This window comes from Pleurodeles waltl, chromosome 7, assembly GCF_031143425.1.
Source record: "Pleurodeles waltl isolate 20211129_DDA chromosome 7, aPleWal1.hap1.20221129, whole genome shotgun sequence".
NCBI classification, from domain to species: domain Eukaryota; kingdom Metazoa; phylum Chordata; class Amphibia; order Caudata; family Salamandridae; genus Pleurodeles; species Pleurodeles waltl.
The window spans coordinates 680,282,401-680,354,489 of NC_090446.1; positions in this window are offsets into that span (position 1 = coordinate 680,282,401).

A 72,089-nucleotide genomic window follows, 5' to 3' on the forward strand; every position below is an offset into this window, starting at 1 on the left:
GGATATCCGCCACTGCGGCGGTAAGTTGGCGGCCGCCAGTGTGGTGGTAAGCAGCATTTATTGCCAGTGTCATAATGAGGGGCTAGGACTCTTTTTCTCTTTAAATTTATAACTTGACTTGTGTATCTCGGATTTTTGTAATTTTGGTCTTCTTTTGTTTAGATAAATATTACATATTTGTCTAAACCTGTGTTGTGTCATCTTGTAGTGTTTTCACTGAGTTACTGTGTGTGATGGTACAAATACTTTACACATTGCTTCTGAAGTTAAGCCTGCCTACTCGTGCCAAGCTTTTATAGGGGGTGAGCGGGGGTTAGCTGAGGGTGATTCTCCTTTACTCTGAGTAGAGTGAGAGTCCTTGCTTGGACAGGGGGTAACTTGACCGCCAACCAAAAGACCCCATTTCTAATTGATCCCTGTGTGGTTCCCGAAGATGCAGAAAACGTCCTGTAGCTTGTTCAGTGCTGGAGGCCTCATTTGTCAAGCATAATAAGATATCGTCAGCATACAATGAGATACACTCACCTCTTCCATTACCTCCCGGCAAGCCCTACACCTGCATATCCACCTGCACCCACTCAGCCAGAGCCAATGTAGCCAGGGTGAATAACATCAGCAAAAGTGGGCACCTTTGATGTGTACCCCTCTACATTCCGAATTCCTGAGAGGTGTGCCCATTAATTTGCACTCTGGGCCTAGCTCCATCATATAGTAGTTTGACCCAACTAATGTACCTGGGGCCAAACCTCATCTTAGCCAATACCTCAAAGAGGTATTTCAATTCCACCAAATCAAAGTCTTTATTTGCATTTAAGGAAGCGATTACCTTGCTGGTCAGTGATGACGCCATTGCGCCAAGTTGTTACGCAGTCATCTCAGATTCAGCCTGGTCATGAGACCAAGCATAAAATCATTTTGGTCCGGGTGCACCAACTCTGTCACTACTGCCCTTAGTCTGGTCATCATGGGTTTGTCCAGGACCTTGATGACTGCATTCAACAGTGATATCGGATGGTATGAATCCCTTTCATCTGGGTGCTTTCCTGCCTTTGGGATAAGTATCACCAAGCGCATGTTGTCCGGTAGCTCTACACCTTCTAACGCTTTCACAAAGGCAGCATGAAGAAGGTCTGCGTCCACCAACACAATTTGCCAAACATTTCAATTGGGAACACATTCAGGACTGGGGCCTTCCGGGATCTCATTTGACCCATGGCTAGGCTACTTCCTCCACTGTTATGTCTGCCTCTAAGTCTCATGCGTGTTCCCCACCCACTTGTCTTATTGTGCTTTTACTAATAAAGACTAGCACTGCCTATTCAGGGCCTTGCAGATGAGAATTATAAAAGGTTTTGAAATGTCTGGCAGATTACTCTGCTATCTCACTGCTCCCTCTCACAGTGAGGGCAAAGTCCACCCATAAGTGCCTAACGGACATAGTATCCGTTTCCTTACTGTTGATCTATGCATGCAGTTTACCTGTCTTTCTCACCCCTTTGTATATTCTTTTCTGCTTCGCCAGATAAGATGTTTTTGCCTTGTGGTTAGCTACTGTGTGATACTCAGCTCTCTTTAACTCTGTGGCTGTCTTGCCAGAGGGAGTTTGTGTTTCCGCATAATTACTCTCCAGCTGGGTCAGTTCCCCTTTCAAGGTAGCCAATCTTGCATGTCTCTCCTGTCTGTCCCCTATCTCCCCTGAAATAATGACTCCCCTTATTGTGACCTTATATGCCTCCCACAATGTTACTAGGGTCTGCACTGAGTCCTTATTTTCCTTAAAATAATGTTTGGATGCTTTACCTACGCATTTAACCTCCTGTTCATTTGTAAAACACCATGTTTCCATTTTCCACATCCCTATTGGCTTTGGTACTTTGCTGTTCAGTGTCACTCACAAAGTCAACTGATCGCTGATACCCTTGACTAGATATCCTGCTTCACAGAACCTGAGGAGGAAGAGTCACCTGCAGTAAAGAAGTAGTTGAGTCTTGAATGGATATTGTGTACCCCAGAGTAAATGGAATACCCTTTCTCTGCAGTGGGGAGAGTCCTCCAGAAGTCACACAACTCCGGTGCCCGCGTGAAGCCCCTAGTTTCCCTTTTGTTGCCTCTCCTTCTACCCTAGTGCTCATTCTATCTACATTTGTATCTAGCACCAGATTAAATTCGCCACCCACTACCACCAGCACCGGGGTGGGTCTCCAACAGAATGTTTCTGACTTTCTATGACATGTCGGAATGAAGTCCGGGGACATGAGTGCCACAGCCAAGATGTCCCCCAACCCATAGTGTGTTCTGCTGTCGTGATAATCCTCTAAACTTTCCCCCCACCATATCTTACCATGCAGTGATTGTATAACTAACCACATGTATTTGAGTCCCAAACTTAAAAACAAAAGCATGCTACCTTTGCTGTGCACAGCTACCAGTCTCTCATGTAAGGCTTAGACAGTCTCTAGTCAGTAATTACAGTTGTGGTGCCTCCCATGGCCCCTTTTCGCTCAGGAGCCAGTTCTACTCTTACTGGGCTTCACTGTCAACCAGGACTTCTGCTACCCAAGGTGTTCTGATATCATGGGTGTCACCAGGGGCAGTTGGCCATTTTTTGTCTCATGTTCTGTTTCTGCTCGTTCATGCCATTGCCCCTACTCCTCTGAGACCAGGACTCTCCACCTATTATTACTGAAGACATCTATGCATTTCTGGAACTCCTTGACAGTTTTGTCATGTGCTGCCTTCTTCTGTTCCTTGGTATGGGAGGCCATAGTGTTCTTTTTGTTGCTTCATCATCTGAACGGCACCGGGTTCCACCCTCCTTCATTCCTGGTCCGCTGTGGCGGGCCTGACCAGAGACACCAACACTCAAGCCATGACAAGTCCTCCTGTGCCGATGTCAGGAAGTGGGTCTTCCACCCATGCTTCACTCCCAACTTTGCCGGATAGAGGAGTGAGTATTTAAAAATGCCCCACGTTGCTGTTGGACTTAGTTTGTGTAGTCTAGGTACAAGTGTACCTCATTTGCATCTATATCCTCCCTGTCCCATGTTTCCTTACTAGCTTGAGGATAACATCCCTGAAGTTCATCAGTCTTGCGATTATCTGGCACGGCTATGCCCCAGGCTGTGGTGGAGAAAAGGGGAGTCTGTGCCCATTCCACCAAGAAGAAGTGGGAGGGCTTACCTTGCAGAACTGTTTTGTCCAACCCTTCCTCCACAAAGAGTTCAATATTTGGGCCCTCCGAAAACTCCAGCACTCCCATTATTGTGAGAATATGGAGGTGGGGTATGCCCTCCATCGCTTTCACTCTACTCAGCAGTAGCTTTACCTCCCTCTCCATGACAGAGTATTTTTAGTAAGGTCTTTTACCTGCTGCAGTGCATCACTCAAATGATCTTTGAACTTCTTTACCTGGTTGGTTCATTTCTTGCAGTCATGTCTCAGCTGTCCCACTTGGTCTACCACCACAGCTATTTGAGTTCCAAAGGATGTCTTAGTATCTTTAGTGGGTTATAGAATGGTTTCCTTATGCACAGCCAAGGAGTTAGTGTCTTTGCTCTTCTCTAACATTTCTGTCTCGGTGTTGCCTGCTTCTATGCCCAGGGAGGTCCTTTTCACATTGCGTAGGTGAACCATTGTCCAGTTTGTCTTTGGTTCTAAGCCCCTGTGTTTCCTGCATGAACTTGCTGTTAGTGGGGTGTGATGTGAGTCTTCACCTAGCTCACATTCTGCTAATGGCACCTCAACGTTCATTTTTCCCCCAGTCCCAGGTGAGCTGACCAGTCCTTTGTTATGTGGAGGTCCTAGTTGCAGCATTCACTGTGTCAGCACAACAGCATCAATCACTCTCTCACTGCCCCTGCACCTTCATCCATCCCTAATCTCGCACCATATCATGCATCTGTACCTGTATGTGGCAGTCCCTGGAGGGGGGTTGTGTATGTCCACACTCTTTGGTAAATCATGCAGTTCTCTTACTCGCTGGCCCCCACTGTTGCAATCTGCCAGGGAAAGAGGAGGTCAGCCAGAGTCAATCCCGTGCAGTCCCTCCACTGCCGCCCTGTTTACCACTTTGTTGTAGGTAAAAGAAGCACACCACCCAGGTCTCTTTTGCTTCTGAGAGGTTTCACCCTGCGTAGTTCCTGCTCCTCAGGATGCGAGCTGAAAGAACTCATCCTGGTGGCTCCAATGTTTTGTTGTTTTGCTGGGGGTTGAGGAAGGGTTCTTTTCTGTGAGCCTCAGCCTCATCTTCCCTCTGGCTCACCCTGGCGTTGATCTCCCATCGGAGATGTTCCAGCTCCTCTGTCCCTCAACTGGAGTGACTCCAGAGTTGCCAGTGCTAGCACAGGTGTTTTAATAAAGATTATTAATGAGTGTTCATGTATTCTGAATAATGGATTTGTGTAGAAAATATAATAATGTAGAAAAATAATGCACTCCTTTGAAAATGTGATTACAATGAGTGCCCACCAATGTTCACAAAGTGTACTTATTAAAATTCTAATACTGTGAAACGTTGAATATATGTTTTGACTAATGTAGTAATATGTCATATTAAAGGTTATGCATTATGTATTAGCTTTATTAATTGTAGGCCTTAATTTAGCGAAGGTCTTGGCCTACTTGCCAGGCCTCGTGTCAAAGCTGTTTTTCTCAACGTTTAATAAAAGGCTGTCCTAGAGAGTTAAACTGTGATTTTACACTGTATTGCTTAAATGTGCTCATTGCTGAAACGTTTTCTCATGGGAACTGACTGCTAGAAGATGCTGTTCTTGTTAATGTAACATTTTGTGTGTAATTTGTGTGAGACTGACTTTCCCAAGAGGAGAACAATGAAGACACTGACTGGAGTAGAAGCTGCAACAATATTGTTACCTGACAAGCCGGATGATGAGGACATTGGAGGACAACCAATCAATGATATGTGAACGGAGTAATAGTAGAATTTATAGATTTTGAGTTTTAGCTTTATTGGACAAAGTGTGAAAACGCAATTTATTGACCAACAGGGATTTGATACATAGGCGGTCATTATGAGCATGACAGGAAAGACTGCCAACCGCCGTGGCGGCGGTGAACAGAATCCCGGCGGCGGCGACGAATGGAAACCCGCCATAAAATGATTGAAAAACCCAACACCGCCAAAAATTCCCAGACCACCACTCCCCGCCAGGCCCCTGTCAGCGGGAATCCCGCCCCCCCCCCACCCTGCCACCACTAAGCACACCCACATCTCACCCTCCAAATAATGGTGCACAACTCTACTCTGCAGACAGTGGAGGTCAGACGACCATTAGTGGCTGCGACTGCCACAGGCGGCAAGTGGGGCCAACAGCAACCAGTACACACATTGGTTAGGCCTAGCACCCACACACCTGACACACATTCAGAACACCATAAAACACCCCCAGACACACCCCACAATCCCTTGCAACAAAACCAGGACGAGAGGACGTAGAGCACCAGAGCTGACAGAGAACGCCAGCAGACAGGACACGCATATCGACCCACACAGGAGCATGCAAACCCCGTCCCCAGTCCTGACGCCATCCACCACCCTCACCATGTCCCCCCAAAAAAATCCTCACTTCACTGAAAGGGAGCTAAAGACTATGGTGGACGATATCCTAAAAGTAGAGCCTCAAATATTCGAGTCTGAGGTGCAGCACACACCGATCGCACGGAAAATGGAACTGTGGCAGACCATTGTGAACAGGGTGAATGCAGTGGGACATCATCCATGCACCAGGGATGACATCCGGAAGAGATGGAATGACCTGTGGGGGAAGGTCCGGGCCATGGCATCCAGGCACCAAATCGCAGTGCAGACTGGGGGAGGACCGCCACCAACACCACCCGACTGCACAGACTGGGAGGAGAAGGTACTTGCCATCTTGCACCCAGAGAGACTCACTGGACTCACTGGAGGAATGGACTCAGGTAAGTCATCTACAATTACCCCATATACACCATAACTGTAATGCATGCACTACCCCACCCCACCCACACCCACCTAGACCCACACCCAAACACAGCCTTTACCTACCACATCCACCACCCTGCATCATCCACAACTCACTACCAGGCCCACATCACTCCCGCTGTGCACAGCCACCCACCCCTGCACATACCCACAATGGAATAATAACCTCCACCACAATGCAACCCCACCACTGCCACTAAATGCAATGACCACCTCACAAAGGCACCCTGGAAGGCCACTGAAAGGCACACCAGCACAAAATTGCACAGTTCAGTAAACCTCAAACCCTCATGCATATGTAACATACATTTCTATGTCCACCAATAGGCACCACCACCCATGCAACCCTAATGGAGGGTATAAGGAGTACCACAGCACTCCAGGGAGACAGAGACACATCACAGGACACTGGTAAAGGATCCCTGGACACTGATGAGCAGGCAGGCCCCTCACACAGCCCTGGATGCTCACCATGCAGCAGCCCCACCCAGGAAAACACTGTCACCCCTAACACCAAGTCAAGACCAGCAGGACAGGGGAGGCGTACCCACACCAGTGGACCCAGGGCACAAACAGTTGGAACACAGCCACAGAGGCCACAGTCTCCCACCCCCAACATGCAGGAAGACGAGGGCCCCAGTACAAGTGGCACATCAAGACCTACGCAGGGGACACAGGCACAGGGGGCCAGAGCAAGGTCAAGTGCCCCAGTGGGTCAGGGGACAGGGCACCGGATAGATGCAGCAGCCCAGGACGTCATTGCAGAGGTATTGGGGGCCTACCAACATACCCAAGACAGGTTGGCACAGATTGTATCACCCTGGAGCAAAGTCAGAGGATGCAGCTGGAACAACACCAACAGGCCATGGGCCAGTGGAAAGAACACAATGCCACAATGGCCACCATTGCTGGAGCACTGCTGCAGTTGGTCAACAAACAATCAGACACCCACACCGGACAAGAGGCCCCCACAACAGCCCTGAACAACCAGCAACAAATGACCCAAGCAGCTGAAAACAGCAAAGGAAATACTCTCCCAGGAATCACAAGGCCCAACCATGCCACCCCAAGAAGCTCCACAGCAGGCCAAACGTAGTCTCAGGCCAAGATATGGCACTGGAAACCCAGCCAAGCACAAACCCCACTCCAACAATTGACACTGCTACTACTGCCAAGCAACCATCCCACCCATTCACCAACTACACTTAGCTGAGGGCTAAATAAAGTACTAAACTACAAATAGGACCCACCTATAACATCAAACAGGCCTGCCACCAAGTTGGTTTTGAGGACACCCAGTCATTACGACTTCCATCACTGTACATAGCACATTTCACTGTATTCTCCAATAAACCACATATCTCACCTGTAACACTGTCCCCTGTCTTCAATGTTGAACAAAGTGCAGTGTGGATGCAACTGGCAGGGAACAACTTTATTGTCAATTTTTGCATGGTGGTGGTAATGTGTGCTTCAAATTAGGCAAGGAGGGAATGTATATATTGTCTGTCAGTACCATGCTGAAGAGGTCCATGTCTCGCCTATCATGACCAATTCCCCCTAGATGAAATGGCACACTTGCAGTATCAGTCACTAATCACATTTACAGGCTTATGTCCCCCACAGTTATTGGAAGTAGAGTTGTATCAGTTGGTTCCTGGAATTGACATCTTCACCTTCCTCATCCTCACCATCACTCTCCTCACCTCTCTTAGATAACTGATCAGGACTTATAGCACCCTCCACCTCCAAAAGCGGGATTGAATGTCTCACTGCCACGTTGTGCAACATGCAGCAGGCCACCACTATTCTACACACCTAAACAGGCCCATAGGCCAGGGAACCCCCAGAGATATGTAGGCACCGGAATCTAGCCTTCAGGCGACCTATAGTACGCTCTATCACCCTCCTAGTACGTCCATGGGTCTCATTGTATTTCCTCTCTGCATCCGTCCTGGGATTCCTCACTGGTGTCAGGAGTGAACTCAAGTTTGGATAGCCAGAATCACCTAGAGAAATGGTGCAATAGAGAGTCGTCATTGTTATGCCCCTTAGTCAGACAGGCTGGTTCTCAGCAATGTGTCAGTTAGTGGCAGGCAAACTTACCCATGATCCAACCTCTGTTCTCTTGTAGTTGTTCCATCTTCTGTGGCACACTACTGTTCCTCAAAACAAATGAATCATGGACAGAGCCCGGAAACATGGCATTCACATGGGATATGTACTGGTCTGCAGTACATACCAATTGGATGTTCATGGAGTGAAAGTTCTTCCTGTTTCTGTACACCTGTTCACTCACTCTTGGAGGGATGATAGCTATGTGGGTGCCATCGATGGCACCTATGACATGGGTAATGTTTGCAAAGGCATAGAAGTCAGACTTGAAGGCAGGGAGGTCAGCACTTTGGGGGAATTGCACATAGGATTGCAGATGTTGTACAAATGCATTCCGAAATTTTGTCAGTACCTGGCTGAACATTGGCTGTGAGAAACCAGCACCCAAGCCCACTGTCACTTGAAAAAAGCATGTGGCCAGGAAATGGAGTGCAGAGAGCACCTGCGCCACAAGGGTCGGTACCTATGAGGGGTAAGAAAAAGGAGTGATGTGCACACATTCACAGGCATATTTGCTACATATATGCACTGCATTCTTCATAGTAGTGTCTGTACAATAACTGCAACCTGACAGAGGTACATGTACATCACTAGGAGGGAACGGAGTAAATTATGTGTGTTTATATACTCAATGGATAGAGGCCTAGGTGCTTCTTATGGCTAGTAGGCCCAGCATTGTGAATAATATGAATTTCAAGATGTGCAGAAGATGGCAAAATGTCTGCCCACTGTAGTTCTGCCCCTTCATTGTGGAAGTGACCTAATACCGCTAGCGGTTGACATCACAGCGTACAGCGGTGTTGACCGCTGTTCGCACCCTCATTGGCTAACATGGATGCCAATGGGAAATCGTGGCGTATCATGATCGCCGTCGGTGGTGATGGTGCATACTGCTGTGGAACGTACGCGCGTTCGGCATTGTTTGATCACTTGATTCCCTGATCCTGTGTGGACAAGTACTCCACACTGTGTACTGCTGTGGCCTGCCTCTGGCTATGGATGTTCCATGTGGTGCAGGGGAAAGGGCCCAGGCCTTCACCCAGGAAGAACTGGAGAAACTGGTGGAAGGGGTCCTGCCCCTGTACGGAAGACTCTACGGACGGCCAGAGGTACAGGTGAGTCTGGGTTTTGGGGGCACTGTGTGAGTGATGGATGGAGTGGATTGCACAGATGTGTGCTCCTCTGAGCCAGGATGGGGCTTGATGCATGGAATGCTGCGTGCCACTGTCCTGCATGTCTGGGAGTGCTGTCTGTCCTATGTCTGACAATCTGCCAGCTGTTGCCAGTGTGCAGATGCCTGGCCTCTGTGTTCCATTTCTGTGTCACTCTACTAGGTCAGCGCCCACCAGAAGTGGGCACATTGGCATGCCATCGCCAAGGAGGCATGGACCCTGGAGGTCTACAAACGGCGGAGCACCCACTGTCAAAAGAGGTGGGAGGACCTGCGGCGCTGGGCGCGGAAGATCACTGAGGCCCAGATGGGGAAGTCCTCCCAATGTGGAAGGGGTGCCCGTTGGGCACTGACCCCCCTCATGCGAAAGATCCTGGCGGTGGCGTACCCAGAACTGGATGGGTGCTTGAAGGCTGCACAGCAGTCACAAGGGGGTGAGTAATCACAGCCGATACTTCAGCCTGGAAGGATGAGTGTGTGTGCGAGAGGGCTCATGGTGCTTAGATCAGGGATTTTATGTGGTGTTCAGCTACTGTCTGCTCCCCAAAGGGTGTAGGGGTGTCCCTGTCAGGTTTCACCTACCTCAGCTCCAAAACAATTTCAGGATATGGGTGTAGGTGAGTATACTGCTCAGTAGTCAGGGCCACGGCCATGGGCCGAATGCACGGTGCTGCCTGTTGGGTGTGTCTGCTGAATAGGTGTATGTCTGGCCATTGTGTATCAGCATTCAGCTACTTACAAGTGTCTCTCCTGTTTTGTCTCCCCATCCCTGTTCTCTTATGTTTGTCTGGTACAGCATCAACATCAGGTGAGGGAGCTGAGGCACCGGCAAGTGGGGAGGCAGCGGCCCACGGATCCTTTGAGGCAGAGACAACGGACGCCCAGGGGACCAGTGGGTGGGAGGGTGAGGGGACTTCCACAGGGGAGGCTACTACCACAGGAGGTAGTGACTCTGAGACCTCCTCCGATGGGGGTCCTCCGGCCATGGCGGACACTAGTGGACAAACCACAACCGTGAGATCTTCTGCCACCCCCCCATACCATCAGCGTCCTCCCTTCTGCTCCCCACCGAGTTGCCCGTTCCTGCCCACCCCAGAAGGTAGGCCTCTCCTTCGCCCCAGACACCTCCTCCCCTGCCCCAGTCAGCCCTGCTGCCCTCACAGAGGAGGCTATTGACCTCCTGAGAACCATCTCTGTAGGGCAGACAACCCTTGTCAATGCCATCCAGGGTCTGGCTTCTGAGGTGCAGCAGACCAATGCCTATCTGGATGGCATTCACGGCGCCGTGTCTGCCCTACAGAGATCTTTTCAGGCGCTGGCCTCATCTTGGACGGCAGCCAGTTTCCTTGGCCATTCTGTCCCCCTTCCAACCTCCTCCACACCTTCCAGCACCCCACTCCCTTCACCCGTCCAAAGCACACAATCAGACCCTCTTACAGGCACATCAACACACAAGAAGCACACTTCCAAACACAAGCACCACACCTCCCACCACAAGCATTCACACTGCCAACAGACACCTGCACACACAACAACGTCCACTTCTCCCAGTGTGCCCACCTCTTACGCCTCCCTGTCTGTCCCCTCTTCATCCACACCCTCATGCACTGCACCTTCACTCACTGTTAATGCTCCTCTTCCTGCACTCCTCACAATAGCAGACAGCCATACATGCACCCCATGCACCTCCACTCTAATTGACACATGCAGCACACTCAACCGTCTTGCAGATACCCACCCAACATACATCCACACTAGCTGTCTGTCTTCTCCCACTGTGTCCACCCCCCCACCTTTCAAAACACTCAAACGCACCAAGACACCCACCCATCAACCATCCACCACTCCACAGCATACTGAGCAGTCACCTGCACCCAGTACACGCACATCTACACCCCATACATCAACTCCCTCTACCTCCACTCCCACACCCTCATCCGCGCCCACCCCAATTGCTCCCAAAAAAGTTTCCTCTCCCGTGCAGACCTGTTTGAACCCACTGGCCCACCCCGTCTTGTCCCGAAACGTGCCCACCTCCTTGGCCTTTCCGCTCCTTCCACATCGCAGCCCATCCCGGTCCAGCCTTCCTATTCCTGTGCCCCTTCTCCAGTGAAGAAGAAGGCCCGTTCGTAGCCTAAGCCATCCAGCTCCACCCGAGCCAAACAGTCCCCACCCCCTTCAAAGGAGAAGCCCACCCCCCTCTAACCTCCTCACGCAAGTCAAAGTCCCACACCCGTCATAGATCCCCCCTACCCCATACCCCCTTCCGTGAGGTGCCTGGATCCCCATATGGTGCCCCGTTCAGTGGAGTACCCAGCACTTGTGGGAGTCAGGTGTGGCCAGTTGTGGCCAAGGACAAATGACTTTTGAAGGACTGGCCATTGGCCCTGCTGGCACCATTTCGCTCACTGAGCTACATAATAAAGTTTCTGTGTGGCCTGCGTTTGGGCTGCACGCAGTTCCACCCTGGTGTTTGTTTACATTATTTATGGGTATGGGGCTATTGTATGTACTATGGCCAAGTTGCAGTGGCCTTTGATCAGGTATGTCCCTCTTGGTGTGGAGTGTCTGACGTGTGCTGCTGGGAAGGGTTGGGGGCGTGTTGCAGGGTGGGTGGGTATGTAACTTTGCCCTTTCCTCCCTTGTGTCGTAGGTTGCGGTACTTACCGTCGTCGTCTTTGTCAGCGGTCTCAGTCGTGTAGATATATGGCAAGGAGCAAGGCTGGCATGATCTGCAGCTCTCTGTCCATGGCTGCCCCTGCACATTTTGATGACCACCGGTGAGTGTTTCCTTCTTTTTGTTTCTTTTCCACCTGGCTTTGTGTGGCGGTGGTTCCCGCGCTGGAACTGGTGGCGGAATGGTGGTTCATAATTTGGTAAGCGGGTTGGGCCTTTCCGACGACCTGTGGGCGGACTCTGCCGTCGTCGGCGGGACTCCTTTCCTGGCGGTGGGTGATGCGCAGAATGCGTGTGTTTCGTTTGGTTAATTATTTGGCAGTTCGGGCCGCTCCTCTGTTGGCGGTTTCTACTGCCACCGCCGGCGGTGCGGAACAGACCGACATGTTCATAATGAGGGCCATAGTTTTAGTGGTTTTGATTTAACGAGACTGCACTGAGAGAAGACACCGTCATTGCCCATTTTCTTGCTGGGCAAAAGGTCAATATTTTCTTATGCATCTCAACAAGAGACGTGCTTAACTTTAATGCTTAAAGACTTTGCATTTTCTGAACTTTGATGCTGAATCCTGATGCCTTGCTGATCGACTGATGTCCTGAGGATGAAGACTGACTCTGCTTGCTGATCCACACTGAGGCTAGGTATTATGAATTAGACTGTTGATTATTATGTCTATTTGCTTTTTCTTTCTAGGTACCAACCGCACTGTTTTGGTAGAGCTATAGTCAGATGTTTTTCCAAATTTGTGTTCCTAAATTGTTTGCATGAAGCTCAACATGCTGATGCTAATCTGATGTTAGTTAAGGATCCTCATTAATGAACTTCTGTTAATAGGGATAATGCTTGATGAATTTCTCTGCTGAACTCGAATGTATGTAATCACTCTGACGCTGATGACTTTGTTATTAATTTGCACCATAACCTTAGAATGTGTTGCAGTTCAAGCTTTGATTAGATTACGTTTCTTCTGCTGCTTTGGACAGCCAGCATTGTTTCTGTATGTGTTTCATTTGATTTTGAAATTAATCTACATGACTTTAGCATTGTTAATATAGGGAAACAAATACTCTAACTTTTATTAAAAGGTGTGTTATTCATGGCTGAAAGGTCATGGTGCGGGACAATTACTAACTCTATTAATTATTAATGTTATTGATTATTGTTGCTTATTGATACTATGTACTGGTTAGTGATCATTGATTTGCATGTACCAGAGTTATGATAAGAACATCTTAATTGCAGTCAAAAGGTTCATCGACCTATTTGTGTCTTTTTGTAAGTTTACTTATTAAGGCCAGAGGCGCTAATACCAGCGCATTCCCCCAGGGCCTAGCTCTTTCCTTCCCATAGGCTGCACCTCAAAGGCGCAGTCAATTTGTCTGCTGCTCTGGGGTGCCTAATCCTTCACCACTCGCACCGCACATCCCACTGCCAATGGGCTTCACAGTTCGATGTCTAGCAGGGCCTGACTCAGCCCTCGTTCCCCTTCCACAATCATTTGGTTCCTGCCAACTCCGCAGCCATCAAGGCTCCATCTCAGACGCGACCAGGTACTGGTTTCAGTCTCACGTGTTTTTCACTGCTGGGTATGCGGGTCGGTTGCCGCAGCACAGTGGCTCCTGGTCCTCACACCACTACCACCGCATTCTCTATTGGCTGGCAGGCCCTGTAGCGCAGCGTTTGCCAGGCCATGATTGAGCTCAGGAAACATGTCCTACTGCATTGACGATTAGGCCGTGCCGCACAAAAGAACAATAAAATGTGTTAATGGTCTTTTGTAATAAGTGCTGATTAGTATGTGCTCACCCTAAAGTAAATGTTGACACAATGTGGCAAAACGAAGAACATATTATCAGTACAAATATTTAGTGAAAGATAAGTACATCACATGTACAGGGGTTTTTACTGCTAAGAAAAAATGTTAACTTAGACATGGTTCAGTTAGCCTGACTAGGCTTCAGTTGCCTTGCATTGATAGTTATTTCTATTTGCAAAATAAAAGTCCGTGTTTATTTTATTGAACAAAGCCTTCCTCTGTGTGTGGGTGCTTGTGTGTTTTTCCATTTCAGTGAAATCGTTGAAAAAGAAGTTGCAGAAATGTTGTCTATAATATAATATTTGTGCTCTGTTTATAGTCCAGGATATTCCTTAATTCTGTACCGCTTCAAGGTTTCCTGTTGATGTTTTGTGTATGACATTCAGAGGCTGAACAGTCTGTTGTACTGCTGAGTTATATAAAAGGATTTTATGTTAATCCTCTCGCAGAATATGACTGACTGTTTTGGTTGGGTTTAATTGATTAACTAACTAATTACTCTTTTGCTTTTTGTATTGATCTTAATTTTGAATAAGATTTATGATATATAATGTCTAATCCCGCTCAGTAACTTAATTACGTACACATTTATTAACAAACTAACAACAACATACATGGTTTAGATTCCCTGGGCTTTGTTACATTTCAGCTCTTTTTTTTAAGAAACAAAATGTATTTTTATTAGTCGTTGGAAATCCCTGAGATTTTCTCACATAAATATGGCTTTCAAAAGGAGAGCAATGATTTCATCAATTACTGGCGATGCATTTTTCTGTGGCGAAGAGAGCTGTTTTTTGGGATTTTAGATCTGCTGACAAGTAAGAACACCACCACCTTCTTCAATAGGGAGAGCATTAGGTGACATTGGAACACGTGAAGGAAGACGATGATGTCACAATTACAAATAAGCATTTGCAATGCAGTGGGTCTCGCCTTTGCTCGAGTTAGAGCTATTAGTTATTAGGGTTGTAAATTCCTAACTAGACTTTTCTTGCCACATAAATTGAAAATCAAAAGTAAAAAAGTTGACATAAGCAAACCGATTCAAAGTGCCATGTCCGCCATGAGCACGAAGGAAAGAAACAAAAGGAAAAAGAAGTTCGCTCGAAGTCAAACGTATCGGCAAACGTGCAATTATACATGGGTAACAGGGTCAATGGCCAAGGTGGTCACAAAACTACCCCAAGAAGGGACAAGCGTAAAGCATTTATCAATGATAACAAAGGCTTTTTGAAACGCAAGCCCAGGAAGAAGTGAGTGATGTGCGTGCTGTGGGCGTGGTTTAAAGCCCACCAATAGATTACAACAGGCCAGAGAACTTGTGCGCTCGACCTATAAAGGAGTATTATCCAACTCCAAAGAATATACTTGCAGCTTCCATTGCATTGAAGTATATTTCATTGTACCTCAGGAATTAAAAATAAATTGAGAGACAGGTCATAATCTGTTTGCACAATGAAAATGTAAGCCTGGAAAAACCTGACATATTTTTTACTTCGACCATACATATGAATTTGAGAGCCCATGACACATGTATATATCATCAAGAACTATGGAAGGCCTATCCAGTAAAAGAGTCATCACTCCTACAGGCTCTTTCCAAAAATTAAAATGATAATTATTTTAAGGATTTTCCCATAGTACAAAGAACAAACACCGTGTTTGGTGTCAAGGGACCACAATATGAACAAGCTAAAGTCTGAGATGTTTCCCTTAAAACTTGTCAGAACTGATTTTCCCAATTACTTGAGTTTCATTTTCCATTTCCCTTGTTTTCCATTTACTTTTTTTGCTCGTGGACGTTTTTCTACGAACGTTAGTTTTTCAAATATAAACCCTTAAAAATTGACAAAAAAAGAGCTGAGTGGCCTGATGTTCATGGCTCAGCACACTAGGCAACACCTCGTGCACGAACTTCCTTTACATGGCCAAAGGGAATGCACAATAGGTTCTGGAGCACTGAGCTGGGTACAAGCCTGAAGTCCACAGCCGGTACCCGAGTGAAATATATTTAAAACATTATTCATTCAATTATGCTTCAAGGGAGATCGATATTGCCTCAGAACTTTAAGTAACAGCACAATCATTTTGTAACAACTTCCATAATCATAGCAACATAGAACTCCATTAAAAGTTCACTCCATCTAAGCTGCCTCTCAAAAAATGTCAGCATTTACAGTCCTGGCTCGGTTTACTAACTCTGAAAAATTGTACAGCCACAGTCCAACCATTGTGGATGAGTCACCATGCTGTTCTCTTTGCCATACAGTCATTTCTCCACCCACTATGGCAAAACAATTTGAAAAATTGTATTCTTCCAACCTACTCCACGCTTACTCCTCGCTTCCCCCATTTTGTACTCCTACTCGATCGCACCCACTTGTACTGTTCACCAAAAATGCCTCACTGTTTGAACCTGAAGAGATCCTTGCTAGAGAGTGGGACTTCCTAATCCAATGAGTCAAACGACCTCAAAATGGATCTAACCTCTCCTATGAACAACCAGTCCCATTCCCACAGTGTAATTCACTCCTTCTTTATTTTAACTCAATTGACAAGCCATCATATTCGCATTCTTCTCTGTAAAGAAGAATTCCAGATACATTGTACAACAAGATCCAAGGAAGCAAGAAAATCAAGCTCAACATTCACAAGAGGTTCGACCTTTATTGCGGACTTGGAAATTAACATGATTCCACCTCTTTCCTTTCCTTCATTCAAAATTCTCACACTCTAGGAGGCAACTAAGTGGACGCAGCAAGCAACACCAGTTTACACACAAACTCACAAATTACACGTTTTCCCTTAGTACACTAATCATTCAAGCGATTGTCAGAAACTTGGAACCTACACAAATGACATCTGACCATTCAATAATGTTGCATCCCTTCACTGACAGATCAGCATGTTTAGATCCCAGTTTCCATGACCTCGCAACCCAAATGAACAACGTTGAACCCGTCGATATGTTACTGTTCTTCGAATCTAAAAACTCAAAAATCTGCAAACCCATTATGGGTATGTCAAAAGCCACCTATTAACTCCTCCCTTCTCACAGCATGCCAATCTTGACTGAACTAAGTATCTTAAACCCAAGTAGCAAACTTGCTGTCTTTGTTTGTATGACTGTACTTGCACAGCATCAATGAACTGAAATGAAAAGGCACATTGGTCTATTTTTTTTAACCTTGAAGGTAGAGGAGACAGTACTCATCTTATCTGGGGAGTTGAATGCACGTTTGTTGTCTAATTAAGGGCTTTAGACTTTAGCCCCATTGTATGTTTAATTAAGTTTATCCCATGCCCTATATATGAACTAATATAATTTCTTTGCTGGCTAACTTGTCCCCTGCAACACCAACCAACTAGGTTACTGACGGTGGGACACGTTTATTTCTCAAGTTGTAGCCAAAACATCAGATTAAAAAACACCCAATAATGAGGTTTTACTTTTAAAATGTGATTCCCAGGCTACTGGCCTTTCTGTCCTTGTTTCCATGGCAATTTGAAAAAAGACAACACAATTGAAAAGTAAACAAAAGAGCGAGGAAAGCAATGAATTACCCCTGGACTGCTGAAAGACAATTAAAAAAGTAATAACCTCATATCAGCTGTGTAAGGATAAAAGTCATCCAATCAAAAATGATGAAAAGAAGAAATGCTCCAAGGTCGTGACAAACACAAGAAGATGGGGAAAAACCATTATATAAGTGTTAGACCTGACAGCCTTAGGATGGTCACCCCCAACTTTTTGCCTTCCTCCCTCCACTTTTCTGACACTGTTTTTGCTGGTATTAGGACTCTGTTCGCTTTACCACTGCTAACCAGAGCTAAAGTGCATATGTTGTCTCACTTAAACATGGTTACATTGGTCTATTTCCAATTGGCATATTTGATTTACTTGTAATTCCCTAGTAAAGTGCATTACATGTTCCCAGGGCCTGTAAATTGAATGCTACTAATGGGCCTGCAGCACTGGTTGTGTCCCCCACATACGTAGCCCCTTAACCATGTCTCAGGCCTTCCATTGCAAGGCCTGTGTGTGCAGTTTCCCTGCCACTTTGACTTGGCATTTAAAAGTACTTGACAAGCCTTAAACTCCCCTTTATCTGCATAGGGCAGGGTGCTATGTAGGTAAAAACCAGGACATATACAGGTGTGTTTTATATGTCCTGGTAGTGGACAAATCCTACATTTGTTTTCCACTACTGTGAGGCCTGCTCCTTTCATAGGCTAGCATTTGGTCTGCCCTCACATAACTGTCTGAGTGGTAGATTCTGATCGGAAAGGAGTAGATAGGTCATGTTTAGTATGGCCAGAATGCTAATAGAAAATCCTGCTTATTGGTGAGGTTGGATTTTATATTACTATTTTAGAAATGCCACATTTAGAAAGTGAGCACTTCTCTGCACTTAAAATCCATCTGTGCCTTACAGCCTGTCTCCAATCCAGCTCCCTTGTGCATTCCACCCAGACAACCACAAACACAGGAGACTCAGACACATCTTCATTCATCTGTTTAGTGAATGGATCTTCCTGGGCTGGAAGGGCGGAGGCACCGGGCTAGTGGCCTGCCCTCACACAATGGACTGCCAAACCCCCTACTGGGACCCTGGCAGACAGACATGTACTGAAAGGGGACCTTGTACACTTCAAAACCCCCCCTTTGAAATCTCCCCACTTCAAATGCATTTTTGGGTACATACACAGGGTCCCTGACCCCACCAAATCAGACTCTTCGGGACCTGAACCTCCAACCTGTCAAGAGGGACTACCTGGCTGCCCAAAGGACTCACCAGGACTGGTTTGCTGAGAAGGACTGCTGTCCTGCTGTTACCCTGCTGCCTTGCTGCCCTCTGACTTTGCTGAGAAGGGCTCTCCAAGGGCTTAGATTGAGCTGGCCTCCTGTTTTCTGAAGTCTCAGGGCCAAAAATACTTCATCTCTTCAAGGAAACTCCTTGTGTGCCAAAAACCGACACAGCCTGCCAGAAACAGCCTGCCAGTTGCAGCCTGCCTTGCAACAAGAAAATCGCCGCACAGCTGAACTGCAATGACATAGCCCGACTTCCCGAGGGAAGATGCAACACAGTGCCTGCGTTGCAACTGGAAATTTGATGCACAGACCTACCGGATCAACGCACAGCTGAGCCCGATGACGGAACCCGACTTCCTGAGTGAAGAATCGACACAGTGCCTGCCGTGTGACTGAAAATCCGACGCTTCGCCTACCGGATGGATGCAACGCCAGTGACTTCTTCCCGCACGCGTAGGATTTTCCCCTCATCGTCCCTGGGCAGCAAAAAGATCCCCGCATCGCAGTGAGAAACCAAGACTGAACGCTGGAAATTGACACAAAGCCCCTTGTAGCGTAGAAAGAAATTACGCATCATCTGTGCTGCGTCAGAACATCCGACGCACACCCTATTTTTCCATGCATCTCCTCCTTTGCGGTCTCCGTGCGTGTAATTTTTTATTCAAACCAGGAACAATGTGTAATCAAGAGACAACTGTTGATTTCTAAGATTTGAGACTCTTTTTAATCTTGCAAAAATGATATCTCAATTTGTGCTTATTGAATCTTTATCATTTTTACCTTAATTTAACCAGATAAATAAATGTCCTATATTTTTCTTAACCTGTGTGGTGTAATTTTGTGGTGTTTCCACTGTGTTACTGTATGATTTATTACACAAATACTTTACACATTGCCTTCTAAGTTAAGCCTGAGTGCTCAGAGCCAAGCTACCAGAGGATGGGCACAGGAAAATTTGGATTGTGTGTGACTTACCCTGAATAGGATTGTGGTCCATATTTTGACAAAGATGTATATCTCTGCCAACTAGAGACCCCATTTCTAACAATAAGGAACAGGGAACTGAGATAGACACAATTGTGAGCAAGGACTTACTGAGGTCCACTATGTGTATATTGTTTTGTAGACAATAACTCTGACAAAAGACAGGTAAAGCTACGTAGGCAAGACTGAGCAAGACTCCAATAGTGTACCAATTATTCAATAATACTATTGTACCTGGCCGAAGCAATAGGATTGTGGTGAGTGCATGCAACAAGAATGTTAAGAGATTAAAAGTGTCTAAAACTGTACTTGGGAATTCCGTGCAATTTAATAGTTCATAACTATTTTGCATGGAGGGTGGAGGAAGATAGCAGGAGTTTTTGTTTGGGTGTTATTTGTATTAATAATATTGAGTGTATCCCGGTGTGGTCATACTTAGGCTCTCATTCGAAAATGAGGTGATTTCCCAATTCGTTCAGTAACAGGAGCTACTAGTTGAATTGGGAATTCTGGGCCTGATTTAGAATTCGGGGGTCCATCATCGCAATGGTGAGGGATATCCCCTTTGGCGAAATCTAAATACCATAGTTTCTTATGGTATTTAGATTTTGGCGGAATGGATATCAGTCACCGTTGCAACGGGTAACCCGTCCGTCAAGATCTAAATAAGGCCCTCTGTGCGATGCTGTATTATCACATGTGATAAGATCTCAGGGATTTGCTGAGACAAATTGTCTAGGACAAACGTGACAGCATTCAGCCCGGAACAGTTACCCAGAACAGCCACAATATTACCCATGGATATCAGTGCAGTAACAAAGGCCCTCATTATGACTTTGGAGGTCTTTTCAGAAGACCGCCGAAACCACGGGCCCCAGAAGATCTCCAGGGCTGGCAGTCTTCCGACCACCATATTACGAATACTGAAGGATTTCCGCACAAAAAAAAGTCGTGCTGGCGGTCGGAGGCACAGGGACGATTCTACCATTGGACTTGCCCCTCCAAAAGGGCTCCACCAGCCGTGTTACGTCCTGTAATACGGCCTGGGGATGTCCTGATGCTGATGGCAGGGCACTGCCGGAGGTGGAAGCGCCTATTCTCATTCCATGCTGGACGACCTCCTCGTCAGACAAGGTAAGTCGATCGTCTGACAGTGGATGGGGTTGGTGGGCTGGGGGGTGTTGTTTATGCATGTGTGTGTGCGTGTGTGTATGAGTGTTTGAATGTATGATTGAATGCGTGTGTGTATGCATGTTTGAATGCGTGTGTGTATGAGTGTTTGAATGCGTGTACGATTGTTGAAGTGAGTGCATGTTGGAATGTATGTGTGAATGCGTGTATGGATGCGTGTCAGTGAATGCAGGTATGTAAGTGTTGATGAATGAGTGTATGCGCGGTGCGTGTGGGTGTGCGTGTATGTGGGGGTGGGGTGTGGGTGGAGGGGGTGCTGTACTGGAAGGGGGTGGGGTGGTGACCGACTGGTGAGTAGATTTTCTGCCAGGGTTTTGTGGTGGTGCTACCACCGCGAAAACTCTGGTGGAAACCCGACTCGTGATACCACCGGCAGTCTTCAGTGGACCGCCGGGTCAGAGATGCTAATCTCCGGCCTGGCTAACCAACCGTCCTGGTGGTACAGGCAGAGATGTGGCGGGTTGGCAGAGGCCAACCTGCCACTTTCACAATGTGGCGGTCTTCACCGCCGGCCCGTCAGCGGTGAGACCACCACTGCAGCCCTGGCAGTCTTTGGACTGCCAGGGTCATAATGAGGCCCAAAGGTTTGTGCAATAATTATCTGTTCCACAGAGAACAACTCAAAACTCTACATGACTATGGAAACAAGGCCTTATTGCTATATTACAGATTTCCAAATAAAAATGGATGCTAACTGTGCACTTGCTAATTACTATACCATGAGCAGTGATAATGAGCAGGTGAGCAACTTGCACCCAATTTCGAGTTGCATCGCATGGAATGTAGACTTGTTTTGAATTTTCAGTTTCTAAGAAATTTCACAGGATTTGGGGTGCACAAAGCAGAATTATTGTCAGAGGTTACTTTGGTGATACATTAACGCTGAGCTAACATCACAAAATGATGTGTGTGTGCTATACTTTCTGCATGTGAGTGGTATTGTATATGTGCTGTTCTGGTCCTTGTGGAATACTATGTTGTGAAGTGTTTTATGTCCTGGATTGGTTTGAAGGGAGAGGCACAACCGCAGCTCTTTACAACCACAGCTCTTCACAGGGCATCTCTGCCTACATAAATACTTACAAAAAGAAGTAACGCACTTACTTTACTGTGCAAGCTACCTAAATCACCAAAGGTGTGTGCCTCCAACCAGTCTATAGGAGAAATGGTTTACTTTTCTTTATCTTCCTAACAGAGAGAAGCTGGTGTCAGCCTCACAATAACAGTGTTGTCGGACTTGGTCCTTTCTGCAGGTTCATCCCCAAACATTTTACCTTCACCCTCATGTTTTCTGAATCCATTTTTGTTTTGTTGGCTTGTAGATCTCTGCACACTTTGCCACTGCAGTGCTAAGGTGCTTGTGCTCTTTATTTAAAACATGGTAAAATTGGCTTATACCCAACAGGTACAGTTAGTTTACTTGCAAGCCCCGAGTACAGAAGTACTACATGTTTCCAGGGCGTGTAAATGCTACTTGTGGGCCTGGAGCACTCATTGTGTCACTTACTTAAGTATCATTTTAATCATGTCTCAGGCCTCCCATTGCAGCCTATCTGTGAAGTTTGAAACTGCCATTCTGACCTGGATAAATAAATCTTTTTCCAGGGCCAAACCTTCCTTTCTAATACATATGTCACACCTAGGGTAAACCCTAAGCAGCCCTTAGGGCAGGATGCACTTTATTTAAAATGATGGACATGCACTTTTAAGTTTAAACTCTTAAGCTCATTTTTTTATACTGCAAAGCCTACCGCTCTCATAGGATAACATTGGGTTACCTCATAGCATTTAATAAGTGAGAACTATAAATTTGGTGTTTTAGAAAATTGTAATTTAAAATCCTCTTTAATGGTAAAATCGGATTTTAAGTCACAATTTGAAAATGCAACTCTTAGAAAGTTAGGGAATTGGCTACAATAGCAACCCTTAAACTTGGGTGGGCATACAACAACAACTGCATACTACAGTGGTTCATATAGATATCATATCAGCTTTATAATACAGTGAAAAAAGGACCAAAAGTTTCAAAGATATTTAGCAGAAATAACAACACATACCCAGCCTGAATGAGTTCTGGCACATTTGTATAGTACATGTAAAACAAAATTACAACAGACACCACTTTAAGGGAAAAATAATATTCATGAATATTTATATAAGCAGTCGTGCAATCACAACCGTCCAGTCATGCAGCCTGGACTGTACCCAGAACTCCCAATTACAAGCATTGCCATTGGAAGAACAAGTAATGAATAGTGTGAGTATTGTGCCCCCAGTGATGAAGCACACAAACAATAAACCTACCAGTAAACAAGAAGGCTTTTAACTAGCAGACAACTTCTGAGATATTATTGGTAGATCTTGTTGAGAGAACCGACACAGACCAAAGTTTGTCTTTTGCTCTGATCTGTAGACAGCGTTTCAACCCCTGAAAGGGTTCAGGACTATGAATGCGGGGACATCCTGAATAAAACTGAAAAACACAATGAGGGGAATGCTGTGGTGGACGGTTGTGGAGCTAACCCTAATAAAGGGATAGACCAGAAATACCTGAATGTTGTTTGGCATGGCATGAGGGATGAGGATGCACATCGAGTAAATCAAAACATAATACCTTACTCTCTGCAAGGTTAAGAAAGGAATGAAATAGAATGTGCATTAAGGAGGGCCACGCTATGTGAGGAAGCTGTGTGGAGCCTACAGCTTGTCACAGACTTACCATGGTAAGAACTAGCAACTTCTGATGATGTTGTCGGGAGCCAAATTAGCTGAGCGTCAGCAGGTTGCTGTATGTTCAAGACTCATACTGTGGTGAATCAGTAAGTGGGAATGGTGCTAGCCCATCTACCTCATGGTTCGGCTGGGGGCTGAAAGCAAGCACTGCTGAGGAGGCACACTTCCTGGTGTGAGAGAATCTCAAATTATCAACTGGTCTATGTGTGCTTTAGTGGCATAGGAGGTAGCGTGAATCCTTCCTCTCAGCGTCACTCAAAGCTTGCATAATAGAAATAGAACTGTATGAGAATGCAGCGGAAGCCTTGGGAAAATCGAGGCTTGAATCAAGAAGTGTTGCAGCCCTTGAGTCAGAGAAGAACCACTTTGAAGGCAGAGGTCGGCAGGGCCCTAAGGTGAAGAGAACAACTAATGTGAGAACAAGCCACACACAGAAGCTGGCATTACATAAAGATTAGCACAGGTAGTACCACAATACATACAGGTTACTAAAAATATATATACACATATGTAACCTTTGGGCAAGAGAAAGATACACATGAATATTAGCATGATTAGCAGCAAGGGAAGAATGGGCTAGACAAGGATATGTTAACCATAACTTCCATTTTGTCTATGTAAGCCAGGATTTCCTCATCATTCTTCAAGGGTGAAGGATACCCTTACTGACTCTGTGAAATAAAGTTTCTCCACTCTTCCATGGAGTTCAGTCCTTCCATAGTGGAGTTGCACACACATCCATTTGCATTCTAGTATTTTAAGAATCAGGTAAAGATCACCGCCATGTGGGAGAGTCTTGGCAATTTCTAGCACATGCCACTAAAAGTCATCAGCTGTGTGCTATTGTGTCATGTAATGAGAAACCAGTGGTGTAATAATGATGCTGCAATGTATCCTGCTGCTCTGTTGTCCATTCTGGACCTTGATTTGCTGGGTTGTTTGTCCGATATAGATCCTTTTTCAGTGACACTGTATACAATGAATCACATAGGCAGAGTTGCAATTTGAAAAATCTTTGAGTGCTACATATATTGAGTCATGCACAAATCTTTTTGTATCTCTGGTGTATTTGCAGACTACATCATTGTCACATGTGTAATGCACCTTAACTGGAGTGCCTCCCCATGCTTTGTCTTTAGTGTGTGAGCTAGCTGTAGGGGGTCCGGCTGAGTGTTCTTGATCCATAATGTTCTTTCCCCCTGAAGGAAAACATAGTGGTATCCAGGGTGGGTCAATGCTCTGATGGATATGCCAGTGTATTTTGATACATGCCGTTATTTTGTTGGAGTGGGGTGAGAAGGTGGTAATGCATCTGAGTTTGGCACATTCTTGCTTCTTTGTAGGAGTCAGAAGTATGTCCCTGTGGCTATAACAGGCTCTTTTGAGGGCAGTCTTGATGATCCTATGTGGGGATTGATTCTCTCTGAGTCAGCCTATGGCTCAGAATGCCTGCCTGTCTGAAATAGTATTTTTTATGTGTGCATTTGCGGCTCAGTCTCAGGTTGTGACTGTATGGTAAGCCGTCTCTGAGAGCACTGGAGATGGCACCCTGAATATTCAAAAAGGGTGTTCCTGTGGGTTTTCTACAGAGCAATGTTATCACCCTGTCCTCATCTTATTTTAGTAAGAGGTCCAGAAACTGGATACTTGTGTTAGCCGAGTGGCAAGTAAAGTGTAAGTGGGGCTGTGTCTTGTTGAGGTATTCTGAAAATTCTTGGAGGGTATTAGATGAACCTTTCCACATGACAAACATGTAGTCTATATATTGTCTCCAGCACATAATGGAGAAAAGATGTGGTTTATGGTCTGTCAAGATGTATTTTTGCTCAAACGCATCCACATAGATGTTTGCTAAATTTGGAGCATGAATTGCACCCATGGAATTCCTGCCACACTGTTGTTAGTGGGAGTTGTCAAATTTGAAGTAATTTGTGTTGAGGACAATAGTCAGTAACTCAATTATAAATTTAGTGGGGACATTGTGTGGTCCTGGGTGTTTTCTTAGTATATTTTTAATAACCTGTATGCTCTCTTGTTTGGGAAGGTTGTTGTAAAGAAAGGCAATAGTTGATTCTGGGGATTGAAGGAGTTTCCTTCAATGAGTATGATCATCTATGTGCTCTCTCTAACATAGGATTCAAGTGCTAGCAATATGGGCCCTCATTATGATCCTGGCGGTCTGAAGACCACCAGGGCTGCAGTGGTGGTCTCACTGCTGAAGGGCCGGTTGTGAAGACCGCCAAATTACGAGTTTGGCAGTTTGGCTAAAGCCAAACCGCCAATACTCCGCCCGTCCCACTGCTTTTCTGCAGTCCGCCGGGCTGAAGGTGAACACCTCCAGCATGGTGCACGCCGCAATACAACGCAAGAGACTGCCAGCATTTTTCTGGTGGTCACACCACCAGAAAAAGCTGTTGGTCTTGCATCCTGGTGACAGGAATAAGCATTGTTGTCACCAGGATACATTTGCACACACTTCCACATACCTGCACGCATGCACTCAACCACTTCTACACACAAACACACCTCCACTCACCCATGCACTTGTGTCATACAACCCCATTCACATTAACATACATACACAGACACCGCACTCACGCACACATTCACTCCCCCTTCTCCCAGAGCATACATACATTCACACCTCCCTCCCCCCACACCGCATACACGCACCCACCTGCTCTCCCTGTTCACTCCCTCAAACACGCACCCCCCTCCTTGTCCACTTAATTACACATGCACAAACATACACTCACTCACCCCTTCCATCCGCTCAATGCCACTCACGCACTCAATCGCTCACACACGCACTCATTCACTCACCCCCTCCCCATCCACAAACACTCACACATCCCCTGCCCCTGTGTTAGAAATGGGGTCTTTGGTTGACAGTCAGGTTACCCCCTGTTCAAGCAAGGACCCTCACTCTAGTCAGGGTAAAAGAGAATCACCCTCAGCTAACCCCTGCTTACCCCCTTGGTAGCTTGGCAGAGCAGTAGGCTTAACTTCAGAGTACTAGGTGTAAAGTATTTGTACCCACACACACAGTAACTTAAGGAAAACACTACAAAATGACACAACACCAGTTTAGAAAAATAGGAAATATTTATCTAAACAAAACAAGACCAAAACGACAAAAATCCAACATACACAAGTCAAGTTATGATTTTTTAAAGATTAAACTCAAAAATAGCGCTTAGAAACAAAAATGCTTCGATGAGGTGTTAACACGGCGTCGTGACGGAGTCGTTCCCAACAAGCCGACACCAGTGGCGCCGGACACGGAGTCACGTAGATCCCCAAGTACAGTACCTTTGGTGAAGAGTGAAAAGAAGCTGATGCGTGAAGTCGGGATCGCGGCGTCTGTGCGAAACGTTGAATCCGCGCACTTCGAGCGGCGTCGATCACGACATGGTGCAGCGACTTCCATGGAGTCGCGGACTTCAGCGAGGCTGCTGCGGCGTCGGGCCTGCGAAGACTGTCGCGTTCCAGCGAAGGTCACAGCGTCGGGTGCAGGTGGTGTCACCGGATTCAGCAGCGGCGTCGGTCCGAAGTCGTCCGAAGTCGATTTCCCTGGATTTCCACCAGCTTTCCTTTCAAGGGCCCAGGGACTGGATAGGGCACCACTAGTCAGAGCAGGAGTCTCTCCAGAGACTCCAGGTGCTGGCAGAGAGAAGTCTTTGCTGTCCCTGAGACTTCAAACAACAGGAGGCAAGCTCTAAATCAAGCCCTTGGAGATTCCTTCACAAGATGGAAGGCACACAAAGTCCAGTCTTTGCCCTCTTACTCTGGCAGAAGCAGCAACTGCAGGATAGCTCCACAAAGCACAGTCACAGGCAGGGCAGCACTTCTTCCTCAGCTATTCAGCTCTTCTCCAGGCAGAGGTTCCTTTTGGTTCCAGAAGTGTTTCTAAAGTCTGTGGTTTTGGGTGCCCTTCTTATACCCAATTTCTCCTTTGAAGTAGGCCTACTTCAAAGTAAAGTCTCTTTTGAATGTGAAATCCTGCCTTGCCCAGGCCAGGCCCCAGACACTCACCAGGGGGTCGGAGACTGCATTGTGTGAGGACAGGCACAGCCCTTTCAGGTGTAAGTGACCACTCCTCCCCTCCCTCTTAGCACAGATGGCTCATCAGGAAATGCAGACTCCACCCCAGCTCCTTTTGTGTCACTGTCTAGTGTGAGGTGCAACCCGCCCAACTGTGAAACTGACCCAGACAGGGAATCCACAAACAGGCAGAGTCACAGAAATGGTATAAGCAAGAAAATGCTCACTCTCTAAAGGTGGCATTTTCAAACGCACAATCTTAAAATCAACTTTACTAAAAGATGTATTTTTAAATTGTGAGCTCAGAGACCCCAAGCTCCACATGTACATCCGCTCCCAAAGGGAATCTACACTTTAATCAGATTTAAAGGTAGCCCCCATTTTAACCTATGAGAGGGACAGGCCTTGCAACAGTGAAAAACGAATTTAGCAATATTTCACTGTCAGGACATATAAAACACATTACTATATGTCCCTCTTTAACCATACACTGCACCCTGCCCTTGGGCCTACCTTAGGGGTGACTGACATGTAAGAAAAGGGAAGGTTTAGGCCTGGCAAGTGGGTACACTTGCCAAGTCGAATTTACAGTTAAAACTGCACACACAGACACTGCAGTGGCAGGTCTGAGACATGATTACAGAGCTACTTATGTGGGTGGCACAACCAGTGCTGCAGGCCCACTAGTAGCATTTGATTTACAGGCCCTGGCACCTCTAGTGCACTTTACTAGGGACTTACTAATAAATCAAACATGCCAATCATGGATAAACCAATCAACAATACAATTTACACAGAGAGCATATGCACTTTAGCACTGGTTAGCAGCAGTAAAGTGCTCAGAGTTCAAACACCAACAGCAACAGGTCAGAAAAAATAGGAGGCAGGAGGCAAAAAGATTGGGGATGACCCTGCATAAGCAAAAAAGTCCAACACCCTGCATTCACGACATTCACGCACGCACTCACACATCCACACCCTGTCAGATGATCCACTTACTATGTCCATCAAGGAGGTCATCCGGGAGGGAACAGGTCCCATTGTTTCCACCGCCAGCAGCGCCCCACCATCAGGGCACCACCATGAAGTATTACAGGTCGTAATATGGCAGCTGGAGTCTTGTTGCTGTGGTGGTGCCAGCAGTGGAACCGCCTCTTTATCGCTATCCGCCAGCACGACTGGTGTTGGGATTCCGTCCGATTTCGGGTGGAATTCCAAAATCAGTTGTAATAGGGCAGTCTTAAGACAGCCAGCACTGGTGGTCTTTCGGCGCCTGCGCCTTCAGTGGTCTTACGAAAAGACTGCCGAAGTCGTAATGACGGGCTATATCTTTCATGTATATAATAATAATGTAGTCACCAAGGGGTTCAAAGATAGAGCCACAACCTGAAAGAATGGGTTTACTGGGTGGATAGAATGGGTCTTGGTGTGGCTTGGGGAGTGTGTATAAAACTGGTATTTACAGGTGTTTCATTTTTAGATATTCAATCTCTTTAAGGGGGAGGAAGCCCAGTTCTTTATTTCTAGTGATCATTTCCAGAATTTTTATCTGTTCTAATGGTTTCTGTCTGAGCTTTTGATAATGATTGGGTTTAGCTAGTTGGCTGCAAATCTCTATGTTGTAGTCTTTTATTAATTGAATCACTATGGCCCTCATTCTGACCTTGGCGGGCGGCGGAGGCCGCCCGCCAAAGTCCCGCCGTCAGGTTACCGTTCCGCGGTCGAAAGACCGCGGCGGTAATTCTGACTTTCCCGCTGGGCTGGCGGGCGGTCGCCTTCAGACCGCCAGCCAGCCCAGCGGGAAAGAGGCTTCCACGATGAAGCCGGCTCGGAATCGAGCCGGCGGAGTGGAAGCTGTGCGACGGGTGCAGTTGCACCCGTCGCGTATTTCACTGTCTGCGCAGCAGACAGTGAAATACATGTAGGGGCCCTCTTACGGGGGCCCCTGCAATGCCCATGCCAGTGGCATGGGCACTGCAGGGGCCCCCAGGGGCCCCGCGACCCCCCCTACCGCCATCCGGATCTCGGCGGTCCAACCGCCGGGATCTGGATGGCGGTAGGGGGGGTCGGAATCCCCGCGGCGGTGCAGCAAGCTGCGCCGCCGCGGAGGATTCAATGGGGCCGCGGTACACTGGCGGGACCCCGCCAGTGGTGCCGGTCCGACCGCGGCTTTACCGCCGCGGTCGGAATCCCCATTGGAGCACCGCCGGCCTGTCGGCGGTGCTCCCGCGGTCCTCCGCCCTGGCGGTCAAAGACCGCCAGGGTCAGAATGACCACCTATATCTCCACCTTTGTCCGCTGACTTAGTTAGAATGTTATAGTCCTTTTTGAGATTCTGTAAGGCTTGTCTCTCCACAAGTGTAATGTTAAATGGGATAAATCATCTTTGGTTTTTCATGAGATGGAGGTCTCTCAGTACTAAGTTCTCAAATGTAAGAGTCTCACAGGACAGCCCAACTGTGAATGAAAAGAAAGTGGCAGGTAATTTAAGACCAGTGACTAACGTGTCCGTGGTTCCTTCCGTGTAAGCAAAAAAGAACTTAAGGAGGACCTTACAGAAATATTTAGCAGTTCAGCTTGTAGGGTGAAAAAGTCTGTTTTTTTCTGTAGTACCAAAAGATAACCCTTTGCTCAGTATGGAGATTTCTTCAGAGGAAAGGAGGTAGTCCGATAGCTTAAAGATAAGGATGGGCATATCACGGTCATGTTGATTGATCTGGGGAGAAGTATCCATGGGCCTTGTGGTCCCCACCTGTAGAACTTCCTGCTGGAGTTTGCCTTTGTTTTCCCCTCCCTCCTCTTCCTCTCTGGCCTCTTCCTAAAAACGTAGTAGGAGGGTGTCCCTGATGTGTGAATACACTTGGACTTTTTTGGGGATCTGAATGTTTTGATTCCACTGAGGAATCATTAAATATTATTCTTTTGGTTTTACCCAAGCTGTTGGATCTATTAATATTGGGGTCTGTGGTGCAGAAATCGTCATTCAAGTAAGGATATGTCTTTTCTTTAGAGGATTTGTTTTTGTTCTTCATTGCCTGTCAAACATCTTTTTGAGTTCTACTTGGTTGAATCCTTTAATACTCTTATTGAGGATATCAATTACTGTTCTCACGTCTGCTAGTCAATTTGATCCCAGGAGTTCTTCTTCTAATTGTTCAATTATTTTCAGTTCTTCTTTAGCATGTTCTAGTGCAGTTTCAATGCCCAACACCATCCAGTGGTGAGAGCAAGTGGTGGAATTATTACGGAATCCCCCTCTAAACTTTTTGTCTTCTGAGAAGATCCCTGGAATGTTTTTTGTATTTGCAAGCCTAACAGAATTATCCCTGCCTTAAAATATATTCAGCTAGCAATGCGGGCATGCAGTCAGTGCAGACTAGTTTTTTTCTTTACTTTCTCTAGTTTGTCCAAAAGGACCTGTCTAGGGTCTGTGGATGGAAGTAGCATATTGGTAAATAGTGATGGACCACTAATAACCTTTGCTATGTACTTTTTTCTATAGTGACCGGTTTCCTTCTTGGAGGCATCTGCTTTCAGCCCCCAACCAAACTGTGGGGTAGATGGGCTGGTGCTATTCCTGATTCACCACAGCATGATCCCTGAATGTACAGCAACCTGCTGACACTCCGCTAATTTATCTCCTCACAACATCATTAGAAGTTGCTGGAGGCAGCCTTACCCTGGTAAGTCTTTGACAAGCTGTAGGCTTCACATAGCCTTACTCACATGGCATAGCCCTCCTTAATGCATATTTTATTTCATTTCCTTCACGGCCTTGCAGAGACTAGGGTATTTATGTTTTGATTTACTCGGTGTGCATGCTTATCCTGCATACCACACCCAACAACTTTCAGGTATTCCTGGTCTTTCTCTTTATTAGGGTTAACTCCTGCAACGGTCTACCACTGCATTGCCCTCATTGTTTTTTCTGTTTTATTCCAGATGTCTCAGCGTTCATAGTCCCATAGACCCCCCACACTTTTAGAGGTGGAAACCCCATAGACAGATCAGAGGAACAGACTAAGTTTTGTCTGATTCCGCTCTCCCAACAAGACATACCAATAAATTCTCAGTAGTTGTCTGTTACTTAGCAAAAGCCTTTTTGTTTACTATTTACTATAATGTATATCATTGTTTTTGTGCTTTGGCACTGGGGACAAATTATGCATACTTTATTCATTGCTTGTTCTTCCAATGCCAATATTCGTAATTGGAGTCCCAGGTACATTCCACACTGCATGATTGTACATTTGTGATTGCACTACTGTATACATAAGTGTTCATTAATATTCTTTTTCTCATAAAGTGGTGTCCGTTGTAATTTTGTTTTATGTGTACTATTCAAGTGTGCTAGAACTCATTTGGGCCGGTACGTGTTGTCATTTCTGCTAAATATCTTTGAAATTAATTTTTTCCTCTTTTCACTGTATCATCATGTTTATATGATACCTACACAAACCATTGTAACATAACATTACTTGTAGAAAGTTAGCATTTTTTGTACTAACCATTTGGTGCCCTGGGTCACATGACTCAGTGTATCTGACAGGTGGTTTTGTGTATTGCTCCCAAACAGTGAGTCAAAGGGAAAAAGGTGTTGCAGGACAGGCCATCTCTGACTTGATTTGTGGGCATCTGTCACTTACTGCACTTGCACATCACAAAGGTACTGCCTGAGCACACTCACGAAGCGTCTGAAACTAGTGTTTTGCAACCCAGGCAAGCTGGTGCTTGGTGGAGGACATTTCAAGCATCACTGGGGGTGGAAACTTCCAGAAATTTCTTCTACAAAGTGGGCATCAGGTAAAAATAATGGACCTTTGCCCCAACTCTTCAGTACACTTCTGTATCTGTGGAAGACTCAGAAGGACTGCTGAGCTGCTCTGCAGGAAAGACGGCCACTCTGCTGCCCTGCTGCCTGAGTGAAAGGACCGGACCTGCATCTTGATCCCAGGGCCCATGGCTGGCCTCCTGATCAGAGCCTCAAGGACAGAGAAGGTTCTATCTTGAAGTCAGCACCTCTGTCTGCTGTGAGTCATACCCCCCAAGTGGTGCCACCCCAGTCATGGACCCTTTAAGTGGACCTAGAGGTTTTCTGCCAGCTCATGTTTCATCCTGGGGGCAGACCCGACGCAGGGCAATGTATCTCCTCGTAGCTCTAGACCCCTAAACTTGACCTCATAGTGCAGCACACAGTCTTATTGAAACGGCTGATGGATGACATATCCTCAGCTCAGGCCTTCACATCGCAAGCCCCTTGTCAACAGCATCCTCAATGACAATGCAGGACTTCACATTGCAGCCCTGCAGCTTCCATTGATACAGCACTGTGCAACGCATCCTTAGCACAGGGATTTCAAAATGCTCTGCAGCTAGGATTTAAGATACTTTGTTCAGGGGGCCACAGTTGGTCTTTGTATCCGGCCCGTGCTTCATCACAGTAGGCCTAAACCTGTGATTTTGTCCTGCTCCGGATTGACCAGATAACCACAGTTGACACATTGTGCTTCTGGGCACCATTTTTACTTAAAACTTTAGAATTGCATATCTCCAGTTCAACTGACTGGATTTTTGTTGTTTTTGTGTCAAATAATTTAAAACATTTTACTCTAGTTTTCTAAACTGATGTGGGATTTTTCTTGTGTCCTGTTGTGGTGTTATTACTGTGTGAATTGCTGCATAAATACTTTACACATTCCCTCTAAGTTGAGCCTGACTGATGTATGTCAAGCTACCAGAGGGTTAGGAAAAGTATAATTTGTGGTTTGCTAGTGTTTCACTCTGACAAAGATGATGGCTGCTGTTTGTAGGGGTTCAGTCCCCCCAACAAGTAACCTAATATCCTACATCTGTGAATGAATTTTACTGATCCCCTATTTTCTGCTTGGAAGGGTAGGGGAGCCTGTCATCCGTTTGTACAGTCATGTAGCATTCAAACCTGGACCTGAGGGTTTTGTTGAAGTGTGAGTCAGAAAAAAAGACAGCAAAATGGATCGCACCGCAAACGTAGCTTTAAATACTGAGATGTACCCACAAGCAGCACTGATCCAGAGCGGCAACAGGTATTCTAAAGATGGAGTGTTTAAAGCTTATGGGGGTCATTCTGACCCCGGCGGGCGGCGGGAGCCGCCCGCCTGGAGGGAACCGCCGAATGACCGCACCGCGGTCAAAAGACTGCGGCGGCCATTCTGGCTTTCCCACTGGGCCGGCGGGCGACCGCCAGGAGGCCGTCCGCCGGCCCAGCGGGAAACCCCCCTCAACAATGAAGCCGGCTCCGAATGGAGCCGGCGGAGTTGTAGGGGTGCGACGGGTGCAGTGGCACCCGTCGCGATTTTCAGTGTCTGCAAAGCAGACACTGAAAATCTTTATGGGGCCCTGTTAGGGGGCCCCACAACACCCGTTCCCGCCATCCTGTTCCTGGCGGTAAAAACCGCCAGGAACAGGATGGCGGGAAGGGGGTCGGAATCCCCATGGCGGCACTGCAAGCAGCGCCGCCATGGAGGATTCCCTGGGCCAGGGGTAAACCGGCGGGAAACCGCCGGTTGACCTTTTCTGACCGCGGCTTTACCGCCGCGGTCAGAATGGCCCAGGAAGCACCGCCAGCCTGTTGGCGGTGCTTCCGCGGTCCCCGGCCCTGGCGGTCATGGACCGCCAGGGTCGGAATGACCCCCTATGTGTCCCTTTCCTTTTGGATTCAAGCTCCCCTGGGCCGGACTGGTCGTTTAACCAATCGGGCATTTTCCTGGTGGGCTAGAGCTCCTAGAAGCCGGATTGTAGAACTGGGACCATGATCCTCGAGTTTCTCTCACTTTCCCCAGTTCCGTAGGGTAATTGCAGCTGGCTCGAAATGGCTTCCATCGAGAAAGAGAGAAGGAGAGGGAGGGTGGAGCTAGAGAGAAAGCATTAGAGAGGGAGAAGATAGTGAGAGAGAAGAGAAAGCGATAGAGAATGGATGGATGAAAAGAGACAGATGAGGGAAGAGGGCTGGTCTGAGCATTTTTGCCAGAACTCCTTCGGTTCCGCAGTCCGGCGCTGCAGCTCACTTAAAGGCAGCAAGGGGCATGTGCAGACATACTGCAAATATCTTCTGTAAAGGGAAGTTTTACATATCTAGCAATTCCACGATCAAATGGGTAGAGTAAGCAGAGGTTAAAGAGGTACATTAAATGATTGCAAAATGTTTGCAATTTCCTTAAACATTATTTTCCATTCCCCACATACTCTATTAGTCAGATAACCTTGGATGTAACCAAGGGAATGTCACTTAACCAGCCATGCTGGCAAAACAATTCAATGCCCTCAGAGAATCTGCTTTCTAAAATGCATCAGTCATCTTAATGCATGGTCTAGCTTTACGAACAGACTGGTGAGCAGAAAGGCAGACATGCCTAACAGCATTGTCCTCACCTGGTTGAAAAGATGTGCACTCAAGCATTCAGTAAAGTCTTTTGTAGACTCTGGGTGCCACGACAGGCATTACACACATGGGTCACTGTGTATTTTAGAGACAACTTCATCCTTTTAGTTTCTTTAGGAAGCAGAACATTTTATCATCGATAAAAACAGAGTATTGCTGTTGAATAAAAATGCTCTGGCTAGCGAGGCTTTGGGTTTAGCATTCAGCAAGACCCGCATTCTGCAAATATTATATTTGATGTGTCAATATTATGCAATCTGCATTTTCCTACATGAAATTAGTTCTAAACATTTATTAACCAACAGCTATCATGTGAAATTGTCATTCAGCTGAAACTAATCCTCAGTCTATGTGAACCTTACTTCGGTGATCTGCATCACATATAGCCCTATTATTTCAACTATGAATGGACTATATTGTTTGCCAAGCGCTAAACAAGGTGAAATCTGTCCTTTTACAAGTAGAATTTGATCTAGAAAAGTGTCAAAAGCTGATATGCAGGCAAACGAGAGAAAATGAGACATTCCATACATGAAAACAGAAAACAGATTGTGCTCCGATTGGCTCGGTCACACTGGACTCCAAAACACAGACTGTTATTTTATTATGGTTTGAAACCTACCTGTTAGAAATGGGGTCTCTAGTTGGCAGTCATTTGCACCGTGCCCAAGTCGGGACCCTCACTCTAGTCAGGATAAGGGAGGTACCTGCTCACCCCCTGGGTAGCTTGGCACGAGCAGTCAGGCTTATCTCAGAAGTAATGTGTAAAGCATTTGTATATAACACACAATAATAAGTGGAAACACTAAAAAGGACACCACACCAGTTTTAGAAAAGTAGCCAATATTTATCTATATAAAACAAGGCCAAAAATCCACCATAAAGTAATAAATTTATGAATTCTGCAAGATTTACTCAAAAATACAGTTCTTTGAAGTTGATAGCTCACCTGGGGCTATCACGGCATCGTGATCAACAAAACCAACAGTTCAGGTCGGCTGTGGCGTTGCGGGCCAGCTATGATGTCAGAAAGACCTCCAAACAGTACCATTGGAATTGCAGGGCGTCGTTATCCTCTGGTGAGCTCCAGAGACTGGCGTGGCTGGCATCATTGTGTCAGTTCCGGAGGCGGGAGTAGTTGAGGCCTTAAAGTCACACGCGTTGAAGATCGAACTCCGGACGGATGAAGTCAGGAGCTCTGGCATAGATGGCGTAGGGGCTGGGGTGCGAAGTGGGACGATGCGACGTGTGGTGCCCACAGGTCACGGTGCAGGAAATGGCTTGGTGATGGCGACCAGCGGCGCCAGAGAGTCCAGGGCTGTTGTGTGAAGCGGGCGGTCTGACATGCTGTGTCACCAGGTCACAGTGAAGGCAGCATCATCATCGTTGCTGAAGCGCTGTTGTTGGTATCCCCAAGCTGGCGGTGTGGGCCAGGACGGTGTTCGTGACCCTCATGAGCAGTGTTCACAGGCAATGGTGCAGGCAGGGTTGCCTGGTGACAACACTGGAGTTGATGGTGCTTGTGTCGGTGGACCAGGGCTGCGGTGCAGGACAGGATGGTGCTTCGTATTCCTCACGAGTGGTGTCCACAGGCCACAGTGCAGGCAACGGCGTTGGTGTCAGCAGGAGCATTGTCATCAGGGATGCCCAGGGTGCGGTGTGAGCAAGGCAATGCCGGAGTGTGGGGCCCTAAGGTCGCGGTGCAAACTGAGACTCAGTGAAGTCGTTAGATGACAGCATCGGTGAGACCAGGGTCGCGGTGCGAAATAGGGCAGTGTGGCTCCCTACGGCGTCAGCAGGTCATGGTGCAGGCCAGCGGCATTGTTGGTGGCGGTGTGGTGGTTTCTCATCTTGAACACACAGTTCCCAGTGCTGTAGGTTGAGGAAACTGAAGTCTTTGGTTACCAGAGACTTCCAACAGGAGGCAAGCTCTGCTCCAAGGTCTTGGAGCCCTCCTCAAGGAGGACACACAGCAAAGTTCACCCTTTGCACTTATTTCAGGCAGAAGCAGCAACTGCAGGCCAGTCCAGAAAAGCAACACAGCAAAGGGATAGTACTCCTCCTCCAGCTCTTTAGCTCTTCTCTTTGGCAGAGGTTCCTCTTGATTCCAGAAAGATTCTGAAAGTCTGGGGTCCAATACGTACACCCCTTTCTGCCTTTGAAGGTGTCAAACTTCAAAGCAAATTCTCATGTGTTTCCAAGATCCTTCCTTTTCCAGGCCAGGCCCCAGCCACACACCAGGGGGGTGGAGAATGCATTGTGTGAAGGCAGGGACAGTCCTTTCAGGTGCAAGCGACCATTCCTCCCTCCACTCTAGCTCAGATGGCTCATTAGGATATGCAGGCTCCACTCCTGCTCCCTTTGTGTCACTGTCTAGAGGAGAAGTGTAAACAGCCCAGCTGTCAAACTGACCCAGAAGGGGGAATCCACAAACAGGAAGAGTCACTGGATGGTTTAAGCAAGAAACTGGGTACTTTCCAAAAGTGGCATTTTCAAACTCACAATCCAAAAACCAACTTCACTAAAGTATTTTTAAATTGTGAGTTCAGAGACCCAAAACTCCACATTTATATCTGCTCTGAAAGGGAATCTGTGCTTTAAAGTGATTTAAAGGCAACTCCAATGTTAACTTATGAGAGAGACAGGCCCTGCAACAGTGAAACCCGAACTTCGCAGTATTTCATTGTTAGGACATGTAAAACACAAGAGTATATGTTCTACCTTTTAAATACACTGCACTCTGCCCATATCCTACCTCAGACCTACCTTAGGGGTGCCTTACTTGTACAAAAAGGGAAGGTTTGGGCCTGGCCAGTGGGTACATTTGACAGGTCGAATTGGCAGTTTGAAACTGCTCACACAGACACTGCAGTGGCAGGTCTAGGTCTAAGACGTGATCACAGGGCTAGTCATGTGGGTGGAACAACCAGTGCTGTAGGCCCACTAGCAGCATTTGATATGCAGGCCCTGGGTACCTTTAGTGCACTTTACTAGGGACTTACCAGTAAATAAAATATGCCAATCATGGATAAACCAATCAACAGTACAACGAATATAGGAGCACTTGCACTTTAGCACTGATTAGCAGTGGTAAAGTTTGCAGAGACAATAAACCAGCAAAAACCGTCCTGAAAAAATGGGAGAAAGAAGGCAAAAACTTTGGGGATAACCCTGCAAAAAGGTCAATTTCCAACATTAACAAACGCTAAAGACATCTTGGGGGCATTCAGAAAGCTTCCCTCCCTTTCCTCCTGTTGCTTACCATTGGCTTTGTAGTTTTTAACTCACATTTTCTAGGTTTCTATTTGCTGCCTTTATTTGTTTACAGCTGTCCAGCATGAGATCCTCCCACCCAAGTATTAAAGCCTTTTCACACTACCTCTCCTTGTATTCTTCCACAGTTGCTCTGTTCTGTCAATAGGCACGTAAATCTTGTCACATTTTCTGTGTATTCAAAGACAGAGCTCAAATGCCAGGCTCTGTCTTCAGAGCTTGGTGTTTACCTTTCTTTCTCTGACTTCAAAGTGAGATCATTTATGTGACAATCTTTCTGGATACTGGGGTAAATAAGGTTTTTTTCTGGCACACAACAACATTTTAGTGAACTGTGGAGGTATCTTAGAAATATCAGGATTACAAAAGAACAAATAAAGCCTTTCTCAAATTAAGACATTCTGGTTTAGTTAGGAGAATTAGGGCCCTGCTTCCATATCTCAACATAGCACTACAGTTTAAAGCCATTGCTGCACTTTAGAAGTATGGTTCATTCATTCAAGCACATTTTTATCAATTCTGAAGTGTGTTGGAAACAATACTTTAATAGGATCAAAACAAATATCTACACTAGATGATGCCATTTCAACAGATTATCATTTGTGTGCAGCATAGTTTCATTAGTCAAACTATGTCTGTGGAAATGTAATGGTAATTTCAATTGAAAATGTGTTGTCCATAATGGTAGTATGCTACCACACCATGGAGTGTGCTACTATACCATGCATACTCTCCTTTACACCACTTCACTCAATTCTGCCCCACTCAACCCACTGCACATTAGTCTGCACCACTGTACTTTACATGACTCCCCGTCACTGCTCTCTGTGCCACTCTACTCTACTTCACTCTGCACCACTCAACTCTACACCACTACACTTCATTATACACCTCTCTACTCTACTTTATGCCAATGCACCCTATACCACTCTACTCTACATTACTGAACTCTTCACTACTGCACTCTACACTATTCCAGTCTAGGTCACTCTACTCTGCACAACTCCACTCTACAACACTGCACTCCACTGCATTCTATGCCAATACATCCTACGCCAACGCACTCTTCTCTGAACCACTGTGCTCCACTTGAATCTACTGTGCACCGCTGCACTCAATGCCACTGCACTCCAAAACACCCTACTCTATTCTGTTATACTATATACCAATCTAATTACACCACTGCACTCTATTCTGAACCACTTCACTCTGCACCACTTCACTGTTCTCCGGTCTCCACCATTCCACTCTGCGCCATTGCACGCTATGCCACTGCACTCTACGTCACTGCACTCTATCCTGCATCACTGTACTCTATGTTACTGCTCTCTATGCCACTTTACGCCAATTCACTCTACACCACTGAACTGTAGGACACTCTACTCTGCAGCACTTCATGCTCCTCCACTGAACGCTACGTCACTCTACTTTGCACTAATGCACTCTATGCCAATGACTCTGTGCCACTCTACTCTGAATGACTGCACCCTATGCCACTGTACTCTGCAGCACTCCAGTCTATGCCACTGCACTCTAAGCCACTGCACTCTGCACCACTTTATGCCACTGCGCTCTATGTCACTCAACTCTATGCCATTCTACTCCACTCTGCACCACTACACTCTACTCCAGTGTACTCTATGTCACTGCACTCAATGCCACTCTACCCTGTACCACTCCACTCTGCACCACTGCACTCCACTGCATGCCACTGCACTCTACTTGGCATCTCTTTAATCCATGCCAATGCATTCTACAATGCTGCATTGTACTAGGCTTAATTCTATTCCACTGCACTCTACACCACTATAATCAGCAAAACTCTTTGCTAATACACTCTACTACATTAGTCTACTCTACTCTACGCCACTCCACACCGATCTATGCCACTGCGCTCCACTCCACTCTACACTACTGCACTCTACTCTGCACCACTGTACTCAATGCCACTGCACTCTGTGCCACTCCACTCAACACCACTGTATGCCACTGCACTTTACACAAATGGAGTCTATGCCACTGTACACCACTGCACTTTATGACACTCTACTCTGCAACACTGCTCTCTACACCACTCTACACTGCTATATTCTATGTCAATGCCCTCTGACACTCTACTCTGCATCACTCCACTTTATGCCACTGCACACTATGCCACTGCACTCTGCAGCACTACACTATACTCTCCACCACTGTACACCACTCTACTCTGCACCACTCTTACATCTCTGCAATCTATACCACTCTACATTACTCTGCAACACTGCACTTTATGTCACTGTACTCTACACCACTCTATTCTACTCTGTATAATTCCAGTCTGCACCACTGCGCTCTATGCCACTGCACTCTGCTATACAACTCTCTAATCCACTTCATTGTACGATGCTGCATTGTAGGAATTTGAATTCTATGCTGCTGCAGTCTACACCACTGCACTCTATGCCACTATATTCTGACACACTTTACACCAATGCGACTCTACACCAATCTACTGTACTCTATTCCACTCCAATGTACGACACTCTATGTGACTCCACTCTATGTCACTCCAGAGCACGCCACTCTACGCCACTCCACTCTATGACACTCTACTCCACTCTTTGCCATTTCACTGTACAAAACTCCACACTACTCTCCCATATGCCACTAACTTTTAGCCATGCTAAACAGCAGCCACGTTTGTGTACAGCATGGCAACAACTCATTGCCAAAGCCAAAACATCTTCCATTGGCGAGACCTACTGACTTTGCCAATGCTTGTTTAACAATTTTATATAGCACAAACTCGACCCAAAGGTATTGGTGCACTTTCATGAACACCACTATATTACACAGGGACACCTGCACTTTCATGAACACCACTTATATCACACAGGGACACATGCATTTATTTTAGACACTGGGAGATTAAGGGATTTGCCCAGAATCACAGAATGTTGAGTTGACGTCAAGACTCAAACCTGCTTCCCCAGTTCAAAGTGACATCTTTGGCTGTGGTGCCACATCCTCTCCCCACTGCTTGAAGCCAATAAGAAAAGTCTTAACATCAAGAACTATCTTGAAAGGGTTGAACCAGCACATTGTTTAAGCAATCTCGTAGTCCACCTTTTCAGTCAATCAGATTAGGGCCTATGTTAGGACCGTTTTACATACAGCCATCCAGAATGGCTGTGGCATGGACTGCCCATGTCCCAACATGTTTGTCAGCAATTAATAGTTCGTGAATTGCTGAGGTTTACAACCTGCTCTTTCACCTTTTTAAGTCTGACTACAAACACCTCTTTCTATCTACAAAACCTCATGACCTCAGTTCTTCACAAAACTATAATAAGAATTACAGACAGAGATTAGGGTTTGGGTCAGTCCCTTTTTGCCAATCTCTTTTGTAGTTTTATCATAATTTGCTATTGATTTGATGGACCTTCCATCGAGGCCATGGCATTTTGGATGGTTACATTGTTCTGTTTGTGTTCCCATTATATTTGGTGATGGGGTATCAAGTTTAAAGTCTGCATGTGCTGTTTGATCTACATACTTTGCACTCGCGGCTTTTTTGTTGAGATAGGGCACGCTGTTTGACTTAGCCTAAGATAGATTCATATCCGCTAATTGAGCTAATAGGCAATTTTGGTTTACTTTGCTGTTACAATAACGTGCTCTAGGATTAACATTGTTTTTGCTAAAAAAGTACACAAGTTCATTATCAAACGTTTTGGTAAGATAAACAAAAAGAGATTGCCCCTTTGTTAAAAACAACAACTGTTCAATATTTGTTGTACTACATTTGTAGTTCACAAATTAGCATATGTAATCTTCTGACTTTTTTTCATAACACCTTTTTTCCAGGGTACAGTCTAGCTATGCTAATATAGTCTGTTTCACAAAGGGGCCTTTCTTCCAACTTTCATATTGGTGTAGCCAAATATGTTATTTCAATATGAGATTTATTTCTATAACTGGTGGGGACAACCAAACAATATTACCCAACTATTAACAAACATTTACTCAAACAAAAACTCATTCCTATTGGCATTGAAAAAGTTAGTTTTTCAGTTTGTGACACGAGGAAGACGCTCCCAGGAAATACAGGGGCATATTTATACTCTGTTTGCGCCGGATTTGCGTTGTTTTTTTTTACGCAAATCCGACGCAAAACTAACTCCATATTTATACTTTGGCGTTAGACCCGTCTAGCACCAAAGATCTTGGAGTTTGCGTCATTTTTTAGCGTAGACACCTTCCTTGCGTTAATGATATGCAAGGTAGGCGTTCCCGTCTAAAAAATGACTCCGAGGCATGTGCGCCGTATTTAAACTTCCGGGCAAAAATGACGCCCGGGAGTGGGCGGGTCAAAAAAAATGACGTCCAGCCGCTTTTGCGTCATTTCTTAACGCCTGGTCAGGGCAGGCGTTAAGGGACCTGTGGGCTCAGAAGGAGCCCAGAGGTGCCCTCCCATGCCCCCAGGGACACCCCCTGCCACCCTTGCCCACCCCAGGAGGACGCCCAAGCATGGAGGGACCCATCCCAGGGAACTTAAGGTAAGTTCAGGTAAGTATTATTTTTTTTTTTTGTGGCAAACATCTTGGGCCTTGATACTTCGGGGCATAATCGGCGCAAACCCTGCCCCATATTTATACTTTGACGTCTGACCCCGCGGGCGTCAAAATTCCACCATGTGCGTCATTTTTTGGAAGGGGGAACCAGCCTTGTGTTAATTATATGCAAGGTAGGCGTTCCCTTCCAAAAAATGACTTTAAGGCCTGTGCCCCATATTTATACTCTGACGTCATTTTGACGCACAGGAGGGGGTGGGCCTTAAAAAACGACGCACAGCCTGATGGGCGCCGTTTTTTAACGCCTGGGTCAGGGCAGGCATTGAGGGACCTGTGGGCTCGGAAGGAGCCCAGAGGTGCCCTCCCCTGCCCCCAGGGAAACCCCCTGCCACCCTTGCCCACCCCAGGAGGACACCCAAGGATGGAGGGACCCATCCCAGGGAAGTAAAGTTAAGTTCGGGTAAGTATTTTTTTCAGATTTTTTTTGTGGCATAGGGGGGCCTGATTTGTGCCCCCCTACATGCCACTATGCCCAATGACCATGCCCAGGGGACAGAAGTCCCCTGGGCATGGCCATTGGGCAAGGGGGCATGACTCCTGTCTTTGCTAAGACAGGAGTCATGTCAATGGAGGGTGGGAGTCAAAAAAAATGGCGCTAATCGGGTTGAGGCAGATTTTTGCCTCAGACTGACTTGCCCCATTCTTTGACGCTCAAGCTTAATTTTCCCCTACGCCGGCGCTGCCTGGTGTGGGTCATTTTTTTTTACGCACACCAGTCAGCTCCGCCGGCTAACGTCATTCCATAAATAAGGCGCCCGCATGGCGCTTTGGAATGGCGTTAGCCGGCGTTAAATTTTTTGACGCACAACTGCGTTGGCGCAGTTGTGCACCAAAAAGTATAAATACGGCCCACAATTTCTCCCAGAATAGCTTCAGTGTACCGTTGTGTAATATTAATTTTCCACATATACTGCTGCGTTTGTTTTCAGTCAAAATACCCATAAATGATGTATGTATGTATGAAAACCATAAATGTAAACAGTTATGGCAGACATTTCACTTCTTAATCAACAGCTAGCCATTCATGACGCTCACTCATGCGGGACTCATGGGAGTGAGAAGGCTGATGGGCATCTCAACCAATTACAAGGCTCCAATTTTGAATTTGCATCTCTCGGACATCTGTTGAGCCTCTGGTGGACCCAACCATTCAGATGTACAGATATTTTTGAACCTTAATTTCTACTGAAATGGATTTACACCAAACAAAAATCACAATCTGCCGACCAAAATCTGGCTTCCTGCCAAATTTGCTATAGTTCCATTCAGCAGTTTTTGTTGATGACAGTGTAAAAGATGCTCTTTAAGAGAATTCGCTCTTCAGTATTTCTTGAGCCCCCACCGGATTCCATAAAATTTGGTACGGAGGTAATACAACTGATGGAGGTGTTCTTAGTTGTTATTTGAATGTTGTTTTTCTGCACTGAACAGTCAATTGGTTTCGGTTTTTTTCGTACATTCTAGAGACAGCTGTGTAAAAGACTTCCGTAGAGTAACCCCACTTCTGGAAGAATCAGGCTCAAGGTTTACTCATTTTCAAGTACCCTGTACAATTTATAATTTCTTTGAGCAACTAGGACTTCACCTATGCATACTTCTGATGAGTGGTGATGGATTCCCTCAACATGGACGAAGAATACTACTCCCAGCTGTTGGGGTTACAGAAAAGATATGTCATTAATTTGACATGATGTTCTTGTGGTACAATAAATGCGTTCACATCCTGACATTCTCTCTTCTATGCATAAACTTACATCTCTATCTACGTACTGTCAGCCTGATGCACACAACATTTTTTCTATCCATAATGGCACTTTTTTCTATCTCTTATAACAAAGAATAAGAACCAAAACAAATCGTTATATGCAAATTATCAAAACAATTATTCAATTATGCAAGTTATATGTGCACTCTGCACACACTTTTGATCCCTGTGCGATATATGCATTTAACGGTTGGTCAGAGGCTGCGTCATGGAACTTGCTCACAGTCCTAATTTGCTGCGGTGTGTACACACATTGGGGCTTTGCACCACCACTAGCACGAGGCAAAGTGGAACAGAGTGGCAGCTGCAAGGTATCACCCAATGCAAACCATGCTTGGGCCAAAAAGTTTAATTGTCTCAGCATAAAAACTATATTGCGTCACTTTGCACCAAAGGGTGGTACTTGGGGTGGATCAGCACAATTATACACATGTTGTGACATAAAAGCCCAATCTATCAAGGTAGGCAGGCCGGACTTTGCATCAAAAACCAAGACCTACTGGTAGAAGGTGCAAAGAAGGTGGAATATGATGCTTTCTCCAAGAAACCGACACATTGGGGGTCATTCAGACCTTGGCGGACGGCGGAGGCCGTCCGCCAAGGTACCGCCGACAAATGACCGCACCGCGGTCAAAAGACCGCGGCGGCCATTCAAACGTTTCCGCTGGGCCGGCGGGCGCTCTCCAAAAGAGCGCCCGCCGGCCCAGCAGAAATGCCCCTGCAACGAGGACGCCGGCTCAGAATTGAGCCGGCGTAGTTGCAGGGGTGCGACGGGTGCAGTTGCACCCGTCGCGTATTTCAGTGTCTGCAAAGCAGACACTGAAATACTTTGTGGGGCCCTCTTACGGGGGCCCCTGCGGCACCCCCTACCGCCATCCTGTTCATGGCGGGTTTCCCGCCATGAACAGGATGGCGGAAGGGGGTGTCTGAATCCCCATGGCGGCAGAGCGCGCTCTGCCGCCATGGAGGATTCAATGGGGCAGCGGTAAACCGGCGGGAGACCGCCGGTTTACCCTTTCTGACCGCGGCTGAACCGCCGCAGTCAGAATGCCCTTGGGAGCACCGCCAGCCTGTTGGCGGTGCTCCCGTGGTCGGTGACCCTGGCGGTCACCGGCCGCCAGGGTCAGAATGACCCCCATTGTCTGTATGTGCAAATGCACAGCACACATTCAGTGCATCAGAACCTTCTGCATTTGGCCGTACCTTATGCATGACAGGTTTTTTGTGCATTAGCTCAGGGGATGTCACCAGCAGCCAGACGATCTTCATATGGCATTGTGTTGTGTGTGCAATTACATGCAACAGATGCTTTTCTAGTGCTACATGAAATCTTAGTAACTTTGGGTCTTTGACGGGGTCAAATTCAGTGAGGGCAGTGTGCTAGTTTGCCTAGTAAAGTGCCTACAGTTCATGACCTGTCTCCACGACATAGTGCCTGCACTGCAGATTTTGCAATATGACAAGAAGAAGTGACAGGTTCAGTTTCTGTCAATGTGGCTTGCAGACGTTGAAGGATGTCTCATAACTACTTAGAATTTTCAGTCTTAAAATACTCATGCCCTAATGCAGACTGAGGGGGTCATTCTGACCCTGGCGGCCGGTGACCGCCAGGGTCACCGACCACGGGAGCACCGCCAACAGGCTGGCGGTGTTCCCAAGGGCATTCTGACCGCGGCGGTTCAGCCGCGGTCAGAAAGGGTAAACCGGCGGTCTCCCGCCGGATTACCGCTGCCCCATTGAATCCTCCATGGCGGCGGAGCGCGCTCCGCCGCCATGGGGATTCAGACACCCCCTACCGCCATCCTGTTCATGGCGGGAAACCCGCCATGAACAGGATGGCGGTAGGGGGTGCCGCGGGGCCCCTGGGGGCCCCTGCAGTGTGGCATGGGCACTGCAGGGGCCCCCGTAAGAGGGCCCCACAAAGTATTTCAGTGTCTGCTTTGCAGACACTGAAATACGCGACGGGTGCAACTGCACCCGTCGCACCCCTGCAACTACGCCGGCTCAATTCTGAGCCGGCGTCCTCGTTGCAGGGGCATTTCCGCTGGGCCGGCGGGCGCTCTTTTGGAGAGCGCCCGCCGGCCCAGCGGAAATGTTTGAATGGCCGCTGCGGTCTTTTGACCGCGGTGCGGTCATTTGTCGGCGGTACCTTGGCGGACGGCCTCCGCCGTCCGCCAAGGTCTGAATGACCCCCTGAGTTTGTTAATTCTTGAAACACCAGTTATTCCTCAGTCCTTTAACACGTTTGCAGAAATACCTTATGTAAATTAAAACAAATGGAAGCCATTTACTAATGTGACCCAATTGTTTCCTTGTTGCACTTTGCACTTATGACTACTACTTGTTTAAGTGATGGTTCCCTCTTCTAAAATGCCTTTCAAGAGCAGACTGTGAACTGAAATGCATAGGTGAAGCCTAAATCAGACAAAGCAACTGAAGCCCGGAATACCAATTGAATCTGAGCAAGATTACTCAAGGTTCTCAAGTTGAGATGTTGGGATTTAAATTAGGTGTCATGCTGAGACTGCAACTTAGCCGCATGAACTTTACTGAATTAAAGGCAATTAGACACCAAAACATTCACTCTTACAGTGGGACCTTACCATTTTTCAGTAACTTAGCTGCAGAGACCACATAAACCATCAGTATAGTTCACAAATATGTTAAAATGCATCAATTGTTTTTTGTTTTTAAAGGAACACCGACAATATTCTGCTCTTTTGGTGTTTAATGATGTTGATGTTCCGCTCACTTAATGTTTAATGATGTTTAATGTTCTGCTCACTTGCTCAGTGAATAGGAGAGCGAAGGTGTCCGTACTTGCAAATAAAAATATTACAAGAACTCACATGATGAAGAATCAAATGGATGCTCGCTGTCTTCTCTAAAAAAAGTGTTTTTGTAGGGCTATGCGTACTGCCTGCCACCTCCTGGCTATTTTACCGTTAGTGCACCCATCCATCGGCATTCTTGCTTAGGTGCTGGCTTCAGCAATGTGTCACTGGCTCATGGGGAAAGATGTTGCTTTATTTGCACTGGGCATGAAGGGAGAACTATTTTAAATTCTACAGAAATTCTGTGGTGCCCCAACAATTCATATTACAGAAGGAGCAACACGTGATTTGACAGCCTTTTCTGTGATACCAAATGTGCTCCAGAAGTCTAAAGTTAGGTAAAAATGTCTCTTATGCTCCCGTAGACATGTCATTGTACAAACCCAGGCGTATAGCAGATGTGGATCTATGCCCATCTCTCATTCACAAGCAGATGTGCATATATACATGCCTACCACAAATACCCTCCACTATCGGGAGTCCGGACTTTGCACAGGACTCCTGCAGGTGAAGGGGCAATGTAGACATGGGGACTGTGTATCCCTTGCATGGATTGCACACTCCTCGTGTGGAAAAGAAATTTATGGCCTGATTTAGTTTTTGTCTGATGTGTACCACATCACAAATGTGACAGATATTCTGGCTTCCTTACTACAAGAGCATTAGGGTTTGTAGGAGGGTAGTGACCAGAAAAGTCCAATACAAACTCATCATGCCCAGCCAAGACAACAATGAAAATGGAGAGGGCCAGAGAAAGAGACATTTGATTGAGAAATATGCAGCTAAGCATCACAATCAAATTGAGAAGATATCATTACACAATCCTAAAGCTGCCAAAATATAAATATGGAAGCAGATCTAAACTCTTCCAGTGCATTGGGAATTTTATGTCAAGACCGGAGGTTCATATTATGCTTTCTTTTCCTGCTTTATTTTCAATAGCAGCTTGAGATAACGGAACGTTAACCAATCCCAGAAGGCTAGAAAAACAGGCTACCAATGGGAAATAATAATGAAAGATTGAACCAATCAAACAAGCGATACACGCATAGAATAAAAAACTTGACTGCAAGCAGCCCTCTTCTCTGGCTGCTCGCAGTCAAGATAAGTATATCTTTCATTGAGCGCAATGCTATGTATATTTATAAGTGTATTTTTGTGAATAACTGCTTAACGCAAAATTTGTTTCTAAACAGGTTCCCCAACTTCTGTTTATTCGCTTGCCAATTTTATAGTTCATCTTGGGTTCTCCCCCTCCCCTTCCGACCGTTTTGGTTGACGCAACCGTTTCAGCGCTGCTTACCACGCTTACTCGTTTTCCCACACGTCGCTTCAGCGCGCGTTATATTCTGCCTTTTGCTTTGTCTTCAATGACGTCTCCAGCCCCAGGCTTCCAAGTTCTGCCTCTCTGGTGATTGTTCTTCCTCCTGGAGGCGCGGCCTTTCAACCTCCTCACTCCAGTTGGCAGCTTTGTCCTTGGCTTCCCGCCCCTCAGCCTTGGGACCTCCTCCTTCATTTTTAACCCCTTTTTACCAGTATTACTTTCCTGTCATAATGGATTTTTCCTCGTTCTTTGAGGAAAATAAATGACAATGATGAGGATTTCAAAAACAATTTAAACAAATTCATCCATCCTCTGTCACAAAGGCAGTGACTGCCTCAATGAGTAAAGTATCTAAACAGTTTGAAAATACTGTGTCATCCTTTTTATCACAATCTAACTTGGCCCTGTCTGCGGGGAAAAGCAGAAAGCGCAAAGCCACAGAGGCTTCTCAAGACACTCAATCCAATTTAAATTCTGCACTTTTGAACAGTGAGTCTTCCTCACACAGGACGGAAGACAAAGTTCTTCACAGGCCTCCAAGTCAGCAGGGGAAAACTTTGGGCGCTAAGAGTAAAGCAAAAACAAAACACTTACTCTGTGCTCATAAGATTGTGATTGATAATATCAAAGATACTGATGAGGACATCAATGACACAAATTCAGATAAAGATGATTTTAAAGCTACTAATTCCAATTTTTGGATTGGTCCTCCTGCCAAAAAACATAAATTTATATCTTCAGGGGATTCATTCACCTCCATGCCCACTCTTGATGCAGAAGGGAATCCCATGTTGGATCCCAAACTAATCCATCACCCCAATTCTACTGAATGGCTTCCTTCAGAACATGTCGCTGATTATATTAAGGCCAAGTTAGCCTCCCACTTTACAAACAAATTCGAGCTAAACTTCGTTCTGAATGTCCCAGACCTGTCCTTCCTCGTCACATTACTTCTACCCCTGTCATAGATCCTTCCATGATCATATTCTTTTCTAAATTCGGAAAAGACCCTGGTAAAGGTGTTGACAGGGCTTGGTCAGTCTGTCAAGACAAAATGTTGCATATAGTAGGACCTTTATCTCGCATTTTCGATATGGCCGAATCTGACAGAATACAAAACGATTCGATTCATCCTGGAAAACTTTCCCTTTGGATTCAACGGGCCTTCTGCCTCCTAGGGAATACAAACTCTGCAATGACTCACGAGAGACGCAAAGGTCTCCTTCTCAAATTAGTCTCTAAAGTAGCTAACCTCGCTGTTATGGATCCAGGCACCAAAGCTGACAGCTTATTGTTTGGTGATTCCTTCATTAAGGAATTAAGCAAATGTGTCACAACTTTTGCATCACTTGACAAAGCGCAACAATCACTTAAAAAAGTCTTCAACACTTTGGCCCTCATTCTAACTCTGGCGGGCGGCGCCATTTGGCCGCCACACGGCCAAAATACCGCTTCCCGCATTCTGACATTCCCGCTGGACCGGCGGGCGCTAAGCAAGTTAGCGCCTGCCGACCCAGCGGGAATGTCGGCCGCAACACAGGAGCCGGCTCCGAATGGAGCCGGCGGTGTTGCGGCGGTGCGACGGGTGCAGTTGCACCCGTCGCGTTTTTCACTGTCTGCTAAGCAGACAGTGAAAAGCCACCCTGGGCCCTGTTAGGGGACCCCTGCACTGCCCATGCCAGTGGCATGGGCAGTGCAGGGGCCCCCAGGGGCCCCAGGACACCCGTTCCCGCCAGCCTCTTCTTGGTGGTGAAAACCGCCAGAAACAGGCTGGCGGGAATGGGGTCAGAATCCCCAAGGCAGCACTGCTTGCAGCGCTGCCCTGGCGGATTCGCCCAGCCGGGGGTAAACCGGCGGGAAACCGCCGGCCCCGGTTTTCTGACCGCGGCTTTACCGCCGCGGTCAGAATGGGCTAGGAAGCACCGCCAGCCTGTTGGCGGTGCTTCCGTCATTTGCGGCCCTGGCGGTCTTTGACCGCCAGAGTCGGAATGACCCCCTTTGTGTTTTTGCCAGGGCTGGTAGAGGAAGGAGTCGCTGTACCGGCCGTTTCGCCAAATATCAAGGCTACCGAGGCTCCTCCAACAAACCACAAAAAGAATTCCGCTCTCAATTCTACCCCGAAAGGACAAGAGGCTTCAGAGGTCGAAACCAACGTAATTTCAAGTCCTACCAATCCACAGGTAAGCCCAAATTCTGGCCATCTTTAGGAAGGGGGTTGTCTAAAATTATTTTTTCACAGGTGGAAAAACATCACTTCAGACCCTTGGGTCCTCACCACTATTCAAGGCTATTCCACAGAATTTTATGAAAAACCTTTCCAAATGTCCTTCCCTCCCCTCTACAGATATGACAGCTCTAATTTCTCAATAGATTCGAACTCTTCTCCACAAACAAGCAATTCAACTCTCTCACCCTATCCCGTCAGGATTTCTAAGTTCCATATTTCTGGTTATCAAGAAAAAGAAAAAGATCAGACCAGTCATAAACCTAAAACATTTCAAACAATTCATTGTCTATCGTCATTTCAAAATGGAAACGATATTACATCTCAGGGACACTCTACTACAGAATGATTGGATGGTTCGCCTCGACCTCCAAAACACTTTCCTTACGGTCCCCATCCATCACACTCACATGCAATTTCTCCAATTCCAATGGCAAGACCAAATTTATCAATTTTCTTGTCTTCCATTCGGTCTCTCTTCAGCCCCTTGGTGTTTTACCAAGTTAATGAACCCAGTAGTTGCACATCTCAAAGCCCAGGGTATCAGACTGACTATTTATCTAGACGACATTCTTCTCATGCATCAAAACATACACACTCTTCTCAAACAACTCTCTTACACCTTTTCTCTACTGTCGGACTTGGGTTTCATAATCAACAAAATAAAATCTATCCTAATTCCATCTCAAACCACAGAGTTTCTAGGATTTCTCGTGAATTGTACTTGAGGCACCCTTCAATTACCTGAGTCAAAGATAACCCAATCTTTACGGCAGACTTCTCTCTCCATAAGGTCCTTTACAAGGCTTGTAGGTCTTCTTTTCTCTTCAATTCAAGTGACATTTACGCAAGCATCTTGCTTATTTAGATTCTATCCCCCTAGACTAAGACTCCCAAACAGAACTTCAATGGTGGCTAGATCACCTAGACGCTTGGAATGGCAAGACCATCTTTGCATCAGCCCCAGATCTTGTATTAGAATCCGTTGCAAGCCGAACAGGATGCGGCGCAAGGTATGGTCAGATATCGACTGGAGGCACATGGTCTCCAAAGGAGTCTTCATTGCACATCAAATGCTTAGAGATGCTTGCAGGCTCCTTTGTGATCAGAAAGATTTACAAAAAATAAAGTTCAATGCTCAGTTCTTCTTCGCATGGACAATCTCACTGCCGTCAAATACATCAATCATCTTGGCGGTACCAGGTCCAAACCTTTGGCAGAACTAGCCAAAAGTTTCTGGGAATTTTGCCTCCAACAGAAAATTTCAGTACAAGCAGAATACCTTCAGGGTTCTCTCAATATAGTATCAGATTGGTATTCACATCATCTCCTCAACACCAGCGATTTGACATTTCATCCATCCATCCATCTTCAACTTTCTTTACCACAAATGGGGTCTTCTCCATATAGATCTCTTTGTATCTCAACTGAACGCTCAACTTCCCCAATTCTTTAGCTGGAGGCCTGACCCTCAAGCTTTAGCAACAGATGCTTTCCTCCAAGATTGGTCAGTTTCAACCCATTATGCCTTCCCGCCATTCCTGATCATCAACAGTGTTCTCACCCAAGGGCGTCGTCAGATGGCCACATTAGTTCTAGTAGTGCCATTTTGGCAGTCCCAGGTCTGGTTTCCCCCTCCTAGAATTATCAATGGATTTCCCAGTCCTCCTTCCTTCCTTTCCCAAACTCCTTCTCAACCCCCAAGGTCTTCCCCACAAATTAGTTCCCAACAATTCTCTTCTTCTTTCAGCCTGGAAGGTCACAGGTCTTCAAATTCCTATCCAGGAATTTTGATTGAAGCTTCTTCCTATATCAACAATTCATGGGCCCCACGCACCTCTAAGGCATACAATTCTGCATGGTAAATTTTGCCCAGCTGGTGTCTGGGAAAATCTGGTAATCCTTTTTCAGCAGACATCACCTTAATGGCTAACTTTCTTGCCTCTCAGGCTAGTTCTGGTAAATCCTACAGAACCATCAATCTCTACCATTCAGCCATTTCCTTACATCACCCTTTCATCAAGGGTAAACCAGTTGGCGAACACCCCTTCATTTGCTGTTTGTTAAAGGGAGTAACATTTTCTAATCCTCCTATCCCCAAGTATAGCTAATTGTGGGATGTCAACCTTGTTTTACAACTGTTTTTATCATGGCAGGATAATGATTTGATAATTGTCAAAATGCTCTTGGCTAGATTAACAATGTTATTGTGTCTAATCTCTATTAGAACATTAGAATGTTCGCATCTCCATTGCAGACAATGGAATGCTCCGGGCTTTTACTGGCCGGTAAAAGCCTGGAGCCAACATTCCAATGTTCTCTTTGTTCACAGCAACAGCTGTGAACAAAGCCTCACGCAGCCCGAGGGGGATTTTAATCCCCTCGGGCTCCGTGAGGAATTTGTTTTATTTAATAGAACATTCTGCCCCGAGTGGCAGAATGTTCTAATAGCCTTAGAACCCGCCGTAGCGGGCTCTACCGGCCATTAAAGGCCCTCTCCCTTGTTAAAGGCCCTCGGCTTCGGTTCGTGCCTTTAACGCGGGAGTGGGCCTTTAATGGCCGGTAGAGCCCGCTACGGTGGGTTCTAAGGCTATATTAGAACATTGGAATGTTGGCAGCTCCATTGAAAACAATGGAGTGCTCTGGGCTTTTACTGGCTGGTAAAAGCCCGCAGCGCCAACATTCCAATCTTCTTTGTTCACAGCAGCAGCTCTGAACAAAGCCTCACGGAGCCTAAGGGGATTTTAATCCCCTCCGGTTCCCTGAAGCCTATGTTTTATTTAGGAGAACATTCTGCCCTCTAATGGCAGAGTGTTCTAATAGCCTTAGAACCCACCGTAGCGGGCTCTACCGGCTATTAAAAGGCCCTCTCCCTTGTTAAAGGCCCTCGCCTTCGGCTCGGGCCTTTCACGCGGGAGCGGGCCTTTAATAGCCGGTAGAGCCCGCTACGTCGGGTTCTAAGGCTGTATTAAATGACTTTCAGATGTCAGAGCCCATGATATCTCTTCACTACATTTTACTCCTACCGGCGTTCTCTTTAACATTACAAGGCATACTAAAACCAATATCTCTACTGTGTTCGACCCTTTCTTTCCCAGTCATCCAAAATTGTGTGTCAGTAACTGTTTAAAAGTTTATGAACAAATAACTATTGATCTCAGAACGTCCTCTGCCACCCAACTACTAATTTCTTTTAGGAAACCCCATAAGCCAGTTTCTTCCCCCACCTTAGCTCCTTGGGTTAAATGGGTCATGTCGCTTGCTGGAATTGATATGTCCAAATTTGGAGCCCATTCTTCCCGGGGAGCCATGGCTTCCAAAGCCTTTTGGGCGGGATGCCATTTAGAAGACATTCTGAGATCAGCTGATTGGTCCAATTATGTTATTTTTTTACATTCTATTGTAAGCCTATTAATACTGCATCTTCTGTGGTGATTGATATGCTTTGAACAAGCAGAATATGAGCCTCCAGTCTAGACATAAAATGAAGATTTTCCAAATAATTTATGATGGAAAGTCTTAATTTTATTAAAGACATAGAGGCGAGTATTATCCCACCGCTTATCTATTTTAATTATGTCTGTTTCTTCCCACCCTATAGTTTCTACAAATGCTACAACGCCTTCCTCATAACAACTTTCATCGCTCCACATCCTCTACAGGACAGGATTTCCTGCTTCCTCCAGTGTTGCCTAAGGATTCATTTCAACCATCTCAGTACAAGACTGATAATGTTTTTTCATTTGGACTGGATTCAAGAACTGTTTTCTCTAATTTTAGCTGTATGTATAATTGCATGTTAAGGTATGTACTCTCAGGCAGTTTTATATTATTTGAATCATTGAACTCCGAGTATCTTGGATTAATAATTTAGAATATTGATACTTTTCTTATTTGCATTATTTGCATTATAGATTCAATTGATGACGTAATATCAGTTCGTCATCTTTTTACATTTCTTACTTACCTATGAAGGTATATGCTGAGTTTTCGTGCATTAGATCATTACGGGTTAAATAATTGCACTACATAGGTGATTGACCTTCTTGAATTGGTTTGATTAGTGGTTCTCTATACTTTATGTTTGCACATTTTGTATCATATTCTTTGGGTGGTTTATTTGACTTATATTTTGAATATAAATTGTGATATGAGTACCATGATCACTTCAATATATCTATTTATCACTTAAATTTTGTTTTTGAATTTTGAGACCTACATATGGTGTTTCCTTGTAGAATAAGTCACCTATTATCACTTATGTTGTAATATAGATTTCTTCTCACAAGTGTCACTGGTGTTGGGACATTCTATAGATAAGTGTTGATTAAATGTCATTATATTTATCATAGTAATAATTATGTTTTGTAGCCCTGATGAAGTCTTTGAGAAGATTTTATTCTCATTGGACGAAACACGTGTTGGCTGTTGTTGGACTTCAGAAGAGTTGTTTCCATATGGACTTAAAGTTTTGTCATTAAATTGACATTGGATTACTGGGGGATTGTTCTTATGATTTTTATTTTTATTTCCGATCCGATTACGATTAATGATCACTTTTCCAAATTTTGTGAAGATTGTCGGCCCAAACTGACTTTCCATTCTCGAGTGCCCTGACATGTACATAATCTGACTTTGAGTTTCCAAGGAAACATTGGAGGACAGAGGAGGATCCTTCCGCCAGGAGCACCTTGCCTTAGGATATATATGATTTTATACTGGATGATTAACTGTTCGAGCGCTAGTTCCTATAATTTCCTCTTTGTATTCAAATTGTATTAGGTTTTCTAACATAGGACAGCTGCTCCAGTCATCTTGATTAAATGCATGAATTGATGTATATTATTCTTTTCTTGTGATTATGGATCGGGAAAAATTGGCGGCAGATATTTTCGGTAATCTTGAACGGCTAGACCAGAAATCAGTCTCTCATACATCGGGTCTTTCTAAAGCTACAGTTAGCCTAAGGGATAAATTTTTTAAACTTGAGAAATTGAAAAAACAGGAGGTCTCTAAATGGTGGGATGGCGCCACATTGAAGCAATATGTCAAACTGAATAGAATACCCAGAGGACTTAGGTCCCATATATTTCCAACATTTGATGATTTAGACCCTGACTTATTAACTAGTTGGGAACAGGAACTGATTTCAAGTTCATTAAGATTGATGAATATTCTAATCGAAAATTCAGATAGGAAAGTAAGTAAATTACAAATAGAGATAGCTGCCCTAGAACAAGATATCAAAGACATGAATTTAGAAGAAGCAACGACCAAAAATTTCAAAATTTTAAATGAAATTATTGAACAACATCAGAGGGATGTTACCCTAAGAAAAACACACAAACTCAGACGAGATGAACTAGACTATAAAAATGGAAGAATATTTACATTTTCTCGAAAATATGATCATCTGATTAAAAGGGGTGAACATGCAGAGGTTCAGGATCATGGCTCTACATCGTCCTTAAACAGTACTTCGACTAGTCTGAGTGATTCAAGTGAGGTCTCCAACCTGTCTAGAAATAATGTCACATTGCAACAAAAAACTCCTTCTTTTTTAGCAGAAGTACAAAGAATAAGACAAGGACAATGGGAGACAAACAGACGCAAGGTAGATCTGGGCACATCAGGAGGGGCAGGAGAGGAGGTACAAACAGAAGGAAGAACAGGGATGAAGACCAGGTCATGGAACAAAGGGACAAATGTGAAATAATCGATAAAAATGATGGTTCAATTAATATCATGAATTTATCCAATAGGACACTTACAACACAGGATTTTACATTACTTGGCAGGGGCCTTGGTTTCCGCCCTGTTGATTATGGTGATTTTCAAAAAACTAAAATTTACTTTTTCAAATTTATTAGACGACTTAAACTTAAGAAATATTTTTCTCAACATGATGATAATAGAGAAAGAAATATATTTCCAGATTTAGATATGGACCACCAAACTCTGTCCATTAAGGACATTCATGATATTACCACATTATTATCTATCACAGACTGTGAACAAGATCCTGCCATTATTTCCCAGACTCTAGCTGATCTTGATGTGCCGTTAGACACTCAATATAGTGGTCTTAAATGTAAATCTAAGTGGACTCCCACACTTGCCAGCGGTAACAGCATTGATAAATTTTTCAAGTTGGTCTGGGGAGACTTGATCAGGATTGAATCAAAGAAGAAAAATAATTTTCGAAATCCGAATTTTCATAATCTGAATTATGATGAACGCACCAATTTGAGACAGTTACAGATGAGTACAGAAATCACGATCAGAGAGGCTGATAAGGGTGGAAACATTGTGATTATGAACACCTTGGATTATGATCTAGAAATTCAGAGACAACTTGATGATACCACCTGTTATGAAAAGGTAGTTGGGGACCCTATCCCTACACTCACAAATATGATTAATACATTTTTACAATTTTGTTTGAGTAAATCCTTAATAAGAGACGATGAATATATGTATCTTAGAATTTTCAAACCAAAAAATCCATGTATTTACATATTACCTAAAATACATAAGAATCCCATTTCTCCACCTGGTAGACCCATTATTTCAGGTATAGGTGGCCCCACAGAGAGGCTTTCTGAATATGTGGACATTTTCTTACAACCATATGTGGTTAACTTACCATCTCATATCAGAGACACCAAACATATCTTAAGTATACTGTCGGACATTATATGGGAGCCAGGTATGGTTCTAGTCACATTGGATGTTACCTCTCTTTATACATGCATTAGTCATGATCTGGGACTGACAGCCCTACGTCATTTTCTTTACAATAGACCAGCAAATCTATATGACCATACAGAAATGCTAATTAAAATGGTTGAATTGATTTTAAACAATAATGTATTTCTTTTTTAAAAAGACTGGTATCGCCAAAAACAGGGCGTGGCTATGGGGTCTAAATTTTCCCCAGCATATGCTAACCTTTTTATGTTTTTTTTTTAACATACTATTATTTGGAGCAAAGAAGGTAATATATGGAATTCTGATATTTTATTCTGGGGTAGGTATATAGATGATTGTCTCATGATTTGGACGGGGGATATACAAAAATTGAATGACTTTATAAGTTATCTTAACGCTAACACACTCAATGTTCAATTTACTTTTGAATATAGTTCAACAAATATTGCATTTTTAGATGTAGAACTTTACATTCAAGATAATAAAGTGGAAAGTCGTTTACACAGAAAGAGTACAGCGTGTAATGCTATTTTACACGCGCAAAGTGCACACCCGAGACATCAAATATATGCCATACCGTATGGTGAAATGGTAAGAGCAAGGAGAAATTGTAGTCGAGATGTAGAGTTTGTACAATGTATAGAAGACATGAAAGAGAGATTTAAAAATAGAGGATATCCTCGGGATTTGGTGGATAAGGCATATGATAGAGCTATGCGTCTTGATAGAGCAGACACACTTATTTCAAAATCTAGACCTAATAATTCTAATATTCAGTGTGTAGTTAACTACACTACAACATCAGCAATTTTGCGTAAATGTATGAAAAGACATTGGCATTTACTTAAGTCTGATCCGATTCTTAGACATATAATCTCGGATACTCCAATTTTGTCTTATCGTAGGGGAAATACTCTAAAGAGTACATTGTGCCCCAGTTTTCGATCGGAACCGCTACAAGAAAATTGGCTCACAATTCGTAACAAAGGTTTTTTCAAGTGTGGACGATGTGGCATGTGTAGACTGACCAGGTCAGGTATCGCCACATTTAAAAGTTCAATAGGGGATCAGTTCACCATCAGATACAATATTACTTGCGATAGTAATTATGTGATTTACATGATAATTTGCAAATGTGATCGATATTATGTGGGCAGTACGATCAGGTCATTAAAGACCAGAGTGAGTGAACACTTTAGGGCACTAAGACATGACGATGACAGATATCCTATAGTCAGTCACATGAAAAACTGTCTGAAGCAAGGTAATACTAAGGTATTCGAATTTTTTGGTTTTGATCATGTATCTAGAAATCCTAGGGGTGGCAATAGAGAATTGGCCCTTAGGAGGCGTGAGTGCTACTGGATTCTTAAATTACGAGCGGTTGAATGGGGTCTTAATTCAGATTTCGAAATGGAATATTTTCTGGGTAATTGAACCAATTTTGCAGCAACTTACATATTATTTATAGTATGTGGCTATGATTAGTGATGTATGGAGCAGACTTATTATATATTATTTTGTACTTTATCACTTGTTAATATTCAGGTGCATAATGAGTGTTTATGATGATGGATTGTCAATATGATTGTATAATATTTTCATTATAAATGTTTGAGTGATTATCGAATTGTTAATATATTGGAGTGGTCATGATACACATATGGTGATTTCCCTGAGCTTTGATATGGATTTCTTTAGATTATATTGATCTAGCAATTTAAATTGATACCTTGTTAGATTGTGTTATACTTTGGATCTAGTGGGGCTTATTATTGGTCTTTTTCTTATTGCTCGGTTTTCTTGCATTTAGCATGAGTTATAAGCATTAGATGTTTTTCAAGATTTTGGTTTGCCTTAGACTTACCTTATATTACTAAATCTATTTTGACTTAAGTGATTACACCAGTTTATGTGTATATTTTTTATTTCAATATGGCGCCGATAATGGGCTTTTGTAGTCCCTTTTTGATTGCTATACTTTGTTATGGATAGGAGGTGTGGAGTTTATGTAGTCCATCTTCTATTTCGATGACACGTATTACGTACGTTTAGAGCTCTGGCTTTTAAAAAATCGGGCTTTCCCGGGCGCCGGCTTCGGTATTTACACACGCCGAGGCGCGCAACGAACACGTTTGGATTATTGGTTAATCCACGTTACATGGTTGGAGGTAAGCGGATAGCTATACAGTATCGGGCGATTAAGATTGAAATTTTGACATTTTCTACAATTAGGTGTTTTTGTTTTATTCCTATAGTTAATCAATCATACAATATTGGTACTGGATGGAAATTTGATTGGCTAATACAATATTAAGGTATGTACTCTCAGGCAGTTTTATATTATTTGAATCATTGAACTCCGAGTATCTTGGATTAATAATTTAGAATATTGATACTTTTCTTATTTGCATTATAGATTCAATTGATGACGTAATATCAGTTCGTCATCTTTTTACATTTCTTACTTACCTATGAAGGTATGTGCTAAGTTTTCGTGCATTAGATCATTACGGGTTAAATAATTGCACTACATAGGTGATTGACCTTCTTGAAATGGTTTGATTAGTGGTTCTCTATACTTTATGTTTGCACATTTTGTATCATATTCTTTGGGTGGTTTATTTGACTTATATTTTGAATATAAATTGTGATATGAGTACCATGATCACTTCAATATATCTATTTATCACTTAAATTTTGTTTTTGAATTTTGAGACCTACATATGGTGTTTCCTTGTAGAATAAGTCACCTATTATCACTTATGTTGTAATATAGATTTCTTCTCACGAGTGTCACTGGTGTTGGGACATTCTATAGATAAGTGTTGATTAAATGTCATTATATTTATCATAGTAATAATTATGTTTTGTAGCCCTGATGAAGCCTTTGAGAAGAATTTATTCTCATTGGACGAAACACGTGTTGGCTGTTGTTGGACTTCAGAAGAGTTGTTTCCATATGGACTTAAAGTTTTGTCATTAAATTGACATTGGATTACTGGGGGATTGTTCTTATGATTTTTATTTTTATTTCCGATCCGATTATGATTAATGATCACTTTTCCAAATTTTGTGAAGATTGTCGGCCCAAACTGACTTTCCATTCTCGAGTGCCCTGACATGTACATAATATAATTGCATGTATATTTCCAATTCTTCAATCTTATTCATGACTTTCTCGCAGAAGAAAAAAGGGCTGCATGCAGTCAAGTTAGGTACTCTATACGTTTACCGCTTGTTTGATTGATTCACTCTTTCATCATTATTTCCCATTGGAAGCCTGTTTTGCTAGCCTTCTAGGATTGCTATTGAAAATAAAGCAGGAAAAGAAAGCATAATACTCGCCTCCATGTCTTTAATAAAATTAACACTTTCCATCAAAAATTATTTGTAAAATCTACATTATCCACATTAAAACCCTATTGAAGAGGTTCACAAGCTAAATCCAATGCCACACCTACACAAAGAAGCTGAGAAGTGCACCAACACAGAACATTAATGATCTCATGAGACCAAGCCTCCCAAGCGTGTCTAGCCAGGGAAGTGAACCTGAAACATGGAAGAGTAGATTTATTGACAGCATGCTAGACATAGTCATGTGCGTGCTGAACATGACTAGTTCTATGACAAAACTTCAAGGAAAGTTCTAGAGTCCACCAAAAATATATTTGGTACTAATTCCAGGCACAGGTCAATTCAGTAGGAAACAATCATGGTGGTATTGAACCCCCTTTTAAAAGGTGAACTGACATCTTTTCTTATAACAAGGACACACATCCAGGCCTTCTGTGGAAGGATTCTGTGACTCGGCAGATCTGCATCACACAAACCAAAAATATGACACTCTACTGGGAATGACACTCTACTGGGAATGGCTATGATCAACAACTCAGCAGTTGATGTAATTGCATGCCCCGCTACAGGTAAGGTCCTCTAACAACCAGCACACATATGTGAAAAACCTGATAATAGTAACCAAACATATACTCAGCATAACACTAGGCAATGAGCAGTGTAAAGTAAATAGTACCAGTTGAGTTGATATTCAGTTATGCCTACACCACAGTTGCTACGGGCGGGCCCAGTAGGGCCTCTTTAAGAATAGTGTTTTGCAGATAGAGGTCCTAGAGTGATAACTCTCGATGGATCTCCACCATTTGGATTCTAAGTAGGCCTGTGCATCCGGGTCTGGGGGCAATAGCATATTTTTTTTTACCCTATTGTAACGCTATAGTGGATTAGCATTAAAAAAAACACGCTAATCCAGTATAGTGTTAAGAGGCCCATTGAAATCAATGGAAGCCTCATTTTAACACATGCTTTATGCAGGTGTTAAAAATGGCGCTAGAAATGGTGCAATGGAATCTTGTAGACTCCATTGTGCCATTTTAGTGATCCTCTAATGAGGGAATGCCCCTTTGGCGTATGTTGCCTCTCAGGTTTCCATTTTACTTATGCGCCTGTTTACCATGTCATCTTTGTTTTTTTGTAATTTGTACCAGCTGGACACCGTGTTTTATGGCGATTTTCAATTTGAGAACGTTTTGTACATAGCTATTACATTCTCTGTTTGTGAATCCATAAATAGCAAATCAAACTTTGCTATTCTGCTAATTTTTTTCTGATTGTAACATCGGAATGCTCTATTATAGCCTACATGGCCATTAAATGCCCCCTTCAGCATTAAAGGCCTGACCCGAAGGAGAGGGTCTTTTATAAGGGAGCAGGCCTTTAATGACCGGTATAAGCCAGCTATGGGAGGCTATAATGCTATTAGAACATTCCACCGCTAGAGGGCACAATGTTCTAATAAATAAAACCAAGGCCTCAAGGAGCCCAAGGGGATTAAAACCCCCTAGGACTCCATGAGGCCTTTGTTCACAGTTTTTGCTGTGAGTCAAATATTGGAATGTTGTAGCTCTGGGCTTCTACCGGTCAATAAAAGTCTGGAACACTTAATTGTTTTCAATGGCGCTCCCAGCATTCTAATGTTCTAACACATCATTCACAAATTACACTGAGAATCATTTGTGATCCACTTATTGTTTGTATACCGCGATCTACTGGAAGTGCAGACATACATTTTAGACTCACAAACTGTAAATGGTTAATAGGCATTCAACATTTACATGAAGAGCACAAGCACAATATGTGAGGACAGTCCCATAGTTCAAGGATGTATTTGTTTATTATTGGCACATCTCATAGATAAAATGTCAGAAGTGAGCCCAGGTGAAATTTTCTTTATGTTGGCCTAATCTTGAGTAATTTCTTGCATTTCATGGTAAAATTGTTACCATATTGTCTGAAATTATGCCACGCCACGTGAAAGCAAACTTGTTCAGGTAAAATCATTTGGAGGAGCACACGTATAATTTGAACAAACTGAATACGAGCGGCTGCTTGCATCACGTGTAGTTTTGAGATATATTACAGAGCAAAATGCGACCTCATGTCCTTTTTGAGTGCAAGGTGTCAGACCTGCATTTTGCACAGTAATGCATAATTTACCACAATTTTGTAATTTTTTGCATGATTTCTGCAAAGGAAATTACATAACGTTCGCCTGGCCATAGTTAGAAGACACTCGTTTTATAATGAAATAATACCCTCTGCTACCTGGAGCGCAAATGGGTAAAGTAAATCATAAAAAGGAATAGAGACTGGTACAAATTTCTAAAAATACCACAAATGACTACGGGAATTTTGTGAAGATGGTGAAGTATGTGTCAGAATATACTTGGTGTGGGAACATAGAATTTAATAAGCACATGCATAGATCATGTTCTTTGAATTGTACCCTCAGGAATGACATGCTACAGAATTGCAAATTGGATGCTGAGAATAACAGCATGAGTAAGATGGTAAAATGGGTACAAAATGTCACATTTCCTGTTTTGAACTTTTGCTGGATATTTCTAACGGTGAATGCTAATTTAGAATGTTTTCCAGTGCGTAAAATGCACACTCTAAACGGCAAAACGCTAAAGTCATATCATCTTATGCTAAAGAAAAATTTATTTCTTTTCTAATAGTGCTCCTTACGATAATTCATGGTTTACAGTACTTAAATGAGGGGTTCCAATCAAACAAAGGTGTAAAAGGGAACTCCAGGATCAATTGTATGTGTTCATATGTGTATTTCTACAGCTCTAATGCAGCTGAAAAGTAACAACGTGCTAGGAATCTGATTGCTGTAGTGTAGTTATGTTACAGCCCATTCCTCGTAAAGACCTATGTGTTAATGGCTATGTGTTACGCTCACATGTCCTCGACAGCTAGGTGGGGATATGTTAAGCTGTTTTTTTTTCTGTGTGAAACGGAACAACAAAGTGGTGCACATGTAGTGGTGGTGCAAAGGCGACACTGGTCCTAATGCAAGCAAGGAAATCAGGCCACCCTTCCTTGGTTTCCTAGTAAAAAAGAGTCGTTAATTGAGGTGAAGTGGTCCTCTCAAATCTATGGGTCAAGGTGCCACTGCACTTGCTACACTATTGATAGCTATTCCTCTGTCTACAAGAAATGAGTGGAGAAGTGTAAGAAACATGCTTTCAGGAATAAAGGGGCTGTCTTCAATAAACATCCATTGAATGGAGTGTGGTAAATGTGACTTGTGGGCGAATGTTCCATGACGCTGGTGTTTTCAGCTGCTTCCATCATGGAGTATTGGAAATGAGGGTCAGAAATGTTTCGAGTGTGCTGCACGAGAAAGCTTGTTTTCTGGTGTTATCCTTCTTGCACTTCGTGGTCTCAACCCTCTCAATGAAAAAATACAACAGTTGCATTTATTTTGTTCATTTATTGGTAATTGAAAGTCTGTCAATTGTCTTGTTTGGATGGTTGAAATGCTGGATGATAAAGTATCCTGACAGAACAATGTCATGAAAGAGGTATTGTGAGGTGGCTGGGTTCCAGATTACATCAGAGGTATGTGTTTTAATGGTGTCAGTGACATACGTTCAATAACACGAAGAAGTATTACCATTTTTGGGTTGGAAATTTTAGTCCAACTGTGTTTGTTATGTAAAATGTTGTGACAAGTGTGGATTTGTTTATTAGTATACAATGTACATTGGTGTAGGGTGGTTGTTGAGATGCTGATAAACAGTCTAGGTAAGGCGATAGATGGTGCATAATAAAAAGGATAAGAAATGAAGTCTTTGGTGACAAAGGGTCTGATTTAGATCTCGGTGGAGGGGTTACTCTTTTGAAACGGTGATGGATATCCCATACCATAGAAAACAATGGCATTTAGATTTTCATGGACGGGATATCCATCACTGTTGCGACAGAGTAATCCCTCTGCTGAGATCCTAATCAGCCCCATAGTCATGTGTCTAGGCCCTTGGTGGTTTCCAGGCTCTAATAGGAACAAAAAGGAGAATCCACTGTCTTTATTCGGCTGTTGCTATAGATGTCTAGGGGAGGGTACATTTGTTCTGACCTCAGAAATGTTATATGGTCTGAACTCCATGACCATCACAGACCAATAGGAGGTCAGGAAAAGCTCCAGGGAGATTGATTCTTACAGCAACCGTTTTGCAGGGGCTTCCATGTCTTGTGTTAAGTCTGCTTGGAGAAGAAAGCTGAAGTGGACTGGAGGGACCTTGCTCATTGCTTGGCTTTAGTTTCAAAACGTTTTACTGAGCATGCCAAACTTTAAAATAAAAGTGTGATTTAATCACTGACTAAATAAGACAGGAATCAATTGAACATTAAGAATGAAATGGACGGACATGGCTTCGGGTGTCAAGATGACGGTTGCATTCTAAGAGTGCTCCAAACCATCTCCGTCATTCACAACTAAAAGCTGCTCTTTTCAAGTGCTTCCACAGCACCTCCTAGCCTCAGGAGTTTAGTGGGAGTCTGGTGTCCCTGAAGGAAGTGGGCACCTGCTGCCACTCCCCAATGCATAGCTGCAGATAACAGAACTGATCAGGGACCAGGCACCAGCCGCACTCAAGATGGTAGTCCCCTTGGGACTCCGGGCCCAATGTAGGCTCTCCCAGCTGCAGGGGCCTTCCCCGCCCTTGATCTGGCAGCCACACTCTGGAGGCGGCGTCACTTTATGCCATGGGGACTTGTTGCTTGGAGTCTGCAGCCCCAGAGCCGGAAAGGAATCTTGTGTGGTGGACAATGCAGATTGAACTTGATGGAGCTATCGCAGATGCTATGATTGTCCAGACTGGGTGGCCCAGTCAGGGCCTTCATAACAATTGCACCACAGTGCTGATTCCCGCTCCTTCTCCCTGGCAAACGTGTAGACTTTCGATCATCGTTCTGTGAGGCCTTAGAGGTGAGGACGGAGGGACACCTATGGGCCAGTAACCATGGGGCCTGCAGCAGCTCCATTAATGGACAGGCGACAAGGTTGCTTTCTCCTTCTCCGCCCCCCTCCAACACGCATAACAGCTTTGGCCGTAAAGCCCTGATGTAGCCAAGCGGGGGCAAATGAACAGTGGATGGTTGGTGTATTTGGTGATAGTTGCAGGTGTGAGTGTTGACAGGGACCCCTCCCTCGAGTCTCTTTGAAGTCTTGTGAGCAAGCCTTCTGACAAGCTCCAAAGAGGGACTGATAGATGACCTAAAGAAGTTTAGTGCTGAGCATGGCCCCAGACTCTTCTTCTACCCTTCTGACTTCATCTTGCAGGACTATCAGGCCCCAGCCATTCACTTTAAGCACCCTGGCTGCTCGTGCTGCCCTACCCTGGTGGGGCAAGCTGGCTGGATGCCACACACAATGACATGGGGAAAGACAATACCCATTAGACCCATTTCTCCCAAACATGTGTCGACAAATTCACCACAGGCCTGGCAGAAGGCCATACAGCTTCAGAGGAAGCCTCAGGGGCCTGATTGACCCCAGATTCTAGAGACCATTCCACAATCCTACCGGCCATTCATGCATTGCAGGCTGCAGTAGTAAACAAAATTGCAAAGGTTCACATCCATGTGTCGCTGCTAAGCCAAGACCTGCCAAATATAGTCAGCAGAGTCATGGAAGTTGTATGCCGTATATCAGCAGTGTAAGATGACGTCTCCAAACTGAAAATGAAGATCTGCGGGATCAGGCTAAAGATGCCAAAACCTGTACCAACACAACAACCTCAGACTGGTCGCATTCCTCAAGGTGTCAGAAGCACTTAACCCAACGGATTTTTTAAAACATGGTTTAAATTCTGGATGCCACCGGACAAGTTATAAACGTGATTTTTGGTGGAGCGGGCACACAGAGCACTAATGCCAAACCACCACCAGGGACCCCACATAGGCCCATAATCACCTGAATCCTAAATTTTCATGATAGAGACTTCATCCTTCATGAGGCTTGACACATAATAGAACTGCGTTACCAAAATTCTACAATAATGGTGTTCTCTGATTAGCACCCTCTCTTACAAAGATTGTGGATAGAATTGACCCGGTCCCTTTTTTCGGGACCAGACATGTCCATGTTGGAACCAAAGGTCCTGCTTCAAGCATTACAGAAAGAGTCAGCATCCCTCAAACCCAGTCTCTGGGGACTCACCCCTCCTACAGTCACACAGTACCCTCACCAAAGGCTTATGACACCCTGTGGCCCTAACACAGGTCTACCCGGCTACCTACACCACAGGGAAGACAAGCTTGAAAAGACACTGAACTCAACTTTATACCGCACAATAGCTAGTCAGAGATCCTACCAGGAGGAGTCTACCACTCCACGTCTGAATTGCATAATGTTTAAGGGTTATGGTATAGTTAAACAGGCAATAGATGGTTCATTGGTGTAAGTATGAGGTGGGGGTTGTTGGGGTGTTTGTTTTGTTTAATAGTGAGGGGTTTAACTTTAATTTGTTGTTCCATGACTGCCAGCAAGCCACATCAATACCAACCACGAAGCGTTCACACCTGCGTACACAGAGATGACTGCCCTTTTCCCTTGCCACCCTCAGCCAGCACTGGGAACCCTCCTTATTGGCTGTTCCTGTTTTCCCATGACTGCCCTGACATATTTCCAGGTCCTGTCCTGGAACGTTAACGGGCTGTTGGACCCTATTAAGTGGTCCACAGTCCTGCACTACGCTCATCGTTTTCTCCTCTTGGTCTTGATGCTCCAAGTAATGCATTTATTGGGCACTCAGTGTCCCTTCCTGATCCACTGTGGGTATAACAGGGTTTTCCATGCTGGCTTTGAGCGGGGCTTCCGAAGGGTGACAATCCCCCTTCTCCTCTCCGTTCGCATGGTAATCATTCAATTCCTCTCCGACACTCATGGCAGATATATCGCCCTGGAGAGTAGAGTGGAAGTGCAAGGGCTCAATCTGCTGTGCGCCCATGCCCCTGTCTGGGCTAGTGATCCCTTTCTTCAAACCCTAACAAATCTCATCTTAGCATTTCCACATGGCACCACAGTGGTGGTGGGGGGAACTTCAATGCTGTCCTGGATTCCCATGTTAACTCCATGGGTATTCCCTCAAGAAACTGGTGCAAAGGAGCCCATCAGCTGTCCAACTGGATGAACACCCTTGGTTTATGTGCCATGTGGAGGCTATGGCAACCCCAACTGCTACAATACACACACCTCAATGGCTCACTACAGCCATGCACACATAGATTTATACTCATGTCTGCCAATGACTGCTTGTACATCTCAGAGGTACAGATTCTTCCTAGAGGGAGTCTGATCACTCTCCTATTCTGCTCCACCTTGGTTCTGGAGCCCCCCACCATCGACCTATCTGGTGCCTCAATGTGTGGCACCTTAAAGATGAGAACTGTGCTCACGCATTGTCTGTTGAACTGACAGTGTACTTTCAGATTAATCAAGACACAGTGAAATCAGCTGGCATCTTATAGGCAGCATACAAAGCTACCATCAGAGCGAAGACCAACAATTTTATAGTGAAGAAAGAAAAAGATAGACTCCAACGTGCAACCCTGCTAGAGGGTCAGACAGTGCGTTTAGAGACGGAACGTTCAGATAACCCCTGGGGTGAGCTCTTTTGTCAACTTGCAAAGGTTCACACCGATATATGGCAGATATCGCTGGAGGAGGTGCGTCAAGTTGGTGTGCCTCTACAGCAAAGGTCTACGAACAAGGAGCTAAAATCAGCAAGCTGCCATACTGGCTGGCCACTAGACCTCTGGCATCCCGCGTAATCCCTGAAATTCTACGCAAAGGGTGAACCCCTCCGTACTACCCAAGCCATAGTACAAGCGTTTGCTGACTTCTATTGACAGCTGTATGCCGCCATTTGTAGGCCAGACACCTAACAGGCCTCCCCACTGCTGGACAATATCTCTTTACCCACAGTGTCCCGGGCTCTAAGGCACAAGTTAGATCAACTGATTATGATTGAAGAGATATTGTTAACCATCTCTGACCTGACTGAGGGAAAGACATCTGGCCCAGACAGCTAGACTACGGAGTTCTACAGCACTTATAGGGATACCCTTTACCTGTACGTGCTTGCACTTTATGGCAAAGCCGCTAAAGCAGGCCACTTCCTGACAGAACTTGACATAGCCTCCATTGTGGTCATTCCTAAATAAGCCCGGCACCCAACACCTGAACTGCCTATCAACCCATCTCCTTGATCAAAGTGGAAATCAAATTATTTGCCAGCACACTGGCCACCCATTGCCCAGGCTACCCTCATCCATCCAGGTCTAGGTGGCTTTATGCCAATAAGAGGCAGAGGCATGAGGCACTATCTCAGGAGAGTACATATCACCTTGGTGCACCAACAACTACTGACTCTTCCTAATGCCCTATTACTAATTGATTTCGAAAAAGCATTTGACACTGTTGACTTGCCCTTCCTGTTCCAGGTCCTATGCAAGTCGGGTCTGGGCCCCTGCTTCTGTGGATATGTCAAACTGCTTTACTCAGAACCCTCTAATGGTATAATCTCTGACCCAATCCCTATCGGTAGAGGAATGAGACAAGGTTGCCCTCTTTCTCCCTTTCTCTTCGCCCTCATTTTCGAGCCATTGTCAAAATTCATCTGTTGTGATGCAAAAGTTCAGGGCTGGTGGTGGGAGATGATCCACAAAGATAGCATCGACCTGTGTGCAGATCATGTTCTCTTATAGCTGTCTAACCCACCAGTAAAGTGCCCGAGGTGCCTCCACCTTCATCAGCATTACAAGAAGGCCTTAGGTCTACGGGTTAACCATGTTAAGTTAATGCTGGTTCTGCTCCATTTAACTTGGGCGTGCATAGAGTGGTAGACGTCCATTCCTGTGCAGCGCTTGAGCTTTCATTACCTAGGGATCCACTTTGCTCTCCTTCCTAAATTGGACTGGAGCCTTAACTTCACACCGTTGGTTCAAAAGGTTAAAGCTGACTTAAACAGATGGAGGGCCCTCTCACGTAATGTAATGGGGAGGGTCGCACAGTTAAAAAAAATTATGATTCTACCGCGATTCCTTTACCTCTTTCAAAATTTCCCATAAGCAATGCCCCATCAGTGTTTCAAGGAGATATACTCCTTTGCAAAAACATTCCTCTGGCACAAAATTCAGACAGAGAAATGCCCTAGCCAAATGCTAACAACCTAAATACGATAGAGACTTGGTTGGACCCGGTGTATAGAGTTGATGTCACCTCAATGGGCTTTGAAGCCGTGCTGGGGATGCTTTATGGCAACCCCATTCCTCAAACAATCCCCGAAATGACCAAAGTGGTCCTTCCCTGTGTGAATGCAGTGCTTCAACACATGGGATGGGACTCAAAACTTATGATGTAGCCGCCCTGGTGGGAAGGGACCTGGCTGCGTGAGATGGCTGACCTGGAAGGCTTTACACGGTGGAAAAACTCACTGGGGGACGTCTGGGCCGGTAGCCATATGTACTCCTTTCAAGAGCTTCAATCGCCCTGTGCTCTATCGTCCACACAGTTTCAGAAATATCTTAAACTGCGGCATGCACTGAAGGTGCACATCTGTCCAGACACGGAACTCCCTGAACATACTCCCCTAGAGGCTAAGCTCTTCATGGGCGGGCTGCTTAAGGAAGGAACTTCCCAAATCTACAGCACTTTAATCATTAACGACCCAGACAAATTTGCACTGCTGCAATCCCAAGGTTAGGAGTGGGTTGGATGCTTCGAGAAGGAATACTAGAGGGACACTATGATGGCCTCTCTCACCATAACCATCTCATGTAAATTAAGATTAGTACAATTATATTACCTTCACTTAGCCTATCTCACCCATCCCCACCTATAGCTGACATGTCTCCTCCCTAACCCCACATATTCCAGATGGTAAAACGCCCCAACAGACTTCTGCCATATGGTGTGGACAGGCCCCTTAAATGTCCTGGGGTGAAGTGACTCAGATGCTCTTAACGGTGCTGGGCTGGGATGTAGAGTTGTCCCGGAAGATCATTCTACTGGGGATTTTTGATGGGTTGGGGGGCACAAAAGTAGACCAAGCATTAATCAGAGGGGCCACCATGGTGGCTAAACACAGCATAGCCCAGACATGGAAATCACCCACATCGCCAACACTGACCCAGTGGTGCCAAGGTGTACACTGGAGAGCACAACAGGAGAGACCGGTATGAGGCACGGGACTGCCCAAAAACACTAATATATGGAGCAAGTGGTGGGATCACTTTGGGGTTGGCGCTTTACAGTAATGCTGTTTAAATGTGCACATGTGTCGGCTCTGAGATTGCTAATTTATGATGTGGGGTTTAATATGGGACTTGATGATTGTACTTGTTACAGTGGCCATATGTAGCTATTTGCTGTGTATGTTTTCTTGTGCAATACATTTATACAATTGATAATAAAAAATAGTGATATGGATGAGTGAGCTAGTCATGGGAATGTGACCACGTTTGCATGGTTGTTAGGAGTAGAGTAAAGGGAATTTTAGAACTTATGTAGTAGGCTCTCCAGTAGACATTAGAATTGACTTTTTTAACTTGGCAAAAAATGGTTTCATTTGAGAAAAATGTGTTAAAAATTTGTAATGACTCACTGTAATACCATTAGCTGCATTGCTTACAAGGTTCTGCATGAAGGAATGCAAAGCTCTTTAAGAACACACAATACAGTGATACAGTTAATAAATTGTTGTAAAAAGGATCATATTCTTTCCATTATTGTTTTACACAATGGTTTATGTAAATGTTTGCTTGTAAAAAGTTGGTCAATGATGTAAATGGTGTCAAGTGCATTTAAATCGTTTAACTTAAAAGCAAAAAATATTTCACAAAACACGTGTTGGCCAATAATATTTTGGATGAAGTTTCGGATTTTCATTCCAAGTTTTGTCAAAATAATGACCTTTTACAGAAGTAAAGATAAAATAAAAAATATAACAATGTAAAGGATAAATTGGCTGAGTGATAAGTTGGGAGTGCCTGATTTTCGAATCCCTCTTTGCCTCCTTAGTGAATA